This window comes from Euprymna scolopes, chromosome 19 (genome assembly GCF_053919585.1).
Source record: "Euprymna scolopes isolate OS-2025 chromosome 19, ASM5391958v1, whole genome shotgun sequence".
Lineage (NCBI taxonomy): Eukaryota > Metazoa > Mollusca > Cephalopoda > Sepiida > Sepiolidae > Euprymna > Euprymna scolopes.
This window is the reverse complement of record NC_136500.1, coordinates 86,351,653-86,423,741: the sequence shown is the minus strand read 5'-3', so window position 1 is coordinate 86,423,741 and position 72,089 is coordinate 86,351,653. Positions and strand designations below refer to the sequence as shown.

Here is a 72,089-nt window from a genome sequence, read left to right as displayed (position 1 = left end):
GTTCTGCAATAGTATTGAGCACTTTTTTTTTTTTTTTTAAACAAGGAAGTCACCACTTATCAAGGTCCGGAGGCCACGCGGGGATAAGGGTTATTATGTGTACAGTAGTCAATGGGACAATATCGTAGTAATCATTAGTAATGGAGATTTGATAAAGTGTCTTACTTAAGGGGGTGGTTTATCAGGAATTTGTTTATGTTGGACTTGAAGACATCCAAGTTGTAGTCAGGTGGGAAACAGGCAAATGGAAGAGAGTTCCACAGGCGTGCAGTTCTAAGAAAGAAGCTTTGTTCATGGAATCTACGTTTTGATTTAGGCACAGATAAAGAGGGGGAAAAATTACTGAGTGGTTTCAGCTAGATGGGTGTTTTTCGTGAAAGATTGGCGAGGGGAGACCAGAGATTGGAGCTCAGACGAGCACTTCCCATGGAAATAATGATAAAACAACAACAGGCTCGCAACGTCCCTTCTATGGGAGAGAGGTTGCAGGGAAGAAAAAAGGGCATCCCCCACTAGGCTACAAAGTCTATTTTGTACTCTGTCAAGGCAGGATAGGCTGTTTTTAGCAACTCCTGCCCACATATGGCAGCAGTACTCCATCCTTGGACGTACTTGGCTTTTATATAGATAGAGAATTTCTTCAGGTTTTTACTAATTACCATTTTTGCTATATATATATATATATATATATATATTTATTTATTCGCCGACCTTGTATCTCCACCTCTCTGGTAAGAGAGATAACTGGCTTTAACTTAAAATGTGCCTAGTAAATGAATAGAACACTTAGGAAGCTTTGTAATAGTGAATATATATAAGCAATTACACTTCTCCCTTAAAAATGGCAGTGGCTGATGGCCCAGCTGGTATAGTACTTGACCGCGATATAACAATCGTGGAAGCTTTTATCTTCAAATTTCTCTGTCCAACAATGATTTGTATTAGCTTGATGGAGTTTGGCACTAAAGAAAAGAACCATCGCAAAACATAAAACTCTGAAAGCGGAAAAAAAAAAAACTGCTGAAAAAACTAAAATGGCTGATAATGGTGCTGAAATAAAGAAATGAATCTGGCATAGCTTAATGCTTTCAAATAAGCAGCCATCAAAGAATTCTGCCATTCATGGCAAAATGTTTTTTGGAGCATCCCTTAAAAGTTCCAGTCAAAACGGTTACTTCAAGGCTGGCTGTAATTAGCAATTCCGATTTTTATCATTTAATATTCTTCTTATTGTTTTCTTCATTCATCTTGCAATGTCATTACACATTTAGCAACACAAAAATAAAATAATATTTATAAAATATGTAGAAGCAACTCAATAAAAGTCAAATAAATTCCTTAAAGAACAATTTTACATAACTATGGTCCCTTAAAATGTTTAAAATAAAGATATGATACTAAACTTTATGTCTGGCATCCTTATTCTAATTTTACATGATTTCAATTAAAGAAAACATATCAAATATTAAGGGGTTTTAAGAAGAAAGTGAAATCCGGGGAATTTTGCTTAATTGGTGTCTAATGACTTTGGATCAAATCTATAATATAAAGCTGAACGTGTGTGTGTGTGTGTGTGTCTGGTCACGAATAGGCTCCTATATGGTTGACTACTTAAAAAAAAAAACTGATTACATATAATAATAGAAGATGTATCAAGGATCAGGAATGGGTATGTTTGATCTGGCAGAACGGTGGTTCATAAAAATTGTGGGGTCTGCGTTCACGCCTGGCCCCCAAAGTATGGAAATAAAAAATGAAAAAAAAAAAAAACGTTTACAAGGGTTTTTGATATAGATGTACATAAGAACACTTTGATAAGTATGTTTCAACTTAAATAGGGATGGTATAATAAAATAGTGGGGTCTGCGTTCGCGCCTGTACTGCATGGAAATATGGCACAAACTTTAACAAAAACTTTTCATATCTATTTGCGTAAGTATACTTTGATAATTATGTCTCAGTTTGAAGAAATATGGTATAATAAAATGAAAGGGAAAGTGAAAAAGAAAAAGAAACCTCTTTACACCATGAGATTTCGAAGCTAAATGCTTCTCATCAGAAGAATAGTAAAAGAATGTACTATTTTGCATAAATTTGAAAACTTTGAAGATTATAAGTTAAATATATGCATATGTATATAATTATTTCCTGTTCAGTTTTTATATGAAAAAAACTTTTAGATAGTTTGGATATTTGATGAAATTATAAATGTAAATTTTATTTTTCATCGATTCATTTTGTCATATCATTAGGTGATTAAAGAGTATTGAAAGATTCTTTAAATGGATACTGATCAAGACATAAAAAGCTCAACATGTAGGTTGGCGCATAACATATACAGAAAGTTATAAACAAGAAATGAGAGGCATTAGACTTTGAAATGCCTAGATATGAAAAGCATTTACATCCCCTCCTACTAACTATGCTTCCTTCCTCATTAATGTATTTATTTGCTTCCCCACCAAAGCAAATTAGGCATAAGGCCGTTTTTAATGTAGGGTAAAAACCAGCTCCCCTAAAAGTAGGCAAAAAGGGGGCACTCTGGTTACCAAAAATAATAATTGTCCCAGTATAGAGTTTCCCCTCCATTGATTAGTACAAATTATCTTAAGTGCAGCATCTGCAGAACAGATACTACACTTTGATCCCGGCCGAAAGGCCAAGAACAAATAAAGCAGTATATACTAGTGTTGGGACGATTGATCAGAATCGGAATCAGAAAAATTGGAACTTTTGTGGGAATCGGAAAAATTTGTGCATATTTGCCAATGCCAAAACGATTCTTTAATTTCTTTTTTTTTCTTCTTTATTCTGTTTAAAACAATTTTCTACTGCTGATAATAAATAAATATTGATTTTAAACTACCAGTAATGCTAAAGTCTATAGATCACTCCCCCTCCCCCCAATCACAAGTGTATTTTTACATTTGAAAAAAATATGCGCATTTAACGTGATTTTAATTGGGAAAAATAGCAACTTAATAGTTAATATTTATCAATAATCAGAATCAGTAAGTGTATCGGAATCAGTAAAAAAAATATTAGAATCGTCCCATCACTAATATGTACCCATATTTAATTTATCTTTATAACGTACACATTCTCATCAGATTACGGAAGTTAAGCAACATTGAGCTTCACTAATATCAGATGGGTGACCATTTAGAGATTTTAGGGCCTTGTAGGTGCTCTCCGCTTATCCCAGCATTTTTTTTTACAGTCATTCTGAGCCTCCACTTGCCACTGGTATTCAACAACGCCGACTCAGGAGAGGTGTGGTTGGAGATTGCACAATTCTTGCCACAAAAATTCCATGCGCAGGCACCTTTACAGTGGGTATCCATAGTCTGTCAAGACTGAAGAAAGCTACCATATTTATACGTTACATGGAAAGGGCTGTCCCCTTCCCATGTAAATAAGAATACTAGGTAAGTGAAAATTAGGATAAGCCTAGAATCGAACCCTGTAGGCAAGGTTAAGAAATGGAATGTTAGAAATCAAGTCTTGTTAATTCTTTCAGAAATTTGAATATTAAATATGTCATTTGAGATTGTCGGACTGACTTCCTCATCTTAGTTGTTATAGTCACAACGTTTCGGCCATTTTGCCCTCCGGCCTTCATCAGATGTTTTGTATCGAACTGTGACTATAACAACCAAGATGAGGAAGTCAGTCCGACAATCTCAAAAAATACAGACAGTTACTATTATATTTGTCAGTAAAAGAATGGGCAATGCAAATTAAAAATATATTGTTTGAAAAAAATAGGTTAGATATTAGATTGAGGATTCTTTTGTTTGCTAAGTGTGTTTGGACAAACATGTAAAGCTACATGAAAATTACTCACGTTTGAAAACACTTCTGACGTCATAAACAAAGGACACTTCTCAATATAGGATTCTATGGGTTCGGAGTTAGAAGAGTCAGAGTTGATCAGCCAAGAGTTGACAGTCAGTTGGAGAGGAGAGTCCCTTAGAGGTGAAGGGTAGAAGTTTAGACCATGTAGATACAAGCCGAATTCCTGACTTCTTCGACCAGCCGATCAAATGAATAAAGAAATCATGTAACTGTTTTGTGTCATCCTTCATCACGAACGAAAGGTAATTGTGTTTATCGTTTTATAATGAAGAAATGTTTTAATGGTGAATGCTCTGACGAACTACAAGCACTTGTGCCCCCTTGATGTAAATACCCCCCGACAAGCAACTAAATCCCACCTCTACACAGTAGAGGTCCCTAGGTGTAAGAAAGCCTTTTACTCCAATAGTTTCTTCCCCAGAACTGCTAGACTTTTGAACTCCCTTCCGGGATTCTGCTTTCCCAACTGTACTGACATGCAGAAATTAATGTGAACAGACATCTTGCTGCTCATCTCCCTTTATAGTATCGTGGCAACTTGTGTCTGATAATAGCCCCCTACTTCAAAGTGGCACTGTGCCTTGTTTGGGGGGGGGGGATAAAAAACAAAAAAAAAAAACATGAAGTTAAAACATTCGTGAAATACAAGCTATTATTTTTCAAATTCCTTTCTTGCTTATTAAATATTGTAAAGTTGTTGCTTATTTACTTTATTTTCCTGTTCTTTAGTTCTGATAACATTCTACTCTTTAGAAGTAGAAACTATTCTTCCTTGATTAAATTTATGAATATAAACAAGACCTATACTCGCCGTATGTACAGCAATACTAGTAAATAAATCTTAATTGTAGGTGAATTCTTAATGTCCGATACTAAAATTCCTCATCCCAAATAACTGGAAAAAAATCCTTCCTAGACGTAGAGTTAAAGGGCTAGTTACTTTGCCTCCAAGATGACTGCCTGTGTGTTTTACATGATAAACATGCGAAATTATCCTAAATCTTTACATCCTAATGTATATTAACACTAAGTTAGATCATCTCTTCTGTTCCAAGGGTAAAAACTTGCTCTGCTCCCCATGCTACAATAAAATTACATCATACATATGGAAGAGGGGGGGGGGGCTTATCTTCTAGTCTAACTTTGAATAGACATGCATGATAATTTATATCTATAATACATCAATATTGAATAGATACTTATTAGCCATAGTTTATACTTATCTAATAAGTAGATGCTCTTTAGTCTCTTTCCCTTATAGTGGAGCAGCTTAATGTGATTTTTTGCCAGAATCGTTCATTTGGTGATACAAGCATGAAATTTGGCATCAATAGTCTCTGTAAGTTACTTTTTCAGAAAAAAGTGCTGGCCATCAAAAATTCCAATATGGCGACCATTTTTTTCAAGATGGCCGCCAGCAAACCACAAATTTCCATAAACGTTCATTTTTTCCAACTTTTATGCCTAAAAAGGACTGCTAATGCAAGGATGACAAAATGGATAAACTGTTTTTGCCTATAAAATGCCCCAAAAAGGCTTAAAAACCATGCTAACCATCCTGAAGAAATCAGGTGTTCTTAATTCCGTTACCTTCCTCACTCCATACAAGCCCCTGAATCAACCCATTGAGAAATTGTGACCAAGGCGGCACATCTCACGAGGATCAAATTAAGTACCACCGTTTTTTCCACAGAAGGAGAATTTTGCAGAATATTATGACGAGAGTATGTCGCTCACTACCAGGGCACACTGGTGACAGACACTGCTGTGGAACTCAGCATGGGGTTCAATATCAGCTAAACTCCAGTTTAGTATCCCAAATGCTATCTAGCCAGCCCCTAAGGTTGGATAGCCGCACCTGGATTGACAGGATGTGCCAGCGCGGGAGAGCCGAGCCAAGGATGACAGGGGCTTTATTGTTATCTGGATGGTGTACAGATCGCATGGAATTTAAATGATATTGGATGAACGATCGGGTTAGGTGTAGGGCAGCAGCATGAACCTAACTGTATCCCATACATCAAAGTGAGCAAAGGTGGTAAGGTGGTAAAAGAATAAACCTTCGGCCTACACCACTTCAACGACTCTTACGATGGATGCCAAAACTAGACAGCAAACTGACTGGAGTAAATGTTGCCTTTGTCAGGTTGACAAAAGAGATGAAACTCTAATTTCACCTCTTAGCTCATTCCAGAGGAACAGGACTATGCTGGATATGCGAAAATTGCAAAAAATGTGCCTTTGTTTTATGCCCTTTAATCCAGCACGGTTAGATGAAGGAGAAGGCATAGAAGCCACACTGATACGAAATAAAGCAAAATATCACCAAAGCTGCCGACTATTGTTCAATAACACAAAGCTGTCAAGAGGACAGAAAAGGAAAATAACCCCCAGTACATCAGGCACAGAAGAGAACCGTGAGAAGAGACAAAGGACCTCAGACCCTCCAGAGGTATAGTGCTTCTTATGTGAAGAAGAGGATGAAATATCAAATTTAAGACAGGCAATGACCATGCAGCTGAATGAAAGGCTTAATCAGTGTGGCCGGACCCTAAACAATGGAAAGCTCCTAGCAAAGTTAAGTGCTGGTGATGTTGTTGCCCAAGAGCTGAAGTATCACTCTCGATGCTTGGCACAGTTATACAACTCAGAGTGAGCACATCTTAATGTCATGAAGCAAGAGGAGAATGACAGCGGTCAAGGGAAAGAGGTTTACCCCCTAGCGTTTTCAGAGCTTGTGATCTACATCATGGATAGCATGGTTACCGGTACAGAAACAACACCAGTGATATTTCGACTTACTGATCTAACTTCACTTTACAAGCGTCGGCTGCAACAACTAGGTGTGGAATCCCCAGAGGTCAATTCTACCAGATTAAAAGAGCAGTTACTCTCTAGGATCCCTGAGCTTGAAGCACATAAGAAAGGGCGAGATGTCCTTCTTGCATTCAGAAAAGATGTAAGCACTATTCTATCTGATGCTAGCAAGTACAGTGAAGCCATTCATCTGGCTAAAGCTGCTGATATCATCCGGAAAGAGATGCTGGCTCACAAGACAAAATTCAGCCAGGCATTTCAAGAAGGGTTTGGAGAGGAAGCCGTTCCCCAGGCACTTCTGCAGTTTGTTTGCAGTATTGAGCATAGGGTGGACATAAGGTCCCATCTGAATCATGGTATTGTGCAGTCAGATGTGGCCATTGCTCAACTACTGCAGTTCAACTATTACTCAAAGTACAGGGAAGGTTCGAAATCTCAAAGACATGCCAAAGACCGTGAAACACCATTTGCTGTTTATGTTGGAATGAAAGTTTTTGCAAAGACAAGTAAGAGACAACTGATCGACAAGCTGCATGAGAATGGAATAAGCATATCTTATGACAGAGTTTTGGAAATATCAGGACAGTTGGGTGAGACTGTTGTAAAGCAATATGTGGAAGATGATGTCGTGTGTCCACCAAATTTGAGGAAAGGGCTGTTCACAACATCTGTAGATAACATAGATCACAACCCAACAGTAACAACATCAAGCACATCTTTCCATGGTACAAGTATTTCAATGTTCCAGCACCCAAGTTCAGATAATGTAGGAGAAGCACGCATCTTGGCCAATGTTGCAGAAGGTCGGACGAAGAATGGGGACTGGCCAAAGCAAACAATCTGAGAAGAAACTGCTAAAGGAGGATTGCCACCTGTTTTCCCGCCTTTTCATCTCTTGCCAAACTAGAGGTTGTGATCTACAGGAATTTTTCAAGCATGAGAACCAGTCGTTTCCCCCCTCTCTCAGCAAGAATGGTAACCTACGTCCAAGTACCAAGTCAGATCTTGTGGAAATTCTCCAAGGGCAAGTCCAGCTTCCAGAGTCCAAGCCAGAATCTGATGTACTGATTGTTGATGGGGCTTCACTGGTGAATGCTGTTGCACCAAAAACACCAAAGACATTTGAGGAATATGCCCAAAACGATATTCTTCCCTTGGTGCAGAACTACAGCCACACTCACAAGAGAACAGATATCATTTTTGATGTATACCATAAGACCAGCCTTAAGTCAGAAGCTAAATCTAAACGTGGAAAGGCCATCAGGAGGAGAGTTACTGCAAAGAGCAAACCGCCTACAAACTGGAAGAGCTTCCTTCGAGACAGCATTAACAAATCAGAACTCTTCCACTTCCTTGCCGATGCCATAGCTGAAATGACCACAAGCAATGCAGTCCTTGTGACTAGGGAGGAAATCGTTCTTACCAGTGCCAATTACACCAACTTCAGCTTAGAAGAATTGGCACCCTGTATGCATGAGGAGGCCGACACAGATATTCTTACATGCAGCTAAGGAGGGCTACAAGTCTGTACTGGTTGATGCAAATGACACAGACATTGTAGTAATTGCCATATCGATGATGCCTTCTCTCACAGCAATTGGTCTTCAGGAAATGTGGGTGAGATTCGGCAAGGGGGAACACACCAGGTAGATTCCTATACATGACCTTGTGTCCAATCTAGGACCAGAGAAATCCAAGGGAATGTTGTTCTTCCATGCCTTCACAGGGTGTGATGTTGTATCTTCTTTCAATGGCAAGGGAAAAAAGACAGCCTTGCAGACATGGAATGTATTTAATGAAGTCTCAGCCACATTTGCAAAACTCAGTCTCAGCCCATCTGAAATTGAGGAGTCTGATCTACAAGTATTGGAGAAATATGTAATTCTCATGTATGATAGGTCCAGTGCAACCTCATCAGTAGATGACGCAAGACTTGACCTCTTTGCACGGAAGCAAAGGTCATATGACTTAATCCCACCAACTCAAAATGCACTCAAGGAACATGCCAAAAGAGCTGCCTATCAAGCAGGTCATGTTTGGGGACAAAGTGTCATACGTGATCCAGAACTTCAGTGTCCTTCAAAGTGGGGATGGTCAAAAGAAGATGACTCTTGGAAAATTGTATGGACTTCACTGGAACCGATTTCAAAATGCTGCAGTGAACTGACAAAATGTGGATGCAAGACTGACTGTGGTGGAAGGTGCAAATGTAAAAAGACTGGGTTGCATTGTACTAAACTTTGCAGTTGCCCTTGTCAAGCTTCTACAGGAACACTAGAACACTGAACGAGCTTAAAGTGAGTAATATTATGACAACAAAACCAACTTAAGCTCGATAAACGCACTGTATTATACAATAATATGCTGAAATTTTTCAAAATTTGGACTCCTATGGCGGCCATCTTGGAAAATGGCCGCCATATTGGAATTTCAGGTGGCCAGCACTTTTTTCTTAAAATCTACTATCCAGCGAATATTTATGCCAAATTTCATGCTTGTATCATCAAATGAACGATTGTTTGGGTAATCTGCTCCACTATTAGATGGGCTAAAGTAGTGGCGTTTGTTTTTGCATGAACACCAAAATCTGAACGTCCAAGTTCATAAAAAAAAAAAAAAAAAAAAAAAAAAAAAAAAAAAAAAATCATACCTTTATAGTATTCTTAATGTATTTATTAATTGTTAAACCATATTTAGGTTTAGGGAGTCAGAGATACTCCATGCGGAAATATCTTTTACATTGAAACTGTACAAATAAGATCAATTAATGGTTCCAAGCAGTAATTGAACCACATGTTTGCACACACAAGTTCTATAGCAAACCCCCACTCTCCAACGAGTCACTTCTGCTTGCACAGCTGCCATTGCACAAAGGCAGCATGTACACCACAGACAAGTCCAGTACAAACAGACAAAAGTATAGATACTAAAAAAATTGTAAGAATGAAATAGTCATAGCCAAGAGAAGATATATTGACGTCACTCGAGAACGCATGGAGTTGCTGAAATTAGGAACTCTAGTTCCCTCTTGGGAGGAGCTTCCAACTGTACTGACACATGCAGAAGTTCAAATGTAATGTGGAAAGATCTTGCTGCTCAACTCCCTACATAGTATCCCTGCAAATTATTCCGAAGCCATTTGTGTCTAAAGTGAAATGTTGACTAATATCCTAACTAGACAAAGAACAAAGTTAAACTGATAAAAAGTGAAGTAAATAAAGTCCAATAAATACTGCAGTCGGTAAGATTGTCAACTAAAGCTTAAAACCACTAAATAAAGTTATGACTAATCTTTTCGAAAAGATTAGAAAAGGCAAGTAATGCAAGAAGGTTTGACTGATGAATATTTGGTTGCAATTTAAATCTGGATTCATTTTGTTCAGATTGCTAATATTTTTAAGCTAAATTGTGTATTTTCGTGCAAGCACAATGTTTAATCAAACCCGATGGCTAAATTGAAGTTAATTCAGGATTATATTCTAAAGCTTTTTAGCGCACATACGAATACAATACCTAAAATACAAATTTATCAGTAATGAAATGTGAATTATGTAGCATGTAATCTTTAAATTAGGAAAAGGCCTTATCTGTTCTAATTTCTCAGCAACTCAAGAAATGAAGACAAAAATTGTTTTATTATCTGATGAATTTCCTTGAGTATCTTTTGGGGGAAAAATACAGATCCATATGGCTGTATGTATCCTAATTGCAACTCATTTAGCAATACAGGTTCTGTATGCGTTTGCTGTATAGTGTAGTTTTATTGATCAGCACAGGTTAAATTCTGGGGTCACCAACTGCTATTAAACTGACCTGCTGTTGAATTATGAATGCTAACAAATTCTTAGGTGGAACTCCATGCAGATTGGGGCAGTAAAGTTTGGAGAAAAGCCTGTGTGAAGCCCTGGATAACCAACCAGACTTCAACATTTAAATCAACTTGCAACAGAACACTGGATTATGTCCCAAGGTGGATAGAATCTGACTGTACAAAATTGACTTCAATTTAATGAAGAATGCTTTATCTCGTTTCATGCAGATGTTACTAACCTCTATTGCTAGAATTCAGTATTCATAGGTGCTCGACTGAACTCCAATCTCTGTAAAAAGCCAAAACAGTTACAACCACAGTAAAGAACTTTATCAAAGCCAAGAGAAATTGCCATGAACACAGCGTTTCAAGAAAGTTTCTGAACCAACAACATTCATTCTAACATGACAACAGATGATAACTAGGACCTCTGAAAGGCTTTATTTGGTAGATGGCAATTTTACAGTACAAATCAGTGGCGTATGTAATAAACTACATTGAGGAAAACTAATACGTTAACATTCACAGCTGATGCTAACATTTGTGCCTACAGATTGAGAATGGCAACAACATGGATCCAAGCTATCTGTCTGAAGATGGCCTGCTTGCATACCGAGAATGGCACCAGTATGGATCCAACTTTGGATTTCTTCAACATCCTTTAAAGATTTGGAGGAGTTAAAATCTGTATTTACCTATGTATGGTTTTAGGTGCAATTGAATGCATGAAATTTATTCTGGAATTGCTATGTAATTAAATCATTGAATGATGAATTCAAATTTGGTTCCATGAATAACCGTTCCAAAATCTTTATATTCACTATATCAACCATGCATGGGTGAATACAAACTATGTGCAAGAACAGCAATACTAGGAAATCTTAATTTTAGGTGAATTATAAATAACCAAAAGTTCTGTCCAGAATGCCTCTAATAAAAAGGAAATCTATAAATGTACCTGTGATGAAATTAAATTTATAGTTGGAAAATTATCAAGTATTTTTTATAAAAAAAAAAAAAAAAAAAGATTAATAGGAATGCGTAAGCATCAACAAATCTCAAGTTTGAATTATTGAGTTATTTCTTAGGTTTTCAAAATGGCTAACTAAACAGCTACTCTCACTTGTAAAATTTGATTTTATCAATGTATTTGCTTCCCCACAAAAGCAAATTAGACACAAGGTCGTTTTTAATGTGGGGTTAAACCATCTCCCCTAAAACAAGGGTTTCCCTACATTGACCAATTAACTTATGTGCAGCATCTGCAGAACAGATGGTATTTATTTGCTCCCCCACCGAGCAAATTAGGCACAAGGCCGATTTTTAATGTGAGGAGTGAAGGGAGGGGGAAGGGAAAAAGGGGACCAGCTCCCGAGAGGTGGGAAATGGGAGCTGGTTAAAGGTCAGGCATGTGGGGTTGCCCCTACATCTGGTCTTTGCTAGTCAAAGCTTGCAGTATCTGCCGGAACAGATGGTGTTTATTTGCTCCCCCACTGAGCAAATTAGGCACAAGGCCGTTTTTAATGTGAGGTAAAAACCAGCTCCCCTAAAAGTAGGCAAAAAGGGGTCACTCTGGTTACCAAAAATAATAATTGTCCCAGTATAGAGGGTTTCCCCTCCATTGACTGGTACAAATTATCTTAAGTGCAGCATCTGCCGGAACAGATACTACACTTTGATCTTGTTTATATATTTTATTGAGAAAGAAAAAATTGAACATAAAAAACGTACAAAAAATTCAATTCAACAAAATTAGGCACAAGGCCCTACAAGAAATTGGGAGGGGGAGGGTACAGGGTCTTTTTGACTATGTAACAGATGAGACTTTGAAGTCTTACTCTTGACTGGCAACATTTACCAAAATACCTCAATCACTCTGTGGATCCTAATCTAACTAATAACCCCAGCGTTCAATGTAAAATTTAACTATGTACAATTTGTATATTCATTTCTGTATGTTGTGTGTGCATTTTTTTTTTTTTTTTTTTTTTTTTTTTTTTTTTTTTTTTGTGTGTGTGTATGTGTGAGAAAATAAAGTTCGATTTCATTAGAAAGAGTTCTTGAATTAATTGGCATAAAATGTTCGTGGAGTGGGAAAAAACTAATGAAAATGTTCATTTCAAAAATAAGGAAAAAACTACTAATGTGTTGTTAGTAAGACCCCCCTGTACTATTCTATGTGGCTAGATCCCCCACTGTTTTCCGGGGAACCGAAAACAAGCAGAGCATCCCTAATGGGGTTTGGGGAAGTCGCCTTAATGGAGGTGGGAGAAAATAAAGCAACGGATGGAGGGGGTAGGAAGGTGACCTCTGAGTAGGGGGATGGCCGGGGGCATCAGAAAATAAAGATGAGGAGCAGGGGGGTTGGGCAGACTCAGAGGTTCTCTAATACCAAAAAATAAAATCAGGAACAGGATCTCATTTGTACCACCAGTCAAGAGTTACTTTACTGAACTTATAATGCTAACCTAGGCGGGATGGGTTCCGTAGGACCCAGCACCGCCCATGCCATGCCTAAGGAGGGAACACGTATTGAAACTTGGCTCCTCGACGGATGCACAAACTAGTGCTGTGCACCCACCTCTTGTCAAATTCCACTCTAGGCAACCTCTTCCAATCGCATCTGATCTTTACTTTAAGCAAATGTTTAAAGTAAACGATCAGATCCCGATCAGGAACAGATGTCCCTTCGTGGACCAACTTGAGGCGCGCGATCCAAATGGTCATGCGCGCTACTGCTAGGATCGCCAGGAAAACCAAACTTTCCTCCCTGGGGAACGGCGGCTCCATGTTGTACACAAAAGTTCCTACGTCGAGATCGAGCAGACACTCGGCATCGATGCGAGCTGTTACCCCCTCGACGTACTTTAATAGGGGCTGTATCCGGCTGCAACTAAAAAACGCGTGCTCGATTGTTTCGGGCTCGCGTTCGTCACAGCACGGACAGAAGCGACTGGTATGTTCTTTATACCGGAAAAGTACATCGAAGAGGGGCAGCGCATTTCGGACCAGTCGCCAAGTCAGGGAGAATTCCGAGTTATTCAGAATCTCCCGTCCCGGCGCCCAACGCACTTGAGAACGGACAACCTCCATCGACCATCCCATCCGCCTACAAAGTGGATCCTTCGCGGTCCCCTCCACTAAATCCCGATACAGTCTCTTCCTTAGCTGATCGAGGACATTGGTCCCCGGCAAGCGGTTCGGCATTCGGAGAAGAACTTGGACTCCCCCTTCGGTCTACGACGACCTTCTACCGAAGGGTTGGGTTTGAGATTGGGAAACGAGTTCTCAACCACAGGGACCCAAGGAGCGTCTCCTTCAAGCGAACGACCCAGGAAAGCCAATCTCTCGGCATTTCTATGACACAATAGACTGGGCTGACCCAGGCCTCCCTCGCTCGGATTTTGAACACAGACCTCTCTGCAGACATAATGCTTACCCTCGTTCCACAAAAGTGAATCGAGGTGCCCTTGTAAGCGGGTTAGTCGTTCTGCAGGGAGAGGAAGTACAGACAAACGGTAAAGGATGAGCGGAAAGACATATGTAGCACACGCCTCCGCCCAACCCTTCAAGGACAATTTCCTTCCAATCCAAGTCTTTACTGACGATTTGACCTTAGACTGTACTTCCGACCAATTCTTTTCCAGCTGAAGTCCCGGTCCAAACCAGACACCGAGAATGCGGACCGGTCCATCGGTCCAGCTGAAAATACCTGGAAGCGAGTTTACCCCGGTCCAGGCCCCCAACCGCAGGCCAACAGACTTACTACAGTTGAAGATGGCCCCTGTTACTTCTTCGTATCGAGCGAGCGCCTCGACCACCGCTTGAACGTCCGTGAGGCAAGGCACGAACACGGTGACGTCATCGGCGAACGCGGAAACCCTGGCTTGTGTGCCTCCAGGGAGAGCTATTCCGCGCAGGACTGGTGTAGCCGCCTCGTCCCTTAACTTGCGAAGGAGGGGCTCCAACGCCAGGACGTACAACAGAGGCGACAGCGGACAACCCTGTCGCACCGACCGAGAGACAGCGAATGACTCCGACAGCTTACCGTTGATCTGCACCGCTACCGTCGGCCTGTCATACAGAACAAAGATCCACTTGCGGAAGTCCGGATTAAATCCGGCGGCCTCTAGCACAGATCCTAGGAACCGATGGTCGACCCTATCGAATGCCTTGGACTGATCAAAACTGATCAGCGCGGCTTCGGCGTCGTCTTCTGTCCCCTCTATGATCGAGCGTATCAAGTGCAAATTGTCTTGAATCGATCTCCCCTTCACAGCATAAGTCTGGTCCGGTTCGATCAAGTCAGTGATGACAACCTGCAAGCGATTCGCAAGAATCTTTGCCAAAATCTTTAACTCTGTTTAGCAGAGTCAAGGGCCTAAAATCATCAAAGTTTTCCCTCCCACCATGCCGTTGACCTTTCCTCAGCAATGTGATCACACCCTTGGTCACCTGTCCAGGGATGGAACCCTGGGCAAACCAATGGTTGAACATATCCTTCAGAATAGGGACCAACATGGGCGACAGCCTCAAGTAAAACTCGTAGGGTAAACCATCAAGCCCCGGGGATTTGTTATAGCCGACCTGCTTCAACGCAGTAATGACCTCATGTTCAGTAATAAGACCATCACAGCTAGCCGCCCGAGCCGCCGTGAGGCGGGGCGAGTCAGCCAAATAGCTGCCAAACTCATCAACCCTGAGTCCGGGTAGTTGGGTGAAGCGCACCGATAGATGCTCCCGAAACCCCTCGCAGATCTCCCGAGTCGATACTAAGGGGTGTCCTTCCAGGTTATGTACTTTACGAATGTACCCATCCGAACCGCGCCTTAAAGCAGCCTTACGCTCAACAGCGTCAACATTCACAGCCTCGTTAGAAACTTTCTTTACCCTAGCCCTAACTACTTGACCTTCATACCGCTCGCTAGCCAAGCGGTTGAGATCTTGTTTAGCTAGTGCTAACTCTAGGGGGTCCCCCCCTCCACCGCCCGGGTCAGCTTATCCTCTAAATGCTTCTTTGCCTTAGCCTTATCTATCGCGAGGCGTTGGCTATACTGGACAGAGAAGCGCCTAATTTTGGCGCTGAGACTAACCCACCACTTACTCCCTGTAACCGCCCCCACTAAAGCCCGCTGAATTAGCTCAGTGACCTTCAACCGGTAGTCCTCCAGCTCCAACAAGGTGCTGTTGAACTTCCAGTATCCGGCCAGTTTAGGCCTAGCACTTAAGTTCAAACGGGCCATAACAAGTTTATGGTCCGAGTGTCCTAGCAAGTGGAACGTGGGGCAAGATAGGAAGTCTACATCGCCTCTTCTAACTAACATCCGATCCAAGTAAGTGCTTGGATGGGAAGGCACTACAGGATACCACGTCCACATCTCCCGCCCCGGATGATCCAGACGAAATCTGTCGACGAGATCGCACGAGGCCATCAGGTCAAACAGACTGCTGTCACACCACGCCGACCCGCTAGTCCCCCCGACCTTATCTATTTTGGGATCAAGGATTGCATTCCAATCCCCCATTAAAACTAACCGTTCCGGATCCACTAAGAAGCCCTCCAACCGTCGAAAAAAGGTTGCCCTCTCTACAGCAGCATTGGGAGCATAAACAGCAACAATCCGAAAAACACTACAATTAACAGCAACATCAACAACAAGCGCCCGCCTGTCCTCGCCTGCGTGAACAACATTCACCGACGCTGACAGGGTGCGACTCACTAGCAAGGAGATTCCACGACTATAGGTATTGCCATATGCTGAGTAGACATCGTAATCGTTTACCAGCACCTGACAATCCCTGTCACAAACAAAGTGGGTCTCCTGGATAGCGGCAATATCTACCTTGAGGGACACCAAGTCTCTCACAACGCGCGAGGCCTTGCTTCGACACCTGATGCCCCTCACATTCAATGTAGCCAAGTTCAAAGACATGATCACTTACCTCAAGCACTGTCACAGACGGGTCTGAAATCCTGGGCAGTGAGGACATGGCAGGCCTGGCCAAGGCTGCCGGTAAGTAAATCCGATGAAGGTGATCCATCCTTGGCCACGCCCCCCACGTCCAGGGGGAAGGTTAGTTTGAGTGCCCTGTATAGCGATGGGTGTACATACATGGGGATTCTACCCTCACATTTAAAGAAAATGTTGGTCAGTGAAGGATGGTCCCTATCCACCAGCTGCTGGCCTGGGATCGCATTCTTCGCTGCCTTAATCATTGCCCACATTCCTCCAGTCCTAGCGTCCTTGTCGACCCTAACGAAAGTGGTCAACAAGGGAGCGTCCTTGAATTTAGTGGGGTCTGTTACTAGGTCTCCACCGACTTTTTCAAAGTTTTTAAGTTTATTGTACCGGACCTTCTGTTGTCCTTTAAGGTCCGGAGCCGGTTGGAGAGGGTCTGTTTCACAAATCCTGCTTCCTGGCAGGAAGGGGAGCTTTTTGGTCCGTTCAGTGCGGACTTTGGGAGTGGGGGAGGGGACCTCTTTTGGTTGATGGGGAGGCTGAGCGCTTGGGGAGGGGGTAGCCTGCTCGTTTTCTTTTTGGCTCCTGTCACGGGATGAGGGGCGGGAAGAGTTTCTTGGGGCCTTTATAGGAGAGGGGGAAGGTTGTTCGGGTTGCTGGGGTGTTGGGATCACAGGGGGCTCATCCTGTGTTGTTGTTGCGAGGGAGTCCTTCTCAGTCTCAGTGGGAGGGTTTGCGCGTGTCTTGCGGCTTTTCCTCCTCCTGGCCCTCCTGATCTGTTGCGCTCAGGGCCATAGAGACTGTTGTTGTCTCTTCCTCTGCCGCGGCCTCCTCCTCAGATTCTGGTAGTTTCCTCTTGTTTGAGGAGGAGGGTGTCTGTGTGTCCATTTTCTCCGTCTCGCTCTTCGGTTGTTCTTGGTCTTGGGTGACTGTCTGCAAGGATGGCTGTTTGTTGATCTTGCCTTTCTTTATGACCGTCACCCAGCCTGTCGGTGCCTCTGGAGGATTTGCGGCCGGCGCGGGAGCAGCGGCTTGATTTGTTGTCAAGCTTGTTCCCGCCGCTTTTGTGGGCTTCTTCCCTCCATTCCTCTTCGGACAGTCCTTCGCCATATGCCCTTGTTGTGTGCACAGCCAGCAATGGGGCCTCCTCCCTTCCACTATAAGGGAGAGTGTCCACTCTCCGAACTTGAGTGTGGCTGGGATGGCGTAGAATCCAGCCTTGTCCAGGACCATCTGTACTTTGTAGTCCCCGGTCATGATGTTTCTTAATCCGCGGACCGGGGTGACTTCCTCTACATCCCCATACTGGCTTAGGATAGCCCCCAGTTGTTTGGCCTCCATATAGCAGGGGACGTTTAGAGCAGAAACATTTGCTCTCCTCTTGTTCATATAGATGGGTTGGAGCTTTATGTTCCTGCTCTGATGGCAGGTCCTGGACAGCCTGACTGCGTCTTCGGAGGTGGGGAGCAGAACATCCCACTGTGCGTAACTCCTTGTACAGATGTAGTTGGCGGGAATGTTCTGTTCCAGCAACACGTTCATCATGGTGTCCTTGTTGACGCCCGTCAGACCCCTTGTCTTGGTGTCTGAAGTTATCAGCGAGAGCACTCTTTTCTCCAGAACTTCCACTTGACCCGGGAGGGGTTGGATGTTGTTCCCCTGGGTATACTCCTTGTAAGTGGAGTCGAAGAGTGCTCTGTAGTCTTCGGGCATCACTTCCCTTGCTGCTCTTTGGGGCCCCATGCCGGTCCATCCTGGTGGGTGTCAGCTGGACTCGGGTTGGGGGGGGCGTAGCTGGTGTTGTGGGGCTCTCCATTGTCATGGGCATTTTTGGTTTCGGAACGGGGCCGTTACCAGGCAAAGTAGGCCATTGTGTTTTTGGCGTTGTTTCGTCCTGGCTTGGTTTGCTCTCCGGGCCGCTCCCCTTTCTTATTTTCTTCCTTTGCTGGGTGGCTGTCCCCTTGGGGGATGGAGGTGTCTCCCCTTCTGGTGCCGTGTTCCCAGCTGGAGCCTTGGTGGGTACTGTCAAGGGTGTCTCTCCTTCCAGCTTGCTTTTGTTACCACTGGCCGGAGAGCCACCCCTTTTCCGTATTTGGTCCTCTTGGGGAGTGTTGGGGGGGGCCAATCACTGTCTTCCCCGCCGAATAGTGAGCAGATGGAGGCTATTACATCTTCATCCAGCACCTCGGTTTGGTCCGCGGTGCTGTTTTCCTCCTTTTCTGTTGGGGAGTCGCCCTTTGGGGGAGCGGGGGATGGGTTCCCCGGTCTTCCTCCCTTGGTTCTGCCGTCCTGGGGTGCAGCTGGTTGGCTGGGTTCTGCACTTTCCCCAGATAGTGACTTAACGGCAGCTTTTTCCGCTGGGTTGCCCTCGTGGGGAGCGGTTGCAGGTGCTTTTCGGGGGGGGGGGGGTCGCCGCGGGCTGCGGCCCTACCCTCCCGCTTTCTTCCAAGGTCGCCGCGCGCCGGGGCCCTACCTTGTTTCCTGGCGCCGTCTCGCCGGGAGATGCATCAGCTCCCTCACATAGGGAGTCGAGATGCTGCGCATTTGGGGTGACGTACCCCTCCTGCCTGGCATCGTGGCGGTTGCACTGGCCGCTGGCGCGGACCAAAGTGTAGTGGGGGAAAAGAAAACCCAGGGGAATGGAGGGGGAGGAGGGGGAGGAGCGGACTTTGAAGAAATTAGAGTTTTTGACTTCCCCTCACGGGGATGTCGGGTTAGCAGCTCAGATCCCTCCGCGAGGGGGGAGAGCAGAGAAGAAAGACGCAGTGGGTGTTAGCGGGTCAGAGTGCCGCGTCGCAATTAAGAGAGAGAGGGGATAGGCATCCCTGCCCACAGAGGGGAGCAGAAACGAAGCACCCGCCCTACCCCACGTCACCCTACCCACTAACTTACCCCAACGGAAGCGAGAAAGAGAACCCTGTCTGCTCGATCCACTGGGAGAGCAGCGAAGATAGACAAAGTTTGGGCCTGGCAGGTCAGAGTGCTGCTCAGGCAATTAAGTGTGGAGAAATTAGACCATCCCCTGTCTCTAGAGGGAAGAGACCGGAACGAAGAAAAAACGCATGCAAAAAAAAAAAAAAAAAAAAAAAACAGGTCTCAACTACCAGCTAGTGGTGCTGGTCCCGAGATTCCAGTCTCCCAAAAAAGGGGATCGGTTTCCGGGTCCAAGCTCCCACAAATGTGGAGTCGGTCCTTTAGGTCCTGACTCCCCAAAGGAGGGGGTCGGTCCTTGCTAACCAAGGTTAGTATGAAAACACCTTAACCTAGCCCGAAAGCCCGGTGGCGGAAAGTTTAGTAACTGAGAGAACAGATACTACACTTTGATCTTGGCCCGAAGGCAGAGAATATGATTTTATTTACATAATTTTTTAATTAAGAGTAGTTCAGTCACATGTGAATCTGTTTTAATTTGTTTAATATAGTTGGAATTCTGGACAAGAACCCAAAGTAATGTCAGATACATTTCTTTTCAATTAACTTGTGCATATTAATATCAAATTACTGTTTAAAAAAATAAAAATGTTTGCATAGAAAATTAAAAATTTACGAAAAAAGTGCAAAATATTTTGTAAATTTTTTTATTTCATAAATTTGTCTGCAAAAATTTCCCCCATTTTGTAAATGACAATTTAACAAAAACATTTGATCCGATTCATATACACAACATCCTTCAATATTAAGGCTCATTTTATGCAGTTTATCTGCACAATATTGACCATTTGTCCTAAGGATAAGCCATACTTTTATTTTAAGAAATTGATAAATAATTATTTAGAATTTTCTAGTCAGATAATGAATTTGTGCAAATGAAAAATATTCGATGGACGGATTAACTTATTTAGGCTATTTATGGTAAGGGTGTAAGCCAACAGCACCATTAGACCGAAAAATTTATTCTAAATTTTTTTTTTTAATTTCTAGAGAAATTGAGAGCCTGCAAAATATAGATAATTACAAAGCAATCAAAGAGTAAATAAATAACTAGGTTCTCAGAAAGAAAGTTCTAATATAAAAGATTGTCTTAATTCTTTTTCTTAGGAAAAAGAAAAATTTACCAAGTTGACTATTTGCACCAATAATATTGGAGTTATAAATATAGCAAGAGCAAAAGAATTTTCCCCACTTTCAGAAGTAACCAGTATTAAACTAATCCATAATATTAAAGCATTCATATCCCACATTTCTGGTTTAAGCAAATATCCCATAGTTTTAACAAAGATATAGCTAAAATTAAAGACCAATTTTAAAATAAATTCTAAAACAAACGAATTTCAGCATAAATATGAAAAGTCAATATTAACATTAAATTATTCAAGGGGAAGCAATTCAAATCAGAAAAAAATCTTTATAATAAGGACTAAAATATAGCCTAAATCGAGTAAATCATAAATTACTTTCTGAAATACTAGGAGTTATCTTTTCAAAATACTTGACTTAAAAAAAAAAAAAAAGTTGTATTTAAGGCTATTCTTCTGAAAACAGAAATTTTAACCAAACCTTATATTTATAAATATCTACAACCTTAGGATGTTAAAGTAAAGTTTTTGGATCAGCAGAAGTACACTTTATCAATCTTAAATTATGCAATAAGTTTTAAAAAGTTAATCCTTATCGAGTCTCAAAGGACTGAGAGGATATGTCTAAAAAATATAATTTGACTTTATTAAATATTTGAATTTCAACAATTTTATACAACCTATTAGACTATTAACAATAATTTTTAAATCATCCAAGCCTACAAACAATCCTTCAAGAATTTAATACACCTATTGATCTTTGGATAGAATACACCAGTGAATAACAAGGAAGCAAATGTTCTGAAAAAAAAAAAAAAAAAAAAAAAAAAAAGGCAAGCAGGGTGGAGAACTATTGTTCTTTAATTTTTTTGCAGATGAAAGCACAACCACCAGGCCTTGAAGCAAATAACGATTCTGTCACTTTGTTTGCTCGTTCTGGGTTAGTCAAATAATGTTCAGTTTTCACTTTCTCCAGAAAAGATTCCACTATTTCTTGCGGTACCAAGGAAACTGCACAGCCACCCCAACCAGCACCAGTCAGACGAGAGCCAAGAGCACCAGATTTCCTGAGAAAGAAAAGAAACTTTTATAACATTTTGTATAATAGATAAACATAACTGCAAAATTTAGAATATTTTAACACTTTATGGTTGGTTAATTTTGGATACAAATTAAACTTGTAAAAATATTTTCATTGTCCTAATTAACTATTAGGGAATAGTTAAAGTGACCCATCTTTGACCCATTTTTTTTTTTTTTTTTTTTTTTTACATAAGCATAACCACTTATCAAGGCCCAGAGACCACTCAAGGATAAGGGTTAAGAGTGTACAGTAGTCAATTGGACAATATAGTAATCGTTAGTAATCGAAATTCGGTAAATTTGTTAACTTAAGTGGAACGGCTCATCAAGAACTTGTTTACGTTGGACTTAAAGGCAACAATATTTTAGTCAGCTGGAAAGCAGGAAAACGGAGACAATTCCACAGGCGTGCGGTTCTAAGAAAGAAGTTTTGTTTATGGATTCTACGTTTAGGTTTAGGCACGGATAAAGAGTGGGGGGATTATTGATAGGGTTTTCAACTAGACGAGTGTTTCTTGTGAGAGTTTGGTGAGGGGGGGACCATAGATTGACGCTCAGTCGAACACTTTCCATGAAAATAATGATAAAGCAGAGACAAACTCGCAATATCTCTTCTGTGAGATAGAGGTAGCAGCGAAGAGAAGTCGGAAATGAGAATGTTCGAATGCTGATTAGAATCCATTTCTTTTTTTTTTTTTTTTGATTATAAGCTATTTCAACCTGATAAATAAATTTGCTGCAACCGAGATGAAATTTTAAAGCGTTGTCAAAGGAAGAATTAAACGAGTCACATCAAAATTCGAAAGTGAAAGATTAATAAACAAGTCACGTCGAGATTTGAAAACTCAAGGAAGGGAAAGATTAAAGGAGTCGCGTCAAACTAAAAATTTTAATGGTTTTACTCACTTTAAAATGCTGATATATGTGAAAAAGACAAAATTTAGTTTGACCTCCCAACCCCCATAACAGGGCCAATCCTCAAACTAACCTGCAAGAAATAGCCTATGTCATGCACAAAAGCCTAGAACATTGGCATAGTGTCCAGGCCAACTGAATAAGTTAGCTGAAATTAGAACAGATTGAAGAGCAGCAAGAATGACATTTATTTTTGTGCATTGCTTTCTTACGCATCCATCTATTTTTAAAGGCAGAAGCAAGTGTAATGGATTCATAGAATAAATTAAAATATACTGGAATAGTCCATTATAAACAAAATAACATTGGCAGCAATATTATTTAACTACTTTAGAAAAATGAACACATGTATTTAAATGGATTTACACCCCCCCCCGATTCAAACACAATCAATGGGAGATATAAAGGGCCACAGTTTATCCACTATACCATCTACCAAACTTGATTTTAGTTTTTAGACTAATCTTGACATGGGATATTTAGACCTGCAAAACATTTGATTTAGTTTGTATCTGACAAACTAAGATGCTAAGGTCTAAATTAAAAAATTTGGACTTGGGATAAAAATCAAGTCTTACATCTGCCATGCATGTGCAAATATACATTTGCATGATTAATTTTTAGTAGTATTTGCTACCATATGACCTGATGACAGATGGGTATCAAAACTTCAAAGAGCTAAATGTTTGGGTTCTAGCTGATGGTACCAAAGTCTTTTATACTTTTGAAATCCCTATATATATTATATATATATATATATATATATACACATTGGGTACAATATAAGAATTGGCTCTTTAAATACAAAATCTACATAATATTTGATTATGAGTGGGCAGTCTGCTAGTAAGATTACAAAAATTTTTTAAAGTGAAATTAGAATATAAAAATGGTTCTATTTTACATACAGAAATACAAAGTCATGAACTTCTGGCATTCCTCTGATCTCGAGCGCGTGGTTCAGTGGGGGGGGAGACGTGGCTGGTTACCTTTAATGCATCTAAAAACCAAACTCCTATCTTTACATCAACGCTCTGATCCCCATCTGGCATCAATTGAAATGGATGGCTCTAGGAGAAGCTCCGTGTTTTGACAAACTTCTGGGTTTGTCCTTTACTCCTGATCTGAAATAGAACACGTACATCAAGTCTGTTGCCAAGGTCGCTGAAAAGATGGTGGATCCTTCTACCGCTCCAAAAGATATCACTACTGATGCAATTCTATCTATATAAAAGCCAAATACGGCCAAAATATGGAATACTGCTGCCATATCTGGGCAGGAGCTGCTAAAAAAAAAAAAAAAAAAAAAAAAAAAAAGACTGGCTTAGTGGGGGATGCCCTTTTCTCTACCCTGCAACCTCTCTCCCACAGAAGAGACGTTGCGAGCCTATCCTTGCTTTATCGTTATTTCCATGGCAGGTGCTCATCTGAACTCCAATCTCTGGTCCCCCTTGCCAATCTTTCATGAAAGAAACCCGTGAGAAATTTCCCCCCACTATCTGTGGCTAAATCAAAGCGTGGATTCCATGAACAAAGCTTTCTTAGAACTGCACGTCTGTGGAACTGTTCCGTCTGCCTGCTTCCCATCTTACTACAACCTGGATGTGTTCAAGTCCAACGTTAACAAATTCCTAATGAACCGCCCTCTTAAGTAAACACTTCATTAAATCTCCACACTAACGTACTGTACTTGCAATAACCCTTATCCCTTAGTGGCTTCCGGGCCTTAAGTGGTGACCACCGTGTAAAAAAAAAAAAAAAAAAAAAAAAAAAAAAAAAAAAATTGTCAGAAGTTATACTTACAAGCAAATCTCAACCAATTTATCCAGTTCTTCACAGCTACATTCATATAACTTGCTACAGCTTGTATGCGATTCATTCATCAACTGACCAAGTCTTTGACAGGCATCCTCACTTGGCATGTCACAGATGGCTTTAAATTCTAAGACCCGACTTGCTTCACCATACACATGAGTTGCACGGTCGTACAGCTTGAATTGTTCAACTGAAAATTTAAGTTTACAGTAATGCATTAGGTCGACAAATTAACATTTTATCAAATAGTAAGAAAATAAATTTTTCTAATATTTTAACAAACTAGCAAGGTTTACAGGAGTGGACTTACCAATAAGTAAGTTTCTGTCCAACTAATGTTTTTGGAGACAAGTTCTAAATTGAAGCAAAAATTTTTATTATACAAATTGGATTTATCACAGATTAATTTGGAGCATTTACAACTGATAGTTGCCAAATCAGTCAGAATCTAGTTAACTTGGAAAAAAAAAAAAAAAAAAAAAAAATGGGGGGGGGGTAGTCCAAATGTTTAACTTTAGTTAACAGAACAGGAGTTCAAAACCAAATATGCAGCAAAGGTTACCAAAAAATCAAGATAAGTTACTATCTGGATAAGTTAATTTAAACATTTTAAAAAGTTTTGTTTGGGGGTGGAGAGGAACTGCTTATCCACTCTTATGTTACAATAAACATGACTACCATAAGCATTACTAGAAGACTCTTCATAAGGACTCAAAAATCGAAGATTAAAAACATAACATTTTTGGTAGCAATGCACCAATAAATGTCAATCATGCAATTTTTCATTTGAGCATTTATCAATATTCCTTGTGAAATGCTTTAGCAGCCATGTTTTGCATTCTTACAAGGTACTCTTCTGCCAAACTTAATATTTTTCTAAGTCTCCATTCACACTAACATTGCATATTTTTGCATTCGACAACTGAATGATCATGTTATACTAATTGTAAAAACATTAGAATTGTTAATCCAAATAAAATGTGCATCAAATTTGATTTGGGGGGGGGGAAAAAAAAAAAAAAAAAAAAAAAAAACTTAAATTACAAATTAGTGCTAGATTTAATTGAAATAAGCAGTTAACAAGGCATGAATTGAAAGGCGATATTTTAAATGATTCCTTGCATATCTGACTGTCAAGTTAGTAAGTCATGTTCCAAGTTTGTGTGGTGTAATAATTGCAAATTGCTGTCATAGAAACTGCTCACAAACAGCAGCACGTCCATTTTGATAGTCAGGTGAAGGGAGGGAGAAAGAAAAACTAGTTTATAGATTCTTTATATACATGTATTAATTTACATAAGAGGGAATAGGAACTATAAGGAGGAATTTGTAGCATAAGGTGTTTGATTGCCAAGAAAGAATAGATGTTGAGTTAGTGTTTTGAATTCAGGAGATAGTACGAATTAGAGTTCTGACAGTATTAATTTTTCCTTCACATTGTAAAGGAAAAGGAAAAATTGTTTTAAAAAAAAAAAAAAAAATCAAAAGAAATTAAGCGGTCAATGAGTCTGGTTAAACGCTTTCAACATTAGAACCCCCCCCCCCGGAGGGGGGGGGGTTAATGTGTCCTAAAGACAGCAAAATCTGGGCAAGTTCCTGAATGGCTTTTTCTGACTAATGTATATCTGTTAGAGCCTGGGAGGGTGAACTTCCTAGAACTGTGCAGGACTGTCTTCATCTTTTGAAGAGGGATGAAATTATTGCTAATTGTTTGGGGCACCCATGCTGAGGAATGCCAACAGATCTGCCCAGGCATTTTTGCAGGCCAGAACCTCTAGGATACTGGCTCTTCAATCCATTTTCTGAGAAATCCTCAAAAGAATTGATCCAACACAAATGCAAGAAGCGTTATATGTATGACCATTTGAAGAGGAAAAAAAAAAATTACACATGAGACCTTCCTTCCCAATCATCACATGTGACAGCATTCTCTAAATAAATGTCTAGCTCTTATTGGTTAAGTTCTAGAATAGTCTACACTTGGTAATTTCTATTAACGTTTAAATAAAATGTTTGAAGCAATTATCAGGTCTAGTAAATGAAAGGTTTCTAGTTTAATAATGCAATTTGGATAATTTGAAAAAAAAAAAAAAAAAAAAAAATTAAATAAAAAAATTAAAACACTAGAAAACCAAGTTTAGCTCAAAATGCTTAGGAATGAAACAAATCTATTACATTGCCATAACAGGCAAATTATGGCTCCTTTTTAACCTAAAAAGGAGTCAGCAAGATGCATCTGGTTTAACGTTCAGAAAAATGATCTATATTCTATATTAAAATAGATAATGGCCACTATCTGCAAATAATTTTATGCATTTTTAAAATTTTAACTAATAAATGTGCAAGTTGTGCTTGGTAATCATTCTTACATTAAAAAATTTGCTTGAAGTATAATGCTATTATGAAAATAGCAAAAATTTTTATTGGAAGTAGAAGTGTCAAACAAATTTTCAGGAATTTGTTAACATGATTCACTCCTAATCTAATTAACAGATTAATTTTCAAATAGCTGCTAGGTGTAAGGTTAGATAATGTGGGCTACATTCAGTTAAGGAAGAGGAAGAAAAAAAAAAAAAAAAAGAAAAAAAAAAAAAGGTGGAAATTAAGATCACTCCAAATGGCTTGAAATTTGATAGCTTTCAATTTCTTTTGAGTTTTTCTTTTGCATAATATGAGCACAATTTTCCATTCAAAATTTCATATTTGCATTAATCCATAGTCATATGCTAAGTAAAACTGAATTTCTAAAGAAATTTAAGCTTAAGCCCAAAATCTTATGCATTTTCTTTTATGGATTTTGAAAAATTGAATTCTAGAATTAACTAAATCTGATGGGGGGGGGGGTCAAAAGTGGTGCAAAACTTGAAATTTTGCCATCCTAGGATGGGTATTCTACTTTATAAAATACAAAAATGCATTTACCGTGTAAAGTGTTAGCACTCAAGCTGGTTTCCGCCAATTCCTGTGAACTCACTTCAAGTAAAGAACAGATCTCTTCTTTGGTATACGGCTCAGAGTGAAGCAATTCTTTCACACAAGTGAGCATCTCCTTCACGTCATATTTCAAAGCTTCTTGAATTTCAGATAATTTTCGTAGGCTTTGCCAATCAAGATTCTTCTTTTTGGCAATTACCTAGAAAAAAAAAAAAAAAAAAAAAAAAAAAAAAAAAAAAAACTTTGAATTCCAATATTAAAAATAAAACTAAAAAAAATTTAAGCATTTATGTGAAAATCAGTATTTTAACTAAAACATTCGGGAGATGATTAGGAGTTAATCACATCTTTTGAAAGCATTATTTCATGAAGGTTAAATTTCAAAGTTTTAGAAAACTAAGTAATGTTGTACAATAATTTTTTTTAATGAAAAATTGTTAGACTTTTGGTAGCATTCATCCCAATCAGAAGGCCAAAAGTTAAAAAACATTTTTAAAATTTAACCTTGTGAAATTATGCTTTCAATGTCATCAAGTCCTTTTCAATTTTTGCACAGACAAGATCAGATTTGCCTTGAATACAAGATTCAAATTCAATTTTCTCTTCTAGAGGCTCACCACCCCTGGGCTCAAAATCAACAAAGTGAAAAAATTCTATAATTAGAGGGGAAGCCACTAAATGTTGAGGTGGGGGGGGGGGTAGAAGTCCTTTTTATTATACAGCATTATTCTCAATAGAATAAAAAAAATTGACAAGATTTTTCTTCAACCTAACTTTGAGGATGGTATGATGAACGAACAGAATGCTTAGAAGCATGGTATCCAAACATTGCATTCTCTTTGCTGAATCTGGCAGGAAAAAGAAAGTACAAGAATACTGTAATAGAGTTTTGGTTTCATATAAACCAAAACTCCATTGCTAATAGAGTTTTGCTTTTTTCAGCATTCCTACCATTCCTTTTCTGAATCACCTCTTCATCCACTGTTCTTATCCAAAATCTTCCCATCCAATGGGAGCTTGTATGAGTTTTGGAGGTTAAAGATACTCATTTTCTTCCTTTAAACATACTTGCAAATGAGAAGTCTTTTGCTAACTAAATCAAAACATCCAAAGGGCCCATCTTGCTTGAAGAGGGTGACGGGCTCCAGAAAACCAAACTGTCAGGCTCCCTGGAAACTTAACCTTCTGCTAGAAAAAAAAAAAAAAAAAAAAAAAAAAAGCTAGCCAGTATCCATTGGAAAATGCTAATCTGCTTCTAATCAATGGTATAAAAAATGCCTAGGATGGTACCATATCCAGTTGAATATTTTTAAGTACCATGATTTATGAATACTAATTTTTTTCTCAAATGGAAAATTAGTTCTGAATGGTCCAATCTCCAGACCAAACATTTCCAATATTTGAGGAATTTCTTTTAGCTGATGCAAGCCTGTCATTTGCATGCAGCATAACTATAACCTAGTTTATATTCTCTAGAAAATAAGGTCTAGCACAAAACTTGCAATAACACCACTTATACAGGGCGAGAAAAAAAAAAAAAGCTAAATGGAGGCTATCTAGAACATATGCTAGAGAACAAAAAAAAAAAAAGAGGCTAAAGACCCTTGTGTTTTGATGTGATGTTTTGAATATAATAAACTATTATGACCAAAGTTTCATTTAATTTGGACAAAACACTAAGAAATGGGGCCTAATTAGAGTTGTGGCCCGTTTTTTGGGTCACCCTGTATTATACTCTTAATATCCAAGAGTTATTATTTGTTAGCTACTTACATCTTGATTGTAGACTTTATTTTCATGCACTCAAACCATATCTCCCTTTGGCTACAATGTTCTCTAGTGTATAAAATGCCCATAATTCATTTGGATATTCCAAACACTATAGTTTTAAACAGAGGAAGCTTTGATTTGAGTGCATAAGTGAGAACTGCATACCTTTTTTGACATGATTGCATGCATAGCAGAAAGGAGACATTACAGTACCATAAATACTGATTATATAGAGCACAAAATGGCATGGATTGGTCATCAAAAACAAATCACTTGCATTTGTTTCTTGGTTGTTCGTGATATCAATTTAAAAAAAAAAAAATTATAAATAAGAGGTATATCCCTTATATCATCCAAACGGTTTCAAATAAACTTAAACTCCATGAAGTTATGTTCAGACTTCAAAATTTATACCGATTGGGGGGGGGGGCGTGTAATTTGCTTATTTTATTTCAGCATATAGTTTAATTATCTCTAAAAAGGAGCCAAATAAACCAGAAACAATATTTTTCATTGCAAGTTGCAAAATGTGCAAAATATGCATTTGCTGAGAATGCAAAACTTCACTGCTTCTTTCCTTTGGTCATTAAAGAGATCATTTGCCTAACAGACACCACTGTCTCAGGTATAATATATACCCTCTAGACTGCAGAGTTAGGGGGGGGATTTTAAAACCGGGTTCAAATCCTACCAGCAGTAATGATTATTCCTACGATTGAGCATGGAGGTACAAAACAGTATCTGTAGGTGTATAATAAATATTTAGGAGTGTAAAAAAAAAAAAAAAAAAAAAAAGTAATTTGAAGTCAGCAAGTTAAATTCTAGCAGCCACAAACATTCCATCCACCTCAGAGTAGCTCCTGCAATGTTATTTGGTCACATGGGATCAGACTTAAAGGGTTTGATCAAAATGCCTTCAAGATTCTAAGCATCAATGAAGACGTTTGCTGCCAACTGGATAACCAAGCAACACTATCTTTACCTGAAGTCTGTTCTAAGATACTTCTGGTAACCAAACTACTGTAATCTTATGTCTAAATTTGTCAATATCTAAATGGTGCAAAAATGTTTTTGATGTTAAACTATAAAAACATTTTTGCACCAACCTAATAAAAAACGGGCCTTTTGACAATCTTAGTTAAACTGTAAGAGCAAGTGTTTTAAGGTTAGCCTCCTATAAAATTGAGGACCTAAATTTTGGCCTATGCAAAAAAGTTTTCATATCAGATCCATTAGAGTCAAGTTGTCAGTTACAATCAATACTATTTAAGGGAGTCGTAACAAATAACATTCTAAAAATATTAATTCTTTGAGCAAGCAATGCAATACATTTCCATTTAAACAATGGCAAATTTACATAAGGATCAATAGTCCAGTTTTATAATAGTAATAAACATACACTGCTACGTTAGCCTTTGTATTTAAAGTTTTCAGTTCTGATTAATTTCTGCAACTTTTAGTGTTCTCGTATTACTCAGCAATGACCAAGATGGACTCACCATCCACAATAGACTAGATGCATATTTTATGTCCAAGTTCTTGAACTGTAGACCATGATATGACAGTTTTGGAATGACTGAATTTACTATTTTTGAACCTTAACTACTTACTGTTCAGCATACTAGTTATACAATTTTGATCTTATTTTACAAGTTGGTTGAGAGTAATTTAAAATGTGCAAAGCTAAGCTTTTTTTTTTTTTTACCAAGTCCTGTATATAAATAAAATGAAATAGACTCAAAACTTATCTTTTGTCTACTAAAAGAGGATATTGCTTCTGTGTAGAAAGGTATGTTGACAGGGTAATAAGCTTCCAAGCAGAGAAGTTCAGACATTTTTGGTTGTACTTTAGGTCTTGAAAGGGAAGATTGTTGCAGCTTTCATTATTCATTTACAAACACTGCAGAATTAAAACGCTTTTTACAGAAGCAAAGGTGCTAAGACACCACCTAATACCCAAAAGAGGTTTGATGGTTGTAAAATTTGTATCTTACCAGTAATTACAGTCTAAAATTATCCACACACCTTAGCATTGCATATCTTTCAAAAATCTAATCTTAATGATTAACAGATTTTTATTTTTTATAGATTATATAGATATATATATATATATGTGTGTGTCAACTAACATCCTGGATACTTTTGACCTCAAATCGTTCATAAAGTGGCCTAAGCATGTTGACTGTAGTAACCTTTCAGCAAGTAAAGTCTGGCTAAAAAAAGTTCGACTGGTGTTAAGGAGGCCCCCCCCCTCCCTAGGAGTAGACACCACCAGGAAGTGGAAGACTCAGTAGTAAATTTCTTTTTTCATGACAGCTCACAAACTATTAAAATGCATTTTTTTTTTCCTCACTCTTTGCTGCCTGCTTCATCTACCTGATTGGGTCTCCACTTCTGCTCCAACTCTTGAAGTTTCCAGCTCACGAACTTCTAGAATTGCATGCTCCAACAACTCAATGGTGTCTTCAAGCAGCTCCAAGCGGTTCCTGCCTGTAGCCTCTGGCTGCCTGTCCCAGTGCCTGCTGACACCCAATCCCAGCCTTTCCTGCAACCACCGTTCCTGTCAATCCAACCATTAGCTACATTCAAATGGACTGGATCTACCAGAAATACCTTTACTTAGGGATGTTTACATCAATTTGCTATGCTGTCCAGGATCCAGTTCCCCCCCCCCCCCCCGTCTCCACATTATCCAGTCTCTGCTGTTGTCCAGGTACAATATTTACCGTTATTCAACCTTACTTTAAGAATCTTCATTCAACTTCAGTTTTCTCTACATTTTTGGTCCCCGACAAAGGAACTGGACCTCGTAATTCACCTCCATTCATTTCTCAATAATCACACCTTGGATTTTTGAAATTTTGTACAAACAGTTATGGTGGAATTAAATTTTTCACTTGTAGAGGGGAACCCTGCATACTCAGCTTGTTCCTTGTGTATTTATGTCAGAATAAATATTTGTAACTGTTCATCTGTATTTGTCCTCTTTGCCATATTTTGTATTTTAGTTGTACAGTACCCAACCGTTTTAAATCGGCAACAAAATCAAGCAGGACAAATACTTTTTTTTACCTTAGATGGGAGCAGGCACAGAAACCTGCATAACGAGGTTTCTATTCTAAACAAAAAAAAAAAAAAAAAAAAAAAAAAAAAAAAAATGCTCTGGCACTTCTCCCTCTAGCTGACCAAAGAGGATCAGTGACCATGTGAAAACTAGCTGATTGCCATTTAGAAAAAATTGCAAACCTTTAAAAAGGTATAATCTAGCATGAAAAATTATAAACAGTTTACCAACTTAATGTTTAGTTCCTCCTTAATTTTTGGCCAACCAATATCAGTTATTACTATGAGCAGAGTAGAAAAGATATTTACAGCAAGCAAGCCACACTAATATTAGGAGATATATGCAATATTTTAATATTTTTCTATTTAAAAAAGAACTTTTAGATACCAAGTTGTCTGATTTTTAAATGACTAATCTACCACTAGTTTTACCAAACAATAAAATGGGAACATTCAATGAAGAGCGCTTACAGACATCGGCTCAGCAACGAGTAAAACCTCATTCATATAGCAATTCTCAAAGTTGTAAATTGTTAAATCATGATTGACACAAGTCTTTCATTCATATCTGACTATTCAAACCCCTTTCGGTTATGTGTTGATTTTCCCTTGGAAATCAAACTGAATAGAGCTCTATAATACAGGAAGGACTGGAGGGACAATTCTACTCCTATAAAGCCTCCCGGGGGAAGGGGGGTAACCAGAGTTATCCTGGAAAATGTGTTTTAACAAAAAAATTTACTTTCACCATGACTAATGTGAAAAAAAAAAAAAAATAAATTCCAAGGCATGGTTATTAAGAAAAGTGCAAACAAATGGACAGGAGTGAATTAAGTCTAATCCCTTAATCAAGGGCCCAATAAATGAGCCCCAACACTAAAATCACAATAGAAGCACCGCATTCTTTGTATGTATATGCAATCTAAGTTAGTTTAGATATCTGCATATTTTGTAAAATGATATTTCAGTTTTAATTTAACTACTAAATATTACAGGTCTGTTAGGAATATGGTTTTATTGGACAAATGTTAAGGTGTGCAAATGTTCATTTTAAATTTTCATTTCAAGAGTCTTTTCTTGGAGAAGGGAGCAAGGATTCTGGAGTATATAATTTTAAATTAAAAGCCCCTTCCTATTTATTTATTTATTTATTTTTTTTTTTAAATCACGAGTTGAAGACTTTGTAACATTCCAAAATTTAAAATGAATTTAACTTAGAATTTTAAAGCCAAAAATGACCAACTAAATTTTCATGTATTAAGTTTTGGAAGTTACCTTAAACAAATCTTTTCTATTCATGCATAGTTTCTACATATTTGTCTTAAATTCTCAGCAATTATGTAAAAATTGCTGTGCAAAATATCTATCAAATTCCTGAATCAACAGTTGAAATTTGATATATTGGACCTGTAGTATACCTTCAATTTTGGTTAAAAAAAAAAAAAAACCTTTGGTGCAAGTCAACACCCAATTTCTTTCTGCACTTAGTTTTTGTAGACTTATGGATTTAGGTGATGCACTAACAGATAAAGCTGGAGAGCTATACGTTTTGGTTTCAGTTCTAGCTGATGGCACAAGTCTTTACTTTTGAAATCATTAAGTACAATATAATTTATAGAGAATTGGCTCTAATAAACGTGAAACCTGCATGAATTATGCTATGATCAGGCAATACAGGCAGCCTACTAGTACATACATCAATATTTTGTCCAAATAAAAAAGGTTTTAATTGATAACCGCCACAATCAATTTGGGCAAAATAATTTACGTATTCCAGTTTTATAGTCAACTTTTTAAATGTTAATTTTTCTTTAACCAAAAGAAACTCCTGGGCAATGGCTGATAGAAAATGCTAGCAAGGAGAATGTTTTAAAACATACTGCAGTTTCATGGTATCAACAATCAGCTTTTTAACCAGTATCTACCTTAAAGACAAAAATCGTAATTGATGACTAAATGTAGAGATTTAAGTTTCAATTGTGGCAAAAGTATTTGAACCAGTTTTTCAAGTTCTGGTAATTAAAGGCGTTTTTTGACAAGTCAAAAAGCAATGACAAGAACATACACTAGATATGCAAGTAAAATATACAAATTTAGATATTCACATGCATCAGCTATTTAGAATAGAAACAAATTAACCTGCTCTCGTTAATGAGCTACATAGATTTTGAAGTTTACAAAAGGCTCACTCACCTGGGCTGCAAGTCTACATTCTACAACACGGACATTATAGTGACAGGTTGCAGCTTTATGCATCTTCACACAACTGTTGCTTACAACAAAGACAACCCCAGGCGGTAATTGCACCGGTACTGCAGTCAAAGGGTTGAAAGATATCAGTTTGGCCTGAAATAAAATAAATTTGATACCAAATAGCATTTGATTGAATTATTTACATTTCAAACACCAAGTAAATTAGGCAAAGTATCAACTATTTCTTTGGTGTTTCTACATTGGAAGCAGATTTTGTAGTTAAGTTTTCAGATTAAAAAGAAAATGGTTTCTGTTAATGTAGACATTGGTTACCTCCCTTGCTTCAGTTACATGGTTACCTCCCTTGCTTGTGGTGATATAAATAGGAGTCGGCCATCTTGATTTAGGCAGTTCGTTCGTACAGTTTAGACAGACTACAAGTGTCTCAACAAATGGTAGCAGAGATATCCCTGTGTGCGACAAAACGAAAAAAAAAAAAAAAAAAAATTTTTTTTTTTTTTGTACAGCTTGTCTGTAGCACTAGACAGATCGGATATGGCAACTTCGAACAAACAACCTCCATTGTTGGAGGGGGAGGATGTTTACGAGAACTGGAAACAAGACGTTGAAATGTGGTCGTTGTTCACGGATCTTTCTGAGGAAAAAAAAGGGCCAGCAGTGTTTTTGACGCTACCACCGAATATTAGGGAATGTGTCCGTGAATTGCCAACAAGTGACATCGGCGGACGAGATGGCTTGAAGATCTTAATAAAGAAACTGGATGACATATATTTAAAGGATGAACACACGCGCGCTTACATGACTTTTAAGGAATTTTACACTTATAAAAGATCGTCAGGTACCAGTATAAATGACTTTCTTGTTCGTTATGAGTTTTTGTACCAAAGATTAAAACAATTCTACATTATTCTACCGGAAGGAGTGCAAGCTTTTCTTGTTTTGAACGCGGTTAACATATCGGAAGAGAACGAAAAATTAGCGCGGACAACGTGTTCTGTTTTGACGTATCAAAACATGAAGGAATCGATAAAGAAAGTATTTGGTGACATTTATCGTGATGAAAATGTACCGGCAGTGAAATCAGAGCCCGAAATCGTCAACTATAATTATTCTAAACCGGGTAACAACAAAAGGCGTTTTCGTCGAGGACAATCTAATCCATGTGACCGAAGTGGAAACGTGTTGTTGTGTTACAAATGTCAGTCTCCGAACCATCTAATTAGAGAGTGTCCTAGAAATACGCCCAGGTTTACGGAAGCGACAGAACAAATACACATTACGTTGTTCATTCAAGAAAATATTTATTTGAACAGTACAAATGAAAAAATCTCAAATCTTGTAAAGGAAACATTTGGAATGGCAGTCTTGGATTCTGCTTGTACTTGCACACTGGCTGGCGAAGTGTGGCTTGATGTTTATTTAGATACTTTAAATGAAAGTGACCTGCAACTAGTGAAGTATACGAACTCAGACCGGAGTTTTTGTTTTGGTGATGGAGTGGCTGTCACAGCAATTAAAGTTGCTAAATTTCCGGTTACACTCGGAGGTATAAGAGTTTATATCGAAGCAGATATTGTGAAAAACGACTTGCCTCTTCTATTAAGTCACAAATCAATGAAGACAGCAGGAATAGTGCTAGATTTCCGGAAAGATATGTGCTGGATTTTTGATAAATGTATTGAACTAAAGACCACAACTTCAGGGCACTATTGTCTCCCCTTAACAAATAAGTTGTTGGATCATAGTGGTACTAAGAACATTGTATTACATGTTCAGAATTTTGGTCAGTGTTCTTTCACAGAAAAAAAAAAAAAGCAGAAAAACTTCATCGACAGTTTGCTCATGCCTCGAAGGAAAAACTTGTTTCCTTGGTTAAAAAAAGTGGCAAATTCAATGACAAGGAATTTATAAAGGCGATTGAGGAGGTTTGTGAAAACTGTCAAATTTGCCTTAGATTTAAAAAAACTCCACTGCGACCGGTTGTGGGATTGCCTCTTGGCAATAGATTTAATCAGTTTGCATGGATTTGAAAGAGTTCATCCACAATGAGGTGTGGATACTACATCTCATTGATGCCGCTACCAGGTATTCAGCGGCAACATTGATCAAAACAAAGAAGAAGGAGGAGATCATCAAAAACATCTTTATGATGTGGATTACCTATTTCGGATCTCCTGTTCGTTTTCTGAGTGATAATGGGGGTGAATTCAACAACGAACACTATAGACAGATGAATGAAAAACTCAACATAGAGACCTGTACTACTGCTGCAGAAAGTCCATTCAGCAACGGTACTGTAGAACGTCATAATTTGATAGTTGCTGAGGCAACGAAAAAACAATTGACGATGAGAAGTGTGAACCTGAAATTGCCTTGGCATGGGCTATTTGTGCAAAAAATGCCCTCCTCAATTACTCTGGACACAGTCCAAATGAACTTGTATTCGGTTTCAATGTAAATACACCCTCAATTCTGACAGACCAGTTACCTGCTATGGAGTCCTCTACTACAAGTGACATGGTGAGAAAAAATTTAAATGCTCTCCATAGTGCAAGGAGAAACCTTTTGGAAGCTGAGTCCAGTGAGAGAATTAGGAGAGCTCTCAGGTCTAATGTCAGAACTTATGCTGATGAAGATTATGCTACCGGAGACCAAATCTATTATCGGAGGCAGGGTTTTAAAGGATGGCGTGGTCCAGCAAAAGTGTTAGGCAGAGAAGGCCAGTTTGTCTTAATCAGACATGGCGGAGCATTTTATAGGATGCATCCGTGCCAATTGATGAAAGTGAATAAAAACAACGAAAAAAGAACAAAAAAAGCTGAAATGCTGGGAAACACTACAGAAGGGAAGAATGAATACCTTTCAGTTGAGGAGGAGGAGTTGCAGAATCAAGTGGTAGAAAGTGAAGATATAGACAGAAGAAGTTGTTGATAGTTCTACCAGTTTAAGAGATAAGACCGAAAAACCTGGCCGAAATAAGACCATAACTTATAAAATAAATGGAAGTGGGGAGTGGAAGAAAGGAAAGGTTATGTCAGTACAGCCTAAATCAACTGGCAAATATAGTCATTGGATCAATATAGAACCTGAGGATGAAAACGAGGATCAAGTTTGTATCAACTGGAATCATATTGATCATTGGAGAGAAGTGCCCCAATATACTGAACAGGAAAATGTAGTCCTGCTCACCGCTGAACAAGAGCAGTCGAAAGCTGTAATGGATGCCAAGCATAAAGAAATAAAAAACATGAACACCTATGAAGTATTTGAATGTGTGCCATACACAGGTCAAAAAACAATATCCACAAGATGGGTGATTACTAAAAAATTCAAGGATAATCAGAAAACAATGAAAGCTCGCCTTGTAGCACGAGGCTATGAAGAAAATAGTAATCTGAAAACTGACTCCCCAACATGTAGCCGTGAAGCTATGCGAATGGTCATGCTAACCGCATCAATAAAGAATTGGATGCTGCAGACCATAGATTTTACCTCAGCCTTTTTGCAAGGTGGTATTTTAGAGAGAGATGTGTACCTGAGGCCACCATCTGATGTTTGTCCTAAATCTCAAGTGTGGAAATTAAAAAGATGCATCTATGGATTGAATGATGCTCCACGGGCATGGTACAAGAGAGTTACTCAGGCTTTGATTGAATTAAAAGGAGTAGCAAGTGCTTATGATAATGCATTGTTTTTGTGGCATGATATTAAAGGAAATTTGACTGGAATTCTTGCTATGCACGTGGATGATTTTGTTTTCTGTGGAAACACAGAGTTTGAAAGGGATGTGATTGCAACATTGAAAGAAAAATTTAAGGTGGGATCTCATGAAAGTGGAACATTCAAATATGTTGGACTGAATGTTAATCAACAGGAAAATGGGATCACTGTAGAACAAGATCTATATGTATCTTCCATATCTCCAATAGAAATAAGCAAAGGGAGGATACTGAGGAAAAATGATGAACTGAATGAAGAAGAGCATGAGTTGAAGAGACTTGCAGGTCAGATGATGTGGGTTTCAACTCAAACACGCCCTGATATAGCTTTTGATGTGTGTAAAATGAGCAACACTGGAAAGCATCCCAAAGTAAAAGCCTTATTTGAGGCGAATAAAGCCTTATCAAAATTGAAATCCAAGAAGGGTTCTATAACATTTCCAAAATTGGGAAAGCCCTCAGATTTACACATTTTGTGTTATACTGATGCCTCTTATGCCAGTCTGGAAGATGGATCTTCACAGGGTGGTTTTGTTGTCTTTATTGGAGGAAGTACTGACATAATGGCCCCCATGTGTTGGGCGTCAAAGAAATTGGACAGAGTGACAAAAAGCCCATTGGCCTCAGAGACTCTTGCTCTGAATGAGGGAGCTGATGCTGGTGTTTTGACTGCGGTTATGATACAAGAGGTATTTCAGTTATCTAAATTGCCAGACGTTCTCTGCAAGACAGATAATGCATCACTTGTGGAGACATTGAATTCCAACAATCTGGTAAGCGATCGACGATTGAGAATAGATGTAGCAAGGCTGAAGGAAATGAAGAGTAGAGGAGAGATACAGATAGAATGGATCAGGGGTTGTGATCAGGTGTCTGATTGTTTGACCAAGGCAGGAGCTTCGTCTGAGCTTCTAAGGGACTTGTTAAATCAGAAATAAATTATTCACTTGAGGACAGCAGCAATGTTAATGTAGACATTGGTTACCTCCCTTGCTTCAGTTACATGGTTACCTCCCTTGCTTGTGGTGATATAAATAGGAGTCGGCCATCTTGATTTAGGAAGTTCGTTCGTACAGTTTAGACAGACTACAAGTGTCTCAACAGTTTCAACTGGGTTTTTCTTCAATTCTAATAAGTTACAATAGTAGCTTCCAAATTATGCATTCGGAATTACCGAATTAAAAACTAATTGTTAGGTAAAAAATTGCTGCCATCTTTAATTCAAATGGAAAACTACCTCCCTGTTGACCTGTGTTTTCAAGTTCTATTTTAAAAAATTTTTCTACCTTATCAATTTTCTAATTTTTGGATATGATCATCTTAAATTATAGGAATATGTAGATACCATTGTTTTCATGAGAAATTCAATTTTACAATTTCCAAAGTTTCCTCCAATTCTGTAGAAGAGCCGATTCTTTTATATGGAGTTATCTCCCTTGAACAAGAGCTACAAGAGTTAGAATGATTCTATATAAACTGAGTCTTTCAAATGACGTATCAAAAAAAAAAAAAAAAAAAAAAAAAAAATATATATATATATATATATATATATATATATATATAATATATATATATTATATATAATTTGAGATTTGGTTTTGATTCAAGCTGATGAACCCAAGTCAATTAGATATTTTTTATTTTTGAAATTGCAACTTTATATAATAAAAACAAAACGATATAACCTTAATAGACACAAAATCTGCAAGAATTAACATATATTTAAGCGTATTTTACGATCTGGCTATGCCGGGCGTCCTTGCTAACTTGGATAAATATTTTTGCAGTTTTAAAATAGCTACAATAATATCAGAGCGTCTCCATTTACGCTGAAAATTTACAGAATGCCAACATTAATATTACGTATGAAAGTCTCCTGTGGAATTTCCACAGATCCTGCTAGTCCTACAGAATTAAAATAATTTTATTTAGGATAATTTTAAAAATCAGTTTCTGCATTTTGCCAATCCACTAAGAGTGAAAGCTCTGTAAACCAAGGGGGAGGTTAAGTTAGTTTGACAGCTCAGTAAAATATTTTCCTCTTTAAAATTCTCAATTTTATTTTTGGTAAGGCTACTTATTTTAGCTGCACTAAACAAGGAATATGACTTCAGGCTGGCTTTACTTAGAAAAGGACATCCTTCCTGTGACACGGTTTTAACCTTCACCTTAGTACGTTTGAGCAGTTTTCACAGCCAAAAGTGTGTTTTTATGTTTAAAATTTTAATCGGAGATTTATTTAAACCAAAACTTGGATATTTTTTTTGCCATGTTTTGAAGGAATATCACATTCAAACTTGATGTAAATCGTTTAAGCTGTTAAATCAATATTTACTTGTTTTTTAAAGAATAGCAACAATACAAGTAAAACTTACATTTTTTTAAGTCACTTTTGTGACAAGGTATTTTATATATTTTAAAAAGCGTTTTCATTTTTGGCAGATTTGATCTGGATTGATATTTTCACCTTGGTTTAAATAGATTTATAAAATAAATGCACTAGACAAAAACTCTGGTCGCAAAAATCCAAACATTAAAGTTCCATAAATGTTTTGTAAATATAACTATTGCTTTTACCTTTTTCAAGTTTTAGTTGCAGACTAAGACTTGTTGAATACACACCCTTAGTTATGATAAAAAGTCACTAAAGTTATTGTTTAAAAGAAAAAATTGATTTATATTAAACTCAAATTTTAATAATCTTGGTTACAAAAATCTAAACAAGTCAGTTATTTTATATTCGTTTCTGCCATTAAAAACTGGTTTAAATAGTTTCATTAAAATTATTTAAATATCCAGAAAATTAAAATTGTAAATATATAAAAACTCAGTCTTGGTTGCAAAACCCACTTGAAACATACCAAGATGAAGGCTAAAGCGGTGTCACCTGAAGGCTGTCATTTTCTAAGTGAAGCCAACCCGGGGCCCCGTACTCCATTTGGTCCTTTTAGATACACAAGTATATCAAAGACATCCTGCTTTCCAGAGTTTGTGTTTCTTAAAGCATCGGGGTGGGGAGTCAACTGAATATTAATGGAATAAAGTGACCAGGTCTATTTCAAAACAATAGAATTCTTTTGAATCTTGTAAAAAAATTAAAATCTTTGAATCAAAATGGATGTCACTTTGAAATGCATTTAAAATTGTATTATTTTATTCACCAAGTTAATTAGTTTTGCAAAAATTAAAATTTAATTCTTTGTATCTTAGCAACATCAGATTAATTCTCATTTTTACCGTTTTCATTTTTCTTTTAAAATGTGTGAAAGAAAACATACAAAACAAACTGTCTTAGCATATACCGATATTAAGAGTAGCAAAATGTTTAAGATTAAATACCTGTCCAGATTCTGCCATAAAAGCAATGGATTGGTCCATTCCGCCACCTTCTGTACCACAGTATCGTTCACTGGAGGCACACATTTCAGCCAACTTTATCTTTATAAAAAAAAAAAAAAAAATTTCAAATAGAAAGATATCTACTTGATAAAGTTCTGGAATTTGAATTATTTAACTGTGGTGCATACCCATCAAGACTCAAACTGAAAATCTTATTTGATCATTTTAGTTTTTAAAATAGCATGTCCAGATTTGTGTATTGCGACAAATTCTGGAGGTGATGTAGGATCATCCCTTTAATCCCCGTTTAAAAGGGGACTTGGTTCAGCCATAACGAGACTTCATCCATGAAGCAAGAGCGCCAGAACCACAAGATAAAAAGGAAGTGTGCATGCGTGCGTTCCATATGGACTTGGAGACAGCAGGGCATATTTTAATTTCAAAGTTACTTTGTATCAGTGTTCCTCCATAAGTTTTATACGGGAATGCATCTGATAAGTATAAAAAAAATTTTTCACCCAAGTTAACAGTTTCATACAATCTAACATCACAAGTGCATTTAAGAGTTATCACAGCACAGCCAGACAAGATCAGCTTATAAAATCCATTGTAGATTTTTTTTTATAAGACATGGGCGCATTCAAAATGGAGGTTTCTTTTTAGACCACGATTGAACCATGATACTTTCATCTTAAAGGAATCTATTTACAAATTTTTTTTATGTATATACCCACAGATTCTCTACAGTGCAATGTAGACTACAATGTGTTGTGGACGTAGTCACTGCAGGGAGCCATGTAAAGCCTCTTCCTAGTACATGGGGGGAAGGGGGTCCTAACTAGAAGGCAATCAATTTGATTTAAAAAAAAAAAAAAAAAAAAATTAAAAGATTGATGACAAGTATAGGATGGAACATTTGATCATTCAATCCTGAATAACATGGTCTCCCTGCTAGTTTAATGATTCATTCCTAGGCTACTTGACTAATGAATTTTGGATCACAGTAGCTATGCATAAGATCCATATGTTGGCTATTTAATCTAATTTTTGTGCAAAAGATTCAAAATTAAGATGCCTTCAATTCTTGTGAAATTGGAATAGGCACTAGCATCAATATTCCAAAAAGGTTTTTAGAAGCCATACGATCACAACCCATTAGTCAAAGGTTTAAAATATTTCAGATTTGCATTAATTTGGATCAATGTCAAAAGGCACCAATCAAAATTCCAAATTTCAACTTCTGAGAAATCTGATGCTTAAGATTTACATTTTAGACATTCCAATCATGATCAAAATCAATCACAGGATTTGATTCTAGAAAATAAGGATTCTAGACACAAGGTTTAGTATAAAATACTGATTTTAATCACATTAAGAATTTTTGGAACAGACAAAACAGGATTCAAGCATGTACCTCTGAAAGGAGTATCAGATATGGAAAGTCTGGTTTAATTAAGGAGCTGCAAAACATCTTACCGAGAATTACCGATTTTTATCAGGGGTTAAACTCCGGTCAGTGTGAAGCCCATTGAATATTACACATTCTGATAGAATTGCTATGTGGGAGCATTTTAGTAAAATAAATGATTGCATATTCATTGAAACTTGGATGCTAGATGGTTACAGAAGACCTGAAAGTCTTATTTAAAAAGAACACTTTACCCTTTGTCATCTCCTTAGAAGTCTTAAAGAGTATGTGTCTTGGATTCCAGATCAGTCATAGGATATGGATGTACTGCAAAATCATATCCAATTCTTTAGTTGTATTTATAGATCTATACAGAAGTGCTTAGTCATTCTTTATATTTGTACCTTATGACTTAATACTATTACTTTAGTTGACATATGTGTAGCAGAAGCAGCAATAACTAAAATGAGGGGAAAAAGAGCTTACCTCGGGTATGTCTGTTGTGTCACCAGTTGGGGGGAAAAAGAGAATTCCAAGATGGCGTCCGGGGGTTTTTATTAGCATTTACCTCATGCAACTCTCGGAAAATCACGTTTGTCTCATGTGATTATGCAAATGGATAATTCCCGGCCACTATAAAAGCAGGAGGCCAGAGACGAGTTGGCAGTGTCCTGCAAACTGTGGGTGTGGGTGTTTCTGGCGATTGGAGTGTGTCTTTTACCACGGTTATCACGGACAGGAATTCCCTCTCTTCTGGAGGTGGGCGATATTGACTATTTTGAAGTTGTACTGTTGCTGACAGAACATTTTATTTATTTATTTTTTTTTGCCTACTACATTTTTGTTTCAAGCTATTTCGGCCCGAATATGGCGAAGGTGCGGATAAGCAGTGATATTAAGCCGTTCTCTGGCGAGGGAGACGTAGCATGGCTGAAAAAAGTGAGACTTGTCGCACAACTTCAGCAGGTGGATGACGTAGCGAGTCTGCTACCTTTATACCTGGAAGGCGATGCACTGGCCCTCTACATGGAAATGGAGGAGGACGATCAAAAGAAAATAGACCAGATTGAGGCTCGATTAAAGGAGGCATTTACTGATGATGCGTTTGCAGCATATAGAAAAATAACTATGGTTAGATGGGCTGGTGAACGTGTGGATGTGTACGCCAACAAAATCAGGCAGTTGGTTGGATTGGCCGGATTCACAGGAGAAAGCTCAGAGAGACTCACAAAATTAATTTTTGTCACTGGATTCCCTAACACCATCTCAATTGCTCTTCAACAGGTGCCGAACATCAAAGCCCTGACCATGGGGGAGCTAATGTCGAGAGCGAGAATTTTGACGACGACTGGCGAACAAAATCAGGATGTGGTTGCGGCCACACGCTCACCCAGCAACAGGGCCCAGAATAATCCTGTTAACGTGACCTGTTTCAAATGCAATGTTAAAGGCCACCTTGCAAGGGACTGTCGAAAACGTGGAACACGGTGTTACCGTTGCGGTGAGAGTGGACACTGGGCTCGGAACTGCTCGGGAAACGAGCAAGGGGAGGACGCATAAGCGCCAGTCTCCTTCCCAACCAAGATGTGAACACGACGCTCCCGGTGATAAGCATCCATGTTGATGGGACGCGATGTTTGGCGCTTATTGATACAGGATGCTCCAGGACAATTTTACATGCAGACCGGTGCCGGTCTTGGAGAAAAACAAACGTAAATGTCAACACAATTGGTGGAATGTCCCATGCGTGCTGCGGTGTTGGAACGGTCTCTGTATCCACTGATGAAGGTGTGTCTGCCAGAGTCAATGTGTTGGTGGTGCATGGCAAGCCACTGGGATTTGACTTGCTTCTAGGGATCGACGCCATAAAAGCTCTAGGAGGTGTCGTTGTCAAGCCTACAGGATCAGTGCGGCTGGGCGCCAGGAAAAGTATTAAATGCGCAGCCATTTCTATCGATGAACCAGATTTCACTGCTACCTTTGACCATCAAAACCGAACGTGGACCGCATCGTGGAAATGGTCTGTGGACCACCCCCCTGAAAGGCTGCATAATCGAGTGTCAGAGTACCCAGTGCCAGCAGAAATTCGTGAAGAATACACGCAGGAGCTCCACACCTGGATAGATAATGGTTGGCTTGTGCCATACCCAGAGGATAAATTGGGACCCCCCAAAGGTCTAATTCCCCTGATGGCTGTGATACAGCAGAACAAAGCCAAAGTGCGCCCGGTAATGGACTACCGGGAGCTAAATCATTACGTAGACGCATTTACGGCCAACGCAGATGTTTGTGCGGCTAAGCTGCGTGAGTGGAGACAAAAAGGTGCTAACGTGTCTCTACTGGACCTCAGAAGAGCATACCTACAAGTCCGGGTCCATGAGACACTGTGGCCATACCAGACTGGAAATCAATGGGAAAAAATACTGTCTGACCCGTCTGGGGTTTGGTTTGAATGTGGCTCCCTTGATAATGAGAGCAATTGTCAGCGAAGTACTATCTCAGGAAGAAGTTATAAGCCGCGCAGCATCTGCTTACATTGATGACATTTTTGTCAATGAAGACGTGGTGCCTGCGACCCGTGTGAGAGAACACCTCGCGCAGTTCGGGTTGGAGTGCAAGAACCCGGAGCAGTTGAAGGACGGTGCACGGGTGCTGGGATTGGCAGTCAGGATGGAACGCAATGAACTGCGGTGGAAGCGAGGAAATGCAATTCCGGAGGCTCCCAGTATTGTTACGCGGCGAACAATCTTTTCCCTGTGTGGTCGACTTGTCGGGCACTTTCCGGTGTGCGGTTGGCTTCGTGTGGCTTGCGGAATACTCAGGAGAGTAAGTTCGGTAACGAAGGGCTGGGATGATGAAGCAAGGGACGCCGTACTACATCGTATGTTCGAAACCTTAAAATCTGCACAGCAGAACGATCCGGCACAGGGAAATTGGTGTGTGGACGGCAAAGAGCTGAATGTATGGGTCGATGCTAGCTCCCTAGCAATTGGGGCAGCCTTGGAGATGTGTGAAACTGTGCTGGAAGATGCATGTTGGCTGCGACCTGAAGATGACTCTCAACATATCAACTTGGCTGAACTGGATGCCGTATTGAAAGGCATCAATTTGGCTCTCCAGTGGCAGAGCAAGGTGCTACACATAAAGACAGATTCTGTTTGCGTATACCATTGGGTCTCGGACACACTAACTGGAAAAGCGCGAGTACGCACCAAAGCAGCAAGCGAGATGCTTATTAGGAGGCGATTAAGCACTCTTAAGGAGCTCGTGAAAGAGTACGGGCTGACAGTGGATGTGACGCTGGTTCCATCAGCACGAAACATTGCTGACCGACTGACACGAGTGCCACAGCGGTGGTTTGAGGCAATGAAAAAGAAAAACGGTCTTGACCCAGTGATAGGCGCGGTCCACACAGACGAGCTGGATGAGAGTCAAATCATGGCTATTCAAAGATAGTGGACATCCGGGGGTGCGACGCACTACCTACTTTGTCAGGAGAAGATGTCCAACCACGACAAAAGCAACTGTCAGAACGGTCATACAGAAATGCGAGGAATGTCAGTCCATTGACCCAGCGCCAGTCAGGTGGGAAAAGGGAAAGCTGGAAGTTAACGAGAATTGGCAGAGAATTGGAATGGATATCACGCATTATGGCACCTTCCATTTTTTAACTTTAACAGACTGTGGTCCATCGCGTTTCTCCATTTGGAGGAAATTGGCAAGGCAGGACTCGGCAAGCGTGATTCATCAGTTGGAGGCAGTGTTCCTCGAGCGTGGCGCGCCGCATGAACTCCTTTTAGACAATGACACAGCTTTCTGCAGCAATATGTTCCAAGCATTTGCATGTAAATGGGGAGTTCACTTGCGATTCCGCTGTGCATACGCTCCAGCCGGGAATGGCATAGTGGAGCGATGTCATCGTACAGTGAAACGAATAGCGGCTAGAATGTGTTGTCCCATACAGGAGGCTGTCTACTGGTATAACATCACACCAAGAGACGACACATCTCCCTCCACTGCGCCTGCCAATAGGATTTATCAATACGAAGTTCGAGTAAAGGAGACCAATCTCGCAACTGCGTCCCCAGGTCCCAAGAACAGCTTTTACCAGGTTGGAGATCGCGTATGGGTCAGAAGACCGCAAAATCGATGTACCACGAGGTTCGGCAAGGGTGAGGTGACCAAGGTGATCAGCCCTCAGTCAATTTTGGTGGACGGTGTGCCTCGTCACGTGAAGGATTTGCGCCCTCGCCATTATGTTGTTACATCGGAGGAAGAGGGAGACTCGGACAGTATGATGTCTTCTGAAAAGACAGAGTATGATGCAGGACGACAAAGAGGATTTTGAGCCATATAATGTACATACTGAAGAAGCGGAGGAAGGACCACCCGTCTTGCCTCTACGAAGGAGTAGAGGACAGAAACGAATACTGCCCCCCTGCCCTGATTGCGAAACACCGCCTATGGAGCAGACTGGTGGCAATAATGGCGATGAGGAGGATGGCAGGGAGGAAGTGCTGCCTCCGGTTCTTCGGAGAAGTACCAGACAGAGACGACTGCCCCCCTGCCCCATTTGTGATCATGAGATCAGGGGGGAGTGTAGCAGAAGCAGCAATAACTAAAATGAGGGGAAAAAGAGCTTACCTCGGGTATGTCTGTTGTGTCACCAGTTGGGGGGAAAAAAGAGAATTCCAAGATGGCGTCCGGGGGTTTTTATTAGCATTTACCCCATGCAACTCTCGGAAAATCACGTTTCTGTCTCATGTGATTATGCAAATGGATAATTCCCGGCCACTATAAAAGCAGGAGGCCAGAGACGAGTCGGCAGTGTCCTGCAAACTGTGTGTGTGGGTGTTTCTGGCGATTGGAGTGTGTCTTCTTTTACCACGGTTATCACGGACAGGAATTCCCTCTCTTCTGGAGGTGGGCGATATTGACTATTTTGAAGTTGTACTGTTGCTGACAGAACATTTTTTTTTTTTTTTTTTGCCTACTACATTTTTGTTTAGAAGTTTATTTTGAACAAATGGTTGGATTGCAGAAAGGATCAAATTTTCAGGATTACATGGAAATTTTGGCAAGGGAGGCACCTTTCAGTAGTTTTAAAAGGGACAGTTCCTCACTATAAGACCCGAAAATCAGGTCTCTGCATACATTTCAATAAGCATTGAAAGATTTTGCAATTGTCCAAACATTTTCCACCTATGTCGTAAATAACTCAACCTCTTAACTGGAAAAAAAAAACAAAAAAAAAACTATTCAAACCTTTGAAAACTTGAATCCATTCGAATATGCAACAGCTAGGGAAGAGCAACAGACGAGTGCACTTGAGCTAGAGAGTCCTGCACATCTAGGGATGTTACCATCAACCATACATTGTAAGCCACGCAACTTTTTATCTTCTGCATTATCTTTTATACCTTGAAGTCCGCAGAGGAAATAGGTATACCAAGTAACTGATGACTTGTCAATTGTTATGTTGTCAATGCTACATTCATGATCTCTGAAAGAGAAGAAAAATAAATGGAGTTATTTGCTGCATATCAGAAACTTAAGAGAAACAGACTGGAGTGAAAGTTCGTGACCCTTCGAAAATTTACAGAAACAAGCATTTAAAGTCTTAAAGATTTTTAACATAATACAGTGAAATTTCATTCATTTCAAACATCTTTACTTTTAGGAATAGCAAAAACTTCATTAATAGTAAACACCCAAATAAATGCCCTCACTGGAAATTGAAACAAACCTTGAGATCTTCAGTCTGATGTTCTAACCAACCTATTTAGACTTTAGAGCTTAAAACATTACTGCAACAAAATTATAGCTTTTTATGTTTCCATAACATCCATTTGGTAATGTCAGATTTGCAAATAGATATTTTCTTGCAAGTTTAAGTCTAAAAGATTTTGTAAATAGAAGTTTACATTCTAAAAAAAAAAAAAAAAATAAAATAAATAAATAAATAAATAAATAATAAAAAAAAATAAAATAAATTGTGAACTTCGCTAAATAAGGGGTTTTGTTTTATGGCATATCAGTTTTTCAAGTTATTCACTGCCAAATTTGGTATATGAGATATACAAGTCTGGTATATGTGAACATTTATATATTTAAAAGGGTCATTCCAAAAGTAATGCATCCTATTTTTGGAATAATAAAGAGCTATGAAGCTAAGAGTAGTACTATTAAAACCAGTAACTTTTGTGCTCCAGAATTTTCTCTACATAGTCACCATTCTCAATGCACTGTTACATCAGTTGCCGCCAAACTCATCTCCTAAGCCAACATCAGCTTTGTAAATATTAAGGCATTGATCAGTTATATTTTTCCTGCATGGAGGAATTTAATAAATCATGCTTCCGATGCATATCCATGACAGGATTTGCTTTCTTAGTCTCACACTATCAATATCTGCAACAGAGATGACACTTTCAGGTTATGAATGCATAAGTTCAGTCATCATAATGACATTTCCATTCCTGATCACTTCTAGTCTAATAAAATAGGAGGCATTACTTTTGGAACACCTCATCTACACCCGATTCACTTGTGAATCAAACCTATCATGAATTATTCTTAGGTTGGTTGGTGGTTTTACAGCATATCAACCCTTTTCAGGTTATTTAATGCCAATATTAATATATTTGCTTTTTTCTTCAAGTCATTTTCTATTTAACCCATAGTTGGGACCCTAACAAGTACTACCACTCAGTGAATCTGGGAGCAATGGCAATTAAAGGGTGGCTCCGCACTCCCCAAAGCCTGCAAGCTGGGGCCTCAGTTTAAGGTCATCCAGGATGAAATTATTCTAGGAAACATGTGCATGTTTGTAAACTTTATAATGCTCCACGCCTACAAAACTAAGATAAGCAATAAAAAATAAAGATTAGATACAGTTAACCTGATTCTGCTGTTGAGAGGCATCCATCAGTAAGTTAAGGCTGCCATTTTAGAAGATCTAGGCAGGACTTCAAATAGCTCAAAATTAGTACAGGGTTTTGAAAGTATCATGACCATTTGCATAAGGTGTGTCGAATGGATTCCCAGGTTGATTATATAGGATTGAACCTGGGTCTATCCCTATGATCCCAAAGATCAAACCCAGTTAATGCAGCGGAAGCACTGATTTACATGTAAAGGAAAGGGTGCAGCCTACCACTGGCAAGATCATGCTCAATCTCCTGGGACCAGGATATAGTGACAAGATTTCCTGGCAATGGCTACCACAATTACAGAAGCTTATAAGGCTTCACTTGAGGAAATTAAAAGATATCAAAATAAAGATCAAAAAAGGTATCCCAAGACAGGTGTCAAATCAGAAGCATGATCATGTGGCTAGGAAGTCCCACACGACTTCCCAGCTATGAAGCAGATTTAAAAAAAAAAAAAAAAAAAAAAAAAAAAAAAAAAAAAAAAAAAAAAAAAAAAAAAAAAGCTTTGATTTCCAGTGTCAGTGGTTGGAGGATCAACTTTTACAAAAATAGCATAAAACAATGGGAATAATGTGCAACTCTGGATGGTTCCAGATAGAGAAGGTCTAATAAATATACAAAGTTTTGTTGCTTTATTGGCTTGAGTGGGTGAGAAGGGGGAAAGACTGGTAGCAAACGAAACCATATGGAAAAATTGGTCTTTTTCATTTATGTTATGGATGGCAGGCATGGATGCAATAGGTTACATTATATAAGTTTAGTTACAATGTGTCTTCAATAAGTTCCTAGACATTTTTGTACAGGCATTTAAAATGGTCTTGGACTCTTGAAAATTCAGTATATTGCTATACATAACGATATGACAGACCAATTTTTATGATTTAAGGTTTAGATGTACGGCTAAAGCAGGAATTGAAATGCACTACTAAAGCCCAATTGTCACAACTGGTGAATTTCAAAACGCAATCTGGACATGATATGCAATAAGATTAGTTTTAAACTTGGGAAAATGCTACAGTAACATGGAATGCTTTAGACTGCTTTTGCCCCATCTTGCATGAATCGAGCATCAGTTTTTGAGTGGCATAAGAGATTCAAAGAAGGCAGGGAGTTTGAAGGATGATTAGGTGTGAATTTCATGGATAAGGAAATTGTGTCTATAGAGACAAGTGTACAATTTGATGTCCATGTGGGAAATGTACACAATTCATGGGGAACTGAAGATGTAGAAGGTTTATGCAAATGCACAAGTCCACAACTCCATCCTTGTTTGTTTTATGGCATATCAACCCTTTTCAGGTCATTTAATGCCGAATCCAATTATTCAGAAAAATTTAATAGTTTTTCTTCAAGTCGGTTTCTATTTAACCCACAGTTTGGACCCTAACAGGTATTACCACTCCAGGTCAGAGTGGACTTGGGAGCAATGGAAATTAAAGGGTGGCTCCACACTCCCAAAGCCCGCAAGCTGTGGCCTCACCATCATATCCAGGACCTGCCATCCTTGGAACAAATTTGATCAAGATGGGCATCAATAAGTTCAAGATGAAAGAGGCTGTTACGAGGGTCATTGACACTCACAAGAGAACTTTCATAGGACCTTCCAGAAGTTATTAGAATGGTACTACCAGTGCACTGCAGCCAGGAGGAGATTAATTCAAATGGGGGGGGGGGGAAGGGGGCTACAGTTTTATGTATACTATCAATAAAATCCCAACAAAAAGTCTAGAAACATTTTACAATGCATTTAAGTTTAGTTTTTAACTAGCGAAGTTACATAGATTAAAAAAGTCATTAAAATTAAATGAATATCGGAAACAATATGCAGGTAGAACTGGGAAGTTATTGAAATGGAATCTTAAGTTATCAAAAGTATACAACTTACTCAAATTCCGGATCTTTATTCGATAAAGATATCTTGTCATCATTTGTCATATGAGCAGCAATAATAATCGTCTGTTCTACGGCCATTGGCAACACAGAATAACCACAATAATCAATGTGTTCACCTAGGGAAGAAGGATGTGAAATTGATGGGTAACATTTACAGAAATATAAGACTGCTGAGACACAAGGTGAAGGAAGTGGAATTTGTGTGTAACACAAGACAGGTTGGTAACAAAACCAGAATCATATCCAAAGCACAATACTAGAATATCCATGATATACTAACACATTAAGATTTTGACGACACTCATTGCATAGGTAATACCATTAAATAAATATTTAACTTAATCCACAAAGCTGAAAGAAAATTCCCAAGTGAAATATAAAATGCAGGATTCAAACATGCACCTCTGAAAGGAGTATCCGATGTAGAGAATACCTGGTGTAAAGTTATGTTTAACAAAAGTAACTGCAAAAATTGTTTATTCCCAGCTCCCAAGGAGTAAATTAACTCCTTATTTAGCAGTATTACTTAGATAACATTCGGCAAGTCTTTTTTGGACTTTAATAAAGGGACTTAACCTATCTCTGGCCTGGTCTTAAGACCATCACTTACTCCCATATTTTCCTTGTGCTGCGAACTAAACTTGCTATCTGAACTGTTCTTCATCTAACTGAAAAACAGATTCTTTCAACGTAGCCATATTGAAATCTTTAGATTTCTCCCTATAAAGTCCAGATCTTATCAAGCTCAGAACTTATCCTTTCTATAAGACAGAGTCATTTGCATATCATTCTCTCTATGCAATGCATGACTTAAAACGTTCACTGATCAGGTTCCACTTTCCTACAAATGCTCAGACTTCTATTTGCCGACAGTGGTAACTACTGGTTAGTAATGGCAGAAGTTGCTAGGACTTTTGTCATCTACACCAAACTCTTGCAATCACATTGGCACCTGCTCCAATGATTTCACCAAGTTAAAACTTTGATAACCACCATCCAAATATATCATATCCAAAGTTTCGTCTGTATTATATTTGAAACAAATTACATGACTACAAAGAGGAAAGGAACAATGCAATGCATATGAGAAAAACAAAATGGGGAATGTTACACCTATAAGATCAACTAAAATAGGACAAACGGTTTACCTAAATTTTTGGAAACATGAAAGAAAATGTGAACTTGAAAATAATTTCTGATGAACTAATTTTATCTACAAGGACGTAGATATCTTTCACAATTTAAAGATTTTTTTACATAAATTCTACTTGTGAAATGCTAAAGAGTTTTGATAAAGGTAATGATAAAGGTTATCATAAATTAGGGAAATGTGGTCACAATGCCCTATCAGGCCATGCTGATCAGCAACTAAGTTTGAATACAATTAAAATAAAACTCCAGTTTCTGAACATTAGAAGTAAACCGGTCTGTAGAAAAGTTTTCTTGCATTTGGTAAAAGTCATTCATTGCATATTGTTTTTTTTTTTTTTTTAATTTCTCACCCATTAACAACTCTGCAAGGATAGATTTGTATTAGATCAACTTCTCATCTTTGTTATATTCATATTACCCATTATACTGACATTTCCACTACAAGGAAAATAACTGCAGGAACGTAAAATACTCTTATTGTTGGGGTAGAGAGAAGAGGGGCGGTTGAATCTTCAATGGTCTTTGATCTCTAAAGTTTGTCAAGGCAAACTGCCATTTCACCCTACAAGTAAGCCCAAAATAAGTCAAAATAGCCTCTCAATACGGAATGGTGCACCTTATGTTACTTCTAGTAACATTTAGCTGGACACTCCAGACCAGATGAAATTCTAATAAAAGTTTCAAATTGAATAAAATCTTTAATATTTGGAAAATAAAGTTCACTTACCTATGAGATTTACTCTTCCTGGTACAGAGGCGAAGAACTGCGGCAATTTGCCATACTTTTCTTTGAAGCTGGTTGATAATTCTTGATATCTGCAAGGAGAAATGTAAAATTAGATCCACTTTTCATACAAAGGCATCAGTAATTACTTGCTCATATTAGAAGGATAAAGACATCTACTTCCAGGATCTGGACAGTGTCTACAGTATGACCTGCAAAAAAAATGTCTATTCACTTTATTTCAAAATTGTTCTAGCTGGAGAAGAGGCATCCTAATCAAATGTCAGATCTTATACATTGAGATCTGAATATTCTAACCATCCCTTTAAGTGCAATTGTTTGTGCACTTGGTTCAGGTATATTTGCCAGGTGGTTTGATTTCAGCTTTTCATATTTAGTTATTTTGCCTGTTTCAGTCATTTAACCCAGCATCATGGGAGGGGGGGGGGACACTAACTTCCAGGGTTAATTCTTCTGGTAATATTACTGTCAGTTTAATAACTCCATTTTCTAGGTACATTGTAAGAATTGCATAATTATATTGGATGTACAACTTATTTCCAACTGTTTTTTTTTTCCAATAGGTTCAAGACATGCTAATTCCATTATTCACCTTTTTCACAGATTGGCAATTACTCCATGCCTTCCTATATGCAAACAAAAACAAGATCCTATCAACAAACATTCTGGAAAACAATGTTAACTTTGAAACTATTGGGAGTTATTTGTAGCAACAGCGTTCACCCCTGGCCAGGTAGAGCTGGCTTCCTCCATGGCCTACAATACATCCAGACTTCTAGAGCTCTATCAAGTCCTAACGACAAAAACCATTAATCCCCAGTTTTGGTAGATTTGGGGGGGGGCATTAAGGAAACAAGTATGCAAGTGATCTAAACTATGAATAGCTGTTTGTCTAAGCCACCATGGCAACAGGGGGTTTCAATTGGAGGACTAGTTTCATTCAACAGAAAAAAAAAAATCTAAGCTTAATCATGAAAATAAAGCTAATTTCTTTGAAATTAGCTATAAATGTTAACCATTCTCTTAAGATACACTTTTAAAATATCTTCATGATCGGTTAGAAGCCCAAGTTTACATGCTAATATACAATGAACCAACAAATCCTAGTCCATCTTATATTGACAGACAATCCCACAGGGGAAACAAAAGAAAATCAGTCTAGAAGAAATTTCCAGTAAAAATTTTCAATTAGTGAGCAAATAAAACTAAGATTTAAAACAGTTCAACGTTTAATTATATGAAAATGGTAGAAAAAAAAAAAAAAAAAAAAAATACTTATGATTGGAATTGCATACACGAAAATGTATCAAAGTTCTTTACGATTTTTGACAACTTTCCAAAAGTATAAAGTCCAGTACTTTTATAAAAAGATGCTTAAAAATAGGCATTGGGAATTTAATGCTACTTAAAATAATTGACACAAGTGTATTTTCATAAGACTAAATATTTGACCTTTGTTTTCCAATTGAGAAGTATATTTGGCATAGTTTGCACCACTCCAAAGTGAAAATTCACTCCAAGATTATGGAACAATATAGCAAGAGAAATCAAATATCTGTAAGCAGCATTAGATAATAGTAATGGCAAGGATTTTTTCCTTGCAATTATCACATTATCAATAGAATTGATTTTTTTGCAATTATTTACCCCAAACAATGTTCAGTGCCACTATTTGGAACCATATCCACAGGTACACTATGTAGGGAGTTGAGCAGAGAGATGTGCTCACAGTACACTAAGGTTTGCAAGTTTGTACAGCAAGAAAAGCATCTAGGATCTCAAATGAAAGATTTTCCTGCTTGTCAGGTTAGGATATTTATTCCATTAAATTAGTTGTAAAATCAGGCCCAGAGATATATTGCGGCTACAGGACTAAGGTTGGATTTTTTATTTTTTTTTTTTATTTTTAGACAAAGATCACACCTTATCAAGGCCCGGTGGCCACTTGAGGATAAGAGTTAATGGGTATACATTAGTCAATGTGATTATAGCGAAGTAAACATAAGTAGTGGGAATTTTGTAAATTGGATTACTTAGGACGGTTTATCATGAACTCGTTTACGTTGGGCAATCAGATTGTAGTCAGCTGGAAAACAGGCAATCAGAAGAGAGTTCCATAGGCGCACAGTTCTAAAAAGCTTTGTTCATGGAATCTACATTTAGGTTTAGGCACAGATGATTGTGGTTTTGGCTAGACAAGTGTTTTTTCATGAGAGTTTGTGGGAAGAGAGGTTGCAGAGCCTATTTTAAACTGTCAAGGCAGGAGAAGCTGCTTCTAGCTTGGAAGAGGTTGGTCCTTAAAAAAAAAAAAAAAAAAAAAAAAAAAAAACCCCCAAGCATAGTTTTTATTTGAAATGCGAATTCATAAATTTCGAAAATGGTGGTAGAATATTTTCAGACTTATTTCTACCTAGTTTAATTCCTGTAAGCATCACCGAAAATTTATGACGATTATTAAATAAAAAATAAAAATAAAAAAAGTCAAAGCTTTAGGATAATGGATTTATGATCATTTAATTGAATTCATTTGACAGAATCAAATTTCAGAAATGGACAGCTATAAAGAAAATTTGAATTCATTAAATAAATCTGGTGTTGCTCAAGAGAAAGTAATAGCTAGGAGTGGAGGCAAGAATCCATTGGCAATCAGAAAAACTATTTCATTACCATATATTACATACACAGGAGTGACTGACCATTTCATGGAGTACAATGTACATTTTCAAATTTCTAAAAAAAATTTGAAACTTTTAAAGGCTAAGCCTTTAGGACTTCAGGGTAATATCAGTAAAATTTTCTTAAAATGAAGTCTTTAAAAAATTCATTGTTTTCAAATAAGTGACTATATTCCTTCATAAAAAAAAAAAAAAAAAAAAAAAAAAAAAAAAAAAAAAAAATTTACATTTGTTCTAGCCAATATAAGCCACCTATTTCAAAAGATTGAATTTAAAGACAGTCACCCACTATCAACTTGATAGCTGCAAGTTAGAATCTGTCTTGAGAATAATCTAACCATACTGAAGAGCTGTAATACAGCAAAAAGTCAGTAGCATATAGATATGCCTAAAGAGTCATGTAGACACTGGCTTCCCTAAAGTCATTGAAATTAATGTTGAGCCTGATCAGTATTCATATGATCATTTGAGAACATCAGGTGGTATTTGTAAAAATCAGTTCTGGCAACAGATGGCACTATCCAAAGTTCAGTCAAATCTGGATGAAAAATCTATTGTGAATCCTTGCTTCTGTAGAAGCAACAATATTGATTCGGTCTACATTTATTTAATTATAAATTAAACTACAGTATAAAAAAAAAGAAAAGTAGTTGACAGGATTTATTTGGACAAGTGAAAGACACGCCCATTTGTAACATCTATATAATCATAAAATTGTGGACTATTCAGGTGTTCATGATTGCTTAAATCTCATGTTATAAAACTGTATTCTGTTCACAATTTGATTAATATGTACGTTTCACAAAGTAATTTTCATACTGATAAGATCATATATATTCAAAAGGAATACACATTTAATGAGCAACATCATTTGCATATTACATTAAATATCTTAATTAGCTCCTGATTAATTATTTGCAGTAATAAGATTATAGTTTTTAAAATGAAGTTTTAAAATTTTGAAAATATGAACATTTAAATATTCGTAATTTTATTTGTAATTTATATTCACATTATATTGAATTTATAAATATGATCAAACTAAACCAGTTGTCTTTAAAAACTAAAGGTCATTTATTTAAGCCGTGAGAGTTATTTATCCTTTAATCTAATGCCTACGCGGTTTAATTTTCATAGACGAAAATTAATGTATTTTATGCTTCCATAAAATATGTGATCCATATTTCAGGAAAACTGAAAGTGGAGATTCTATGTATCTTATGGACTAAACCCTCTGCCCACCAAGGTTCCAACCTGGCAACACCGGGTATGTACAGCTAGTTGAAGATAAAATTACATAATTCCATGTAATAATCAGTCCCAAGTTTTGTTTTAATTTAGGGGATCACGACTTAGAGTCTGAATGCCACTTTGATATTGTTTAATTATGAGTTCAACACGAACTTATGTACATTAAACTTGAAAACGACCATGTTATAGTCAGCATGGAAGCAGCCCCATGGCATTGTTCTATGGAGTTTTAGGGGGGGGGAAACTACTCAAGGGATTTGTTTAGTTATAGGCACAGAGCCAGGGAAATTGCTAATGATTGTAGCTAGACAAATATTTGTGAAAGTTTTACAGGGGGGGGGGCATACGTGCTAAACTGAGATTCAATCCAAGAAACTAAGAGTGTGTGGGGGAAAATGGCTTACCGTACAAACGTCCTTGTGTGTCTGGTCCTGCGAGTCGCAGGTGTCAAGAAAAAGTCCATCATGGTGGACGTGACGTTTTGTAGTGAACAAAGTCTTGCGAGATCATGTGCGCGTGTCTTATAAAAAGAGGTCACTTGTCGGGAGAGGATCAAGAAATCATTTGACATTTGAGAAGTGGCAAAATCAGTTGGGAGAATATGTGAGCAGTGATTTTTGCCTGTTGATTTGCAATGTCTGAGTGAGGAAGTAAGGTGAAAAAGGTCCTCACTAGATTTCAAAGACATTTGTACTTAAGGCAGGAAAGGGTACTCCTAGCTTTCACGGTACTCAGTCTAGGATTGCACCAGGAGGAGCAAGATACTTTCTTGAACAGTAGAAACGTTCAACTGTTTTTCTAGTGATTTGAGCAAGTGATCACTGTAGGTTGAAGGTTCAATCCTAAGTAACAGAGATACTAAGGATTACAAATTAAGATTACTTTATCATGGCTGACAGAACAAAAGCAAGCAGAGATTAAAGTTCTGTTTAAGTACTTTAGAATACCAAGGACGATTGAAATAAAGATCTTCAAAATAAGATTAAGAAAAAAAAAAAAAAAAAAAAAATTTAGTTGTCAACCAAAGGAAGATTATCAGGCAGGTATATGCATGTGATGCATTTTTGCCATGTTTAAAATGACGACACCAATGCGTTAAAAAAAAAAAAAAAAAAAAAAAAAAAAAGTTGGTGACTATCATGGATAGTTGATAGATGTACACGATTCAACAGGTCGATTCTTGGGCTTAAATAGTCAAAAATATCCTTTTCAGTTATATAAATCATTTACCACCTGAAATGCCCCTTTACAATGGTATTGTCACTAACCACACCAAGGGCTAGTGATTTGATCATTGCTGTTTCACTGAAATGAAAAGATTACATCTTTAACCTTTCAAACATACTTTTAACTATCTTTGATAATTGATCAAGTTGTTTCTTCGGATGCCAGATTAATTTTTTTTTATATTTTTTTATTTCTAATTCTTGCATTTGTAACAAGGTGTACAAATGTCAATTTCTCTGTACACAACCTAGATATCCAACATATCTAAATGAAAACCGATTAGTTGGGGAGTTGACAACATGCATTGCATGGAGGGAAATAAGAGCAATACAAATGTATCAAGAGTCTAGACAAGATGTGATGACCTCAAGTTTAAATCTGGACAATACAAGGAAATTTGTACAGAATAAGCATGACCACATTGAAATGTGGAGTTCTAGGGTTAAATGTAGAACAGTTGCAGTAGCAGGATCATTCACAGAAGACAGCAAAAATTTTAAGTGATAAGGATGAACTTGAAAGTGGAATATAAAAAACCTGATCAGATATTACCTAAAGGCTGTCCAACATATGCAGAACAGACATTAAACTGAATAGAATATTTATATTGCACTGAAAACTTGAAAGATTACTAAAACTGATGGGATGATTAATATTTTAAAACTACTTTAAAAAACGTATTATGCACATGTATTTTCAAACGAAAACACATGTACAAGGTCATCTATTCATCAGTACGAACGATGGAAAAATAAGTTTTAAAAAGCAAACTAAAATTAAGTTTTGACATCAGAAGATGGGCAAAAAAATTGATTGCAATATAGATTCTCAAAGAGTTCTGAGTTTTACAATTCCAATTAATCATTCCAACACTATAGTGTTAAAGACTTATAGATTCTATAAGACTTAGGTTCATTATAGAAAATCTGGAAAAATGTAGCAGATGGATTTGCAACAAACACAAGCAGGAGCAAGTTCATGATTGGAGAATTTGAAATACACTTTCTTCCATGTCCAATCAGAAGCCAGCTCAGTCACTTTATAAAATGTTAAGCCGGCAACACTTTATGATTGTGATTTTCGAACCAGAATTCATTGAATTAACCATTCCATTTGAGAGAAGATTTTGACGGGACACATCAGCACAAGTTGGAAAGTAAAGATTTATAAAGATTAGATAATTGACTGGCAAGCTACTGTTTTGTATACAGAAAAGCAACTTCTGCATTTTCAAATAAACTTGGAATTCTCCCAGAAAAAAAAAAAAAAAAAAAAAAAGAACTTTAACAGATACGACCCCAAATTGATGACAATCCAACAACCTTGCTGGGGGGGGGGGGAAGCACCCTTGGTTAGTGGTAAGAATACTTTAACCCCAAAACCATGAAGGCTTTGTTGGAAGCAACGCTGATGTACTAATAGCTATTGTATGTTTTGAATTACATCTTTTAAAGTAGATATTTAAAATACTAAGTTTTTGTAAATCGAGTTTTAGATGGGATAGGCAAATATGGGGGAATTGGGCTAGAAAAGCAAAAGAGAAACTAAAATGCAACAGTCAACCAGACAAGATACTACACTCGTCCCAACCTTAAACTGGGGGTAATGCCTGGGAGGATAGTTTAACAGAACATATACTATCTCCCTTTTAATTTAGTATTACAAGAGTATAAAGCTCTGAAATAGCACAATTTCAGAGTCAAATGCAAACTATCCATTATTAATCGTAGTTTTTAGACTCTAGAGTGAAATTGCTTAAGTTTAAAATTGAACACTTATCAACTCCGACCTCTATAATAATTTTATTTATTAGAATTCAGTTTTAAATCAAGGAATTTAAAGATACAAAGCAAAATTGGATACACATGTATATCCCAACCCCTCGGACAATCGCACAACCTCAATTCATGTGCTAGGGTTTTCTTGTAGTTTTTCACTTTACTTATTCTGACCACGTTTACAATAGCCTTGGTGATTGCCGAGAACACAATTACTGGTTTACAATTTATATTCAGAGCAAGTAACAGATGTAACGTACAGTTTAACTGTTCAGAATAATCTTAACATTTGAACAGACCCAACACATGAAAATCTTGCACAGAAATATAGGAAAAGGAAAGAAATTAGACTTGGCATATTTTTTTTAAAAAGGCCTTTATTCTTGGTATTTCCAACGTACTGCATTTTGTTTTAAACACCTCATCTGTCATGTCTTAAAACACTTTTCCAGCCATTTCCTAATCATGTGCTTTCCTGGCCACATATGACAATCTGCTTTTTCTTTTCCCCTGTACTCTTATTTCACAGCTGGCTTGGTCATTTGCATATGTCAGCAATCAGAGCTGCAGTTAACACTAGTAGCTGCTCTGTTACCGACACATTAAGATAGAATGGCTGAATACAAGCGTGTGCACGTCATTGGGGCCCCATCATTAGCACACATATCCATGTTAGTCCTTTCATTTCTTACAACAGCCAAGACCATCTGCCCATCCAGACAAGCAATACTATCTGCTTGATGCCCTTTCAAACTGAATTGCTTAGTCTCAAACTTATAAAGTTTGAGGCCAGTCACCTAAATATATAGATATTCTTCTGTTAGAACAAACATGGCAATCTGACCATCTTGGATGGATGACTTGCACAATACTCAAGAAATCTGTGTCTGCACTGCTTGACTCCAGTAGCAAGGAGAAGTCTAGGATGACTGAAAACAATGCAGAGATAAGCAGAAAACAGTATCTGCATTCCCAAATCGTCACCCATTTTAGCAGTGACCAGGCTCAACAATTCTTAACTTTAGTGATCTCATGAGTTGTGTATGAACGTTTTTTTACAGGAAATCCTAAATACAGCCTTTTCAATTACTTTCAGCTAATGACCGAAATTGACCACATTCAGGTTTTTTTTTTTTCCACATTCGACTACCTAGGAGCTAATTGTTATGCAGTATTTTTATATTAGTGCTTATTTCTGCATTGCATCTGCCTTTGCGATAATTTTATTCTTGTTAATCCCTTACATCAAGTGAACTTATGTCTTGTCTGGAAATTGTTCCAGACAATAAAATAGTGCCCCTTGCAGAAAGGATTGGAGAGGGGGCACTTTCATGAATTCCAAAAGTGTAAATTTTTCATAGAACATTCATATGCATCCCTGCTGTATGAAAAAAGTCCATGTTTTAAAAGCAATGAAATACTCAACTCCTGCAAACTCGGCCACTAACAGAAATTTTAGTATTAAACACACCATCTATATTAAGAGATTATCGTTTGGCTGTCCTCAATATCAATGTTAACAGGTTAAAGTTTAAGAATTCAGATAGTGGTTTTCGGGGAGGGGGGGAGCATTAACAGTGCAAATCCAACCCATATCTACAATGTTCATTAAATGAAATTAAAATTGCATGTGGGTATGCATAAGCTGCATGCAGAGGTCTGGTGATGCTCCGAGCCAACTCTGGATTATATGCCTACAAATACCCGAGTAGAAGTTTGACCGAAATAAACGTAAATGTCAGAATACAATTAGATCCTTCAAACCCCTTCCTCCCACATACCACTTGTATGCAGTTACAATTTTTTTTCTTTGGCGCTTACCGGTTCTCCTGACTGAGAAATGTTCTTTCACAGCAAAGAAAGAAAGAAAAGGAAAAAAAAACTTATTGTCAGCTTCTCATTCTGAGTAATGTCGTGTAATAAGAACAGTTGTGTAGGAAGCAAACTTCCACTTGTCCAAACCTGACCCCTATTATAAAGTTTGCCGGTTGAGGTCTATGTGAACAGACATTTTATTTAGTCATGGCTTGGAGAGGAAACTAGTAGAGTAATCCACTTCTATAATGGGTTCATGTTAGACCATCTATTTTGTATTTCTGTCCTTCATAACTTTATGTCGAAATAATTTGAATAAAGTGGATTCAAATTTAAGAATGTCCTTTTAACCATAACGTTGCTAACCAGTTTTATATCCAACAAAGCCAGAAGATTTACTGAACACACACAAAACGGTGATTCCCATGTTTTTATCCTTCTGCACACTTACCAACGCCAGTCAGAACTTTGAACTGTTATATTTCTCTCCTTTCTATAATTGTAAAGTGGACGTCTGCTGAAAAACTAGTAAAATGAGCTGCTTTTATTTCAATCGAGGATCAAAAATTGGTCGAGGAAAACGCTGTACTTGGCCCCAGAAAACGCAACTTTATACAAAGGAGTCACTTAAAGACCCAGAGGCCAATCGAGGATAAAGGTTAACAGGTGCATGGTAGTCAATATGACAATATCGTAGTAATTGTTAGTGAAAATTTGGTCTATTTTATTTTATTACATAGGCATCACCATTTATCAAGGCCAAGAGGCCACTCGAGAATAAGGGTTAAAGAGTGTACAGTAGAAATTGGACAATATAGTAATCGTTAGTAATGGAAATTCGGTAAATTTGTTAACATATGGAACGGCTCATCAAAAACTTGTTTACGTTAGACTTGAAGACAACCATATTACTTAAGAGACTGGCTCATCAAGAACTGATTCATGTTGGACGATCATAATTGTAGTCAGTTGAAAAGCATGGAAACTGAAGAGTTCCACAGGCATGCAGTTCTAAGAAGCTTTGTTCATGGAAACAAGATTTAGGCACAGATAAAGAGTGGGGGAAATTATTGACAGCGGTTTCATGAAAGTTGGGAAGGGGGGGGGCATAGATTGAAGTTCAGAACACTTTCCACGAAAATAACGATAAAGCAGAGATTACTCAAAAGGCAATATTCTGTTTGAAACACGTGGCACATAATATGTATACATAATTATCAGAAAGTGATTGCAAAAGGTCAACTTCTTTGCAATGAACGACAAAATGAGATCGCGAGACATAACCAAGGAGTTGATACTGAAAGACTAACATTAAAATACTGGCACTTCTGCAGTTTACCAACCGCGTTGAAACAAACTCAACATGGAGAGTTTAACTTTTCTGCACTTACATTTAACAATTACGTCATCTTAATTACGTCATTGAAAGTAACTTTAAAATCAGATATAAAAATAGACCGTACCAACTTTAATTTCAGAATAAAAACTGCTTTAATTCTGCTTCAGAAAATTTGATCACTTATACACATGTATACCACCCCCACCTCTTATGTAGATTTAAGGTGCAGTTTTGTAAACTACATTAAAATAAAAGGTAAAACTATACAAACACCGTGACAGCGAATTAACCCTAACCCTAACCCCAACCCTAACGCTGTCACGGTGTTTGTATAATAATACCAAATAAAATTCGCTCTTACAAGGACGATTCTTCATAGAAAAGTTTTGTTTACTTGCCTCCCCACGAGGGCAGAGTTAGACATAAGGTCGGTTTTTAATGTGGGGAAACCAGCTCCCAAAAAGGGGCATTGGTTAGTAACAAAAAAATGTATCAGTCATGAAGCATTTCTCCATTAACCAAGACCAAAAAAGTGAAGTACAGCATGCGAATCAGAACAGATACTACACTTTAATCTTGGCCCGAAGACGGAACCAGACTATATAAACAAATTGTAATCAGCGAATTTATATTGCAGAATTTACACGTATAAAATTATGACTTTATTATTGCGCGAATAGTCAGGGTTAATTTCACAATTGTTATATGAACCGATCTTATCCCACCACGCAGAAAGAAATATAAAATTAAGTTTTAACTTATCACTGTACTTTCACGTAAAATCCGATCAGAAGTATACGGGACAAATCGGCTTCCGATCGGATCAAAAGCGAAATTAAAGATGCTAAAACAAAGTTCTATTGAAAAGGTACTCCAGTGGACTCCACTTATTGATCCGTGCTGAAATAACGTTTAGAAACTCATTAACATGACGTGCGAGTTATGTACCTATTCTATACTTTCACCCAGCAATTTAATATCATAGTAAAGCTTTAAACTTGAAAATACTATTTAAAAATAGCGAAATAAGTGCATCGGGCTCCTTTGTAGGTGCAAGATCCGTCTTGCTTCGGCTCCATTCCGATTTTAAAGGTTCTGTTTTGAATTCATTCACCGCTTTATCCTTCGTTTTCTTAAAAAAAAAAAAAAAAAAAAAAAACTTCGAATATAGATTCGAGGGTGCTTGTATAAATTTGCTATTTGGTTTAGGGAAAATAGCAGAAAATAAAAGCTTACCTTATTTTTTGGTTTTCGTCCAACTTGGAGAAATCTTTAACGGGCGGACGGTCACTGTCGTCGAACATGATGGATAAAGAGGATGGATCGAGGGAGAGAAAAAAGCAGAAAGTTTAAAATCAGCCAAGTTGTTTGAGAATATATAAACAAGTGCGAGTCGTCGTACGCTACCGTGAGAAGAGGGAACCTGACCCGTTTAGACAGTTTTATTATGTGAATAGCGGTCGGGTCTTCATGCTATCGCAACCAGACATATCGACCTAGTATTCTAGTCTAGTTAAAAAATATTCAAATGTTTATGTAGCGGTAAATCTAGCAACAACAACCAAGGAAGCTTAACTCTTAACACGAAAGAAAGCGTTTAGGCGTGAGTAGTAACTCACTCAGTGTTCACTGTGACACGTTGACATTGGTTTTTAAGGCTTCACACACACGGGAAGTTACAAGTAGTTGCCCAAAATATTTAATACAAATTACCACTTATCAAGGCCCAAGACCACTCGAGGCCGCGGTCAAGATTTTAAGGATTAAAAATTTAAAGATTTAATTCAATGTTTAATAAATATTAAACAATAAAGTTAATTTCTAACTTAAAACCTTCAGAGACCCCCCCCACCAAATACTAGGTTTGTATTTCGATCACAGAAATAAAAAAACCCAAAAAACACATACTATTGAACGTATAAACCTAACCAATAAATATCACGGGTAACATTTGGTTTCTACAAACATTGTTTTATTTCTTATTTTAAAGTCTTTGTCGAGACTTCAAAGATATCGCGACCATTTGTTCTTCGGTAGCGATCAGTAGTACTTGACTTTTCGGTACTAGTGCAGAGAGAGTTACCCGGACGTAAATAATGTTATTTAAAAAGCCATTCTTAACATGGGGAGGGTGTTTTGTACCTACTATATACTTCAATCTTACAATTGAATAAAAAAAAAAAAAAAAATTCAAAACTTTAAGTTGGAAATACGATTTAAAAAATAGCACGGATCACACTGCAACTGCACTAGCACCGATTTTTTGAACCGAATAGACATTTTATATTAAAACACTAAAAACTTATCCAGTTAAGTAGAAAAGTAACTGACATTTGTTTTCCGACAACTTTTTCCTACCTCTGGACTGTAATACAAACCTAAAATACTTTTAGGTTTGTATGTGTGAACGCTAACAATCGGGAAAATTAAAATATGGAGAGGGGTGATCAATTTCATATGTAGATTTAACGGGGCGTGGTAAAAATGGCACCGGTAAAAATAGCAAGTGTCTAGGTAAAAATGACATCTTGGCAACAAAAATTATGACCATTCAGAAATGCGAGCTAAGCTCCCATTTCCCTGGTTTAAAATAGGGAAAAGTCCCTTAGCTTGTTTGGAAAAAGTTGGTTTGGTTCAAATTCTGTAGAAGCACACAAAAATAATCTGAAAGATTATAAAGTTTCACCCATGCCATATTTACCTTAATTCAATTTGACTTATTAAGTCTTGAAAATAGAAACTTAATGATTTAATCATCGGCGGCCACTGCTTTTAATTTCTTGCTGAGATTTTAGTTAAATGTTATACAGAAACTAAGCAAAATTGGTTTTACAAATTACAAGTGTCAAGCGTTACGCGAGAACAAAATAAATAACCGACGCATGACGCAATAGAGTTATAGGTGGGTTGGAGTCTCCATAATGACTCCAAACTTAAAGATACTGGTAGAAATTCTGTACGGCACAATCACGTTGACACACTGGTTCTCGCCAGATCACTGAAGTTAAGCAACGTTGAGCCTGGGCAGTACCAGATGGGTGACCATTTGGGAAGGTCAGGCGCTGTATGTACTTTCTGGGAAGGTTGGCCGTGGGGTCAGCACCCTCACCCTTTAGAAAAAACTCGCTACAAAAGCATCTATAAAAGTTGTAGATGGCCTCCCCTCCAGGAGCTCAAAGGCTATGGATGGATGGTAGAAATTCAAATAAATGTTATGGTAACATTTATTGGGTTTCCCCAGTATGGTTTTATTTTTTAAACCATTATGAAGCCTCTAAGGGTGGATTTTTAAATCTGCATAACCTGAAAAGGGAGGGTTTTGTAAACTGTAATTTCACCTAACAATTTAATAAACTTGGGAAATTGAAACTCGTCGGAAGTTATACTGATGAAGTTTAATACGAGGGACGGAAACTAATCAAACATCGTTTGCTGCTAACTTTAAACGTGTAGTCTTCTGGTTCGCCAATATTTATTGGATTGTGTGTGTCTTACCAATTCGCAATTATAACTTGTGAAAGAAAACCAGCTATTGTTAGAACTTTGGCCACTTATGCAGAATAGGACGGAGCGTGATGAAATAATGACGTTATTAGAAAAATTCTCTAGCGAGACCCCCACCTCCTCCCTCGAGCTATAGTTTTAGGTTCATATTGATGGGGGGGGGGCCTCCTAGCAGCGGGTAAAAATTACGAGTTTTCTGGGCAAAACAACAAAACAAGCATAACATCAATCCTGTTGGCTTGGCGAGGGTTATAAATCAAAGAAAAGTAGATATACAAGCAATTAGTTATATTCCTTATCTACCTCATAAGACTTAACGTTGGCACGCTAAAAGAATCGCTCAAACTAATAAAGCATTGATTAGCTCGTATAACAAAGCCCCCCCCCCCCCACTCCTAACAGTAAATGCCTATAAAGAATACTTTTTCAGGAAGGGGGAGGGTGCTTTGCTTAGCCCTATTTTAAACTAAAGTAATGGGGGGGGGGCTTAATCCGTACTTTTAGCACGGTTCTAATGTTCCGTTGTCAAAGTGCCATTTTTACCTAGATTCAGATTTAACAACGAGATTCGGTTACGGGGCAAATTCGATTTTTAAGACAAAACTAAAATTTACCACTAACCCTAAGTCAGAGAAGCAAAGTCGCAAAATCATACGTAATCGCTTAACCCCTCCCCACACACAAATAGGTGTTAATTTACAACACTAAAAAGTTAGTGAAAAATAGCCAACACGTAAACTAGTTAAATCCTATTTTAGGAAGCTAAATTGACAAGGCATCGTTGACTAGGTTCAAAGTTCTGATATACTTTGTATTTTCCGTTCTCACTGCGGGAGAAATACTATTTTTGTCCCAATCCGAAGCTAGATTTTTCCCTACATTAAAAACCGACTGTGCCTTGCCTAACTGCCCTCGTGGTGGGAGAATAAATAGGAGCTTGAAAGCCGGTTTACTTAAAATATTAAGTTTTAACATTTCTTTTAAAATAATGTCCATATAACAATTACACATAGTTCTACTTTAAAGTCGGATGGGTAGGGCGTAGCTTAAATGAACGGTTGGACATTTGCAGTGACCCGTCAGGATTCCCAGCGGAGACAGTGCTTTCAGGCGATCGGCATTAAATCAATCCATCTTCCAAAAGAGACAACTAGGAGGACAACTCTACGGAAATCTAAAATTAAACAGTTTACATGGAATGGTAAATTGCACTACTACTAAAAAAAAAAAAAAGGTGCGAGATTGTCATGTCAAATACGCACTAAATGCACCATAACTTTTACAGGTCCACAGGGGTTGGGGGACATTTTTAAAAATTACTCACCGACCACTTTTATCAGACATTCGCTCGATCCAAGAATTTGGAAGCATTCTTCTGATAAGTTTTGATAGCATAGTTCAACTGATTTCCTTCCTCCGACTACGCTTACCGTTTGCGACAATAATGGTAACTCCATCTGAACGGTAGAAATAAACGTATTTATAATTATTCCCCTCCCCACTCCAAATTAAAATACATTTGACCCGTGATCATTTGCATACGAAATGAAGATCATGAGTGTTAGGTTACAAAAAAAAAAAAAAAAAAAAAATTGCTACCAAAATGATATCATGTTCCATATTTGACTAAAATATTTTAGATGGATGCTTACAAAGTTGACCACGCCCACCTCTAATTCTGACATTGTTACTGAATGGTAAACGTTACTGCTGGTGAAATATATTATTTTAAACGAATTACAGATGTTAAATTATATATATATATATATATATATATATATATGATTACTTAATAAATTTATGCGTAAACTTCAAGTATTTACTTCAACAGTGCTCAATACCTGGGTAGAGCTAGCTAGTAAGCAATAAAATATATTGCCATATAGATTTTATAACTTACTATATATATAATATATATATATATATATATATATATATATATATAATATTATATATATATTATATATATTATATTATATATATTATATTATACATATATATATTATATTATATTATATTATATAATATTAGTGGTTAGGAGCCTTGACTGTCGTACAGACGGTCGGCTTTCAATCCTGGCTTGAGGTAGTTGCCTGTCTAGCCGCACTGATGATCTGTGAAACAGCGAAACAGTACTGTATGTGGATGACTATTATATAATATATATATTATATAATATACATATATATATATATATATTATACATATATATGATATACTTATATATATATAATATACTTATATATATATAATATACATATATGTATAATATACATATATATAATATACATATATTTAATACACACACACGCATACATACATACATATATATATATATATATATATATATATATATATATATATATATATATATATATGTATGTATATACTTGTTTATTGTTATATAAACATGGTCACATCCTGCTGCTACAAATAGCCACTTGTTTCAATCAAACAACAGATATCATCAGGCAGCGACTTGACTATTCAAAAGTTCAATGAATAACCCTTATTCATTATATTTCGTTATTCATTGAACTTTTGAATAGTCAAGTCGCTGCCTGATGATATCTGTTGTTTGATTGAAACAAGTGGCTATTTGTAGCAGCAGGATGTGACCATGTTTATATAACAATAAACAAGTATTATCAGCTCTTTTATTGAGCACTATCTAACAACCTCGTTGAATGCATTAGTCCATTACTTTTGAATAAAAAAAACCCGAATATATATATATATATATATATATATATATATATATATATATATATATGATATACTTATATATATATATATATAATATACTTATATATATATAATATACATATATGTATAATATACATATATATAATATACATATATTAAATACACACACACACATACATATATATATATATGGTATTTTTCTTTTTTAACTTTTTTCCACTTTACTTTCTTATATATATATATATATATATATATATATATATATATATATATATATATATATATATATATATATATATTACTCTCTTTCCACTGTTAAACTGACAACATTTTTCTTAGGCTTTCGAGTATGCTGAAAACAAATATTGCATTTAAATTTGGTTCAAACAAATAGTTTTCTGGAAATTAAGACCTTTATTATCCAATCTAATCCATTATGTTTTTATTGGTGGCCATGTTTTTTCCTAACTGTAAAATACAAATGTGCACGCGTGCTACACAACACCTCCTCCTCCCCATGTTAAGAATGGCGTATCCGACTGACATTTACTAGATAATACATTGAAAAAAAATGTCTTAATATCCAGAAAACTACTTCTCTAGGCCAAATTTAAATGTGATATTCGTTTTCAGCATACCAAAAAACCTTTAAAAGTCATTTTAAAAGTGAGTGTTACAGTAGAAAGAAAGTAAAAATTTGCCATATATAGATAGCTTAGTGAGGTAGAAGAAGAGAGTAAGTTCAATTCTATAAGAGGGGACTTATCGGGATAATATAAAGCCAACATGTTTTATTGCAGCTTATATAGGAAAACAATAAGAATGGAAAATAAAGTCACAAAAACTATATATTGGTAAATATAGAATGGTTTATTTATTCAATAAGGGTATGCAAACATTTAGTTGGGGGATAGAGGGTATTCTTTACGCCAAGGCATCTCGAAGCCTAATGCTTCTCATCAGAAGAGTAGAGAAGATGTTAGGTAACATAATGGGGATGCAACGTCTATCATTTTTTTAATAGCACAGTCGGGATGAGATCGGGTCCACATACTTTTGAGGCGTCTAGGTTTTTTTATGATACCATGTACCTGAGAAGGGGTGATTTTCAAATCATTTAGTGTGGCGTCTGTCTGCAAAGGAAAATTAGGGAAGGGATGGTGTGCCGGGTCCAATGTGGAGTTAGAGGCAAACCAACTGACAAGCAGGTTAGCCTTCTCGGTTGCCATGCAAATAACCTCATGATTGTTTGATAGTGGGAAAATCGTGACTTACTGTTGTAGATTTTCCAAAAATCATGGGTTCCTAATTTCTGTGCTTCGGTGCATTTTCTGGTAGTTTCAGTGCATTCTGTCTTAGCTGTCACTATTTCTGTCTTACAATTACTTCTAGCTTCTATATACTTCTGTCTGTTGGAACTGGACTTATGTCGGTTGAATCTGCGGTATGCATGCTGCCTTTGAGCAATGGCAGCTGCACAAGTAGAAGTAAACCATTGGAGAGAGTGGGGCTTGCTATAGAATTGTGTGTGGGAACATGTGCTTTAATTGCAGTTTTGAACCATTCAGTGGTCTCATTTGCACACAGTTCAGCTGGAAGAGAAAAGATATTTCCCCATGGGGCATCTTTGATGAGATCCCTGATGGCTTCCCAGTCAGCCTTTTTGTAATACCTCGTTGTTTGGAGCATTGGATCTTCAGTGGTGGGTCGAGAATTTAGGGCGATTTCTACCATTATCACAGCATGATCAGCATTCCCGAGTGGGCTGTGGGCATAAATATATATATATATATATATATATAGAAAAGGGTAGTATAGTTAGCAATGAAAAAGAGGACAAATAATGGAAATTTTGCAGTAAAGACATTGCAGTATAGTGCAATGTAGACTACAATGTATTAGTATTTATTTGCTTTCCAACCAAAGCAAAATGTGACACAAGGTCGTTTTTAATGTGGGGTTAAACCAGCTCCCCCCCCAAAAAAAGGCAAAAGGGACACTCTGGTTGGAACCAAAAATAATAATTGTCCAAGTATAGAGGGACAAATTACCTGAAGTGCAGCATCTGCAGAACAGATGGTATTTATTTGCTCCCCCACCGAGCAAATTAGGCACAAGGCCAATTTTTAATGTGAGGAGTGAAGGGGAAATGGGGACCAACTCCCCGGGGAGTAGGGGAGCTGGATAATGACAATTGGTATGAAGGGTTGCCCCTACATTGACCAAGGTCTTATATGTGGGGTTGCCCCCACATATAGTCTTTGCTTGCAGTATCTGCCGGAACAGATACTACACTTTGATCCCAGCCCAAAGGCCAAGCTTCCTAACAGTGCACCGCGATGGGTCCCTC

At 37.6% G+C, this 72,089-nt stretch overlaps 1 protein-coding gene across 2 annotated transcripts; it reads right to left on the bottom strand.

The window, feature by feature from the left end:
- Positions 1–21,268: 21,268 nt before the first annotated feature.
- LOC145239818 (N-acetylgalactosamine kinase-like) lies at positions 21,269–68,511 on the bottom strand. 2 transcript variants are annotated; one of them, XM_080103348.1, is made up of 10 exons: positions 68,358–68,511; positions 64,766–64,819; positions 53,427–53,515; positions 51,540–51,663; positions 47,988–48,225; positions 41,315–41,413; positions 34,236–34,388; positions 27,198–27,408; positions 24,264–24,465; positions 21,269–21,529 (listed from the first exon to the last, which is right to left on the bottom strand). In XM_080103348.1, exons 1-10 carry the CDS (start codon positions 68,426–68,428, stop codon positions 21,313–21,315), a joined length of 1,458 nt encoding a protein of 485 aa, XP_079959474.1. In that variant the 5' UTR covers positions 68,429–68,511; the 3' UTR covers positions 21,269–21,312. The 2 variants fall into 2 exon arrangements, with proteins under 2 accessions (XP_079959474.1, XP_079959475.1); XM_080103349.1 differs by lacking the exon at positions 68,358–68,511 and adding an exon at positions 65,888–65,918.
- Positions 68,512–72,089: the final 3,578 nt, after the last annotated feature.

What these genes read in the sequence shown, in the direction of transcription:
- LOC145239818 (XM_080103348.1), bottom strand. Translation starts at nt 68,428, where the DNA reads ATGCTATCAAAACTTATCAGAAGAATGCTTCCAAATTCTTGGATCGAG. An exon ending in AATAAAGATCCGGAATTTGA is followed by an intron (nt 48,226 to 51,539) that starts GTAAGTTGTATA and finishes CTTCTCTTTCAG; the next exon opens with AGATCATGAATGTAGCATTG. An exon ending in ATGGATTCAAGTTTTCAAAG is followed by an intron (nt 41,414 to 47,987) that starts GTTTGAATAGTT and finishes TTTTTTATAAAG; the next exon opens with ATAAAGTTGGCTGAAATGTG.